This window comes from Bos indicus x Bos taurus, chromosome 28 (assembly GCF_003369695.1).
Source record: "Bos indicus x Bos taurus breed Angus x Brahman F1 hybrid chromosome 28, Bos_hybrid_MaternalHap_v2.0, whole genome shotgun sequence".
NCBI lineage: Eukaryota > Metazoa > Chordata > Mammalia > Artiodactyla > Bovidae > Bos > Bos indicus x Bos taurus.
In genome coordinates this window covers 11,366,746-11,438,834 of record NC_040103.1, presented here as the reverse complement: position 1 = coordinate 11,438,834, position 72,089 = coordinate 11,366,746, and positions in this window count along the sequence as shown.

Here is a 72,089-nt window from a genome sequence, read left to right as displayed (position 1 = left end):
TGGGTCATTTTGTTTTATAATTAGTCAGGACCGGTGCCCTGGGATGACCCTGAAGGATGGGATGGGGAGGGAGGTGGGAGGGGGGTTCAGGATGGGGAACACATGTACACCCATGGCTGATTCATGTCAATGTATGGCAAAAATCACTACAATATTGTAAAGTAATTAGGCTCAAATTAAAATAAATAAATTAATTTAAAAAAAAGATATTTATGTCTTTCTTCCCCTCCCTCAGATTGTAGGACAGTCACATTTTTAGCATTGCTCAAGAATGACACATTAGACATTTCTTTTATAGTCTCAATGGTTCTTGATATTGTCAGGCTTTTAAAATTTTATGTACCTTATTGGTGTGGAATGGGATCTATTTTAATTTGCATTTCCCCTAATATTAGAAAGCTTGAACATCTTCTCACATATTAATCATTCAGTCTCTTCTTCTATGAATTCACCCATTCTCTAGTGATTTATCTTTCTTTTCCTCATTTTCAATAAGAATGCATATATTTATTTCAATTCTTTATATACTCCTTTGATTATTTGTGTTTGAAAAATTATTTCTTTTCCTGTGGCTTGTCCATTAACATTTTATAGTGTCATTCTATGAATGGAAATTTTACATTTTAATGTAGTCAAATTTATTAAACTTTACTTTTTAGCTTGAACATTTTGTTCCTGTATAAATCCTATCCTACCCAAGGCTAATGACATATTCTCTGACATTTTTTCTAAGTGAGGTAAAATACTTTTACTTATATATTTATGCTAAATTGAGTTGATATTGTTTCTGTAGGAGGTATTTTTTTTAAAAGAATAGTTGCTCAAAACCAATTACTGAAGAGTTTATTATATTATTATGCTTGTGTCATATACTATATCTAATTTCCATACATTGGTGGTTCTGAATAGGCCTTCTTGCTCTGTTTCATTGATCATTTTTACCCTGTGTCAGCAACACAGTGTCTTAATTACTGTTTTTGGTGTTAGAACTTCATATTTGATGAGTAAAGTACTTCTGTTCCTTCTTCAAAATATCAATTTCGTTGCTGGCTCAGGGAGTTATTTGGCATATTTCTGAATCCAACAATCTCTTTTATTGATTATCAATTTCAACATCTCATCTATCTTTGTGGCAGGTTGTTGGCATCAAATCCTGAATTTACAGTGCAGTCTTGACCTTGGGAAAAGCTTGAGTGTCTCAGTGTTAGTCTTGTTCCCATGTATGTTCCTATGTGTGGTCATGAGGTAGTTATATAGAACACATATGTTGCTCCCACTACATGCTTGATATGGAAACTTGCAGAAGGTTGGTAACTACCAAAAAGAATGAATCAGTAAAAACTGTATAGACAACCCAAATGTCTTAAGCAAACCTGTATTACTTCTGGTATCATTGTGATTACAGCATCAATAGTTTACTCTTGATAAAGTCAACCATTCTGACATACTTCCCTCTGTATGGCAGTCTCTAGGTTTATCCATGATTGATACTATGTATAAAATAGATAACTGATGAGAACCTACTGTAGAGCTCAGGGAAGTCTACTCAATGCTCTGTGGTGACCTAAATGGAAGGACATCCAAAGAAGAGGGGATGTCTTCATATATATATATACACACACACACATGTATATATATGTAGCTGATATGCTTTGCTTTACAGTAGAAACTAACACAACATTGCAAACCAACTATACTCTAATAGAAAAAAAGATTCAAGGACATTTAGCTAGAACATTATAATAGGTTCAGTGTTGGTATCCCCCTACCCACCAACCCATAACTTGAAATCTAGTTAAATCTAGTTGAAATCTAGTTCCCAGTGTGATGTTATTTGGAGGTGGGGGCTTTGGGAGATGACTAGGTCATAAGAATAGAGCCCTCATATATAGCTTTAGGGCCCTTATAAAAGAGACCACAGCAGCACCTCTGCTGCTACCTGAGGACACAGCAAGAAGACGGACATCTGTGAGCCAGGAAGCAGATTGTCATTGGATGCTGACTTTGCCAGCAACTTGATCTTGACCTTTCTAGCCTCCAAAACTGTAAAAAATCAATTTTAAGCCATTGGTCTGTGGTACTATGACAGACAAGAGTAGCTCCATTGACTCATAAGAATAGAAATTCAAACTTGAAAATGCAAATCTACAGACAATGAGAATATCTCACTGTCTCTATGATTGGCCACTATATGGCTAACATGCTTGAAAGAAATACCAAAGAACATCAGTGACTTTTGTTACATTTATTACAAAGTAGAACATTTGACTGATGTAATAACCAAGTTGAATTTTCCTGTAATATTGTATCAATGTTCTCTTTACGCTCCTTTGTTTACTGACCAATAAATAGTAGACTGTAAGATCAGGGATCAGTTCAGTTCAGTTCAGTCACTCAGTCGTGTCCGACTCTTTGTGACCCCATGAATTGCAGCACGCCAGGCCTCCCTATCCATCACCAACTTCTGGAGTTCGCCCAAAACTCACGTTCATCAAGTTGGTGATGCCATCCAGCCATCTCATCCTCTGTTGTCCCGTTCTCCTCCTACCCTCAATCCCTCCCAGAATCAGGGTCTTTTCCAATGAATCAAATCTTCACATGAGGTGGCCAAAGTATTGGAGTTTCAGCTTAGGCATTAGTCCTTCCAGTGAACATCCAGGACTGATCTCCTTTAGAATGGACTGGTTGGATCTCCTTTCAGTCCAAGGGAGTCTTAAGAGTCTTCTCCAACACCACAGTTCAAAAGCATCAATTCTTCAGTGCTCAGCTTTCTTTATAGTCCAACTCTCACATCCATACATGACCACTGGAAAAACCGTAGCCTTGACAAGACAACCTTTGTGGGCAAAGTAATGTCTCTGCTTTTTAATATTCTGTTTTCAGTTCAGTTCAGTCGTTCAGTTGTGTCCGACTCATTGTGACCCCATGAATCACAGCACGCTAGGCATCCCTGTCCATCACCAACTCCCGGAGTTCACTCAGACTCATGTCCATCAAGTCAGTGATGCCATCCAGCCATCTCATCCTCTGTCGTCCCCTTCTCCTCCTGCCCCCAATCCCTCTAAGCATCAGAGTCTTTTCCAATGAGTCAACTCTTCACATCAGGTGGCCAAAGTACTGGAGTTTCAGCTTTAGCATCATTCCTTCCAAAGAAATCCCAGGGCTGATCTCCTTCAGAATGGGCAGGTTGGATCTCCTTGCAGTCCAAGGGACTCTCAAGAGTCTTCTCCAACACCACAGTTCAAAAGCATCAATTCTTCAGTGCTCAGCCTTCTTTACAGTCCAACTCTCACATCCATACATGACCACAGGAAAAACCAGAGCCTTGACTAGACAGACCTTTGTTGGCAAAGTAATGTCTCTGCTTTTGAATATGCTATCTAGGTTTGTCATAACTTTCCTTCCAAGGAGTAAGCGTCTTTTAATTTCATGGCTGCAGTCACCATCTGCAGTGATTTTGGAGCCCAGAAAAATAAGGTCTGACACTGTTCCCACTGTTTCCCCATCTATTTCCCATGAAGTGATGGGACCGGATGCCATGATCTTCATTTTCTGAATGTTGAGCTTTAAGCCAACATTTTCACTCTACTTTCACTTTCATCAAGAGGCTTTTTAGTTCCTCTTCACTTTCTGCCATAAGGGTGGTGTCATCTGCATATCTGAGGTGATTGGTATTGCTCCCGGCAATCTTGATTCCAGCTTGTGCTTCTTCCAGTCCAGCGTTTCTCATGATGTACTCTGCATAGAAGTTAAATAAGCAGGGTGACAATATACAGCCTTGACGTACTCCTTTTCCTATTTGGAACCAGTCTGTTGTTCCATGTCCAGTTCTAACTGTTGCTACTCGACCTGCATACAGATTTCTCAAGAGGCAGGTCAGGAGGTCTGGTATTCCCATCTCTTTCAGAATTTTCCACAGTTGATTGTGATCCACAGAGTCAAAGGCTTTGGTATAGTCAATAAAGCAGAAATAGATGTTTTTTTCTGGAACTCTCTTGCTTTTTCGATGATCCAGCGGAGGTTGACAATTTGATCTCTAGTTCCTCTGCCTTTTCTAAAATCAGCTTGAATATCAGGAAGTTCACAGTTCACGTATTGCTGAAGCCTGGCTTGGAGAATTTTGAGCATTACTTTACTAGCATGTAAGATGAGTGCAATTGTGCGGTAGTTTGAGCATTCTTTTGGCATTGCCTTTTTTGGGATTGGAATGAAAACTGACATTTTCCAGTCCTGTGGCCACTGCTGAGTTTTCGAAATTTGCTGGCATATTGAGTGCAGCACTTTCACAGCATCATCTTTCAGGATTTGAAATAGCTCACCTGGAATTCCATCACCTCCACTAGCTTTGTTCATAGTGATGCTTTCTAAGGCCTGCTTGACTTCACATCCAGGATGTCTGCTCTAGGTCAGTGATCACACCATCGTGATTATCTGGGTCATGAAGATCTTTTTTGTACAGTTCTTCTGTGTATTCTTGCTATCTCTTCTTAATATCTTCTGCTTCTGTTAGGTCCATACAATTTCTGTCCTTTATTGAGCCCATCTTTGCATGAAATATTCCCTTGGTATCTCTAATTTTCTTGAAGAGATCTCTAGTCTTTCGCATTCTGTTGTTTTCCTCTATTTCTTTGCATTGATCACTGAGGAAGGCTTTTTATCTCTTCTTGCTATTCTTTGGAACTCTGCATTCGGATGCTTATATCTTTCCTTTTCTCCTTTGCTTTTTGCTTCTCTTCTTTTCACAGCTATTTGTAAGGCCTCCCCAGACACCCATTTTGCTTTTTTGCATTTCTTTTCCATGGGGATGGTCTTGATCCCTGTCTCCTGTACAATGTCATGAACCTCATTCCATAGTTCATCAGACACTCTATCTATCAGATCTAGGCCCTTAAATCTATTTCTCACTTCCACTGTATAATCATAACAGATTTGATTTATGTCACACCTGAATGTTCTAGTGGTTTTCCCTACTTTCTTCAATTTAAGTCTGAATTTGGTAATAAGGAGTTCATGATATGAGCCACAGTCAGTTCTGGTCTTGTTTTTGTTGAGTGTATAGAGCTTCTCCATCTTTGGCTGCAGAGAACATAATCAATCTGATTTCAGTGTTGACCATCTGGTGATGTCCATGTGTAGAGTCTTCTCTTGTGTTGTTGGAAGAGGGTGTTTGCTATGACTAGTGCATTTTCTTGGCAAAACTCTATTTGTCTTTGCCCTTCTTCATTCCATATTCCAAGGCCAAATTTGCCTGTAACTCCAGGTGTTTCTTGACTTCCTACTTTTGCATTCCAGTCCCCTATAATGAAAAGGATATCTTTTTTGAGTGTTAGTTCTAAAAGGTCTTGTAGGTCTTCATAGAATCATTCAACTTCAGCTTTTTCAGCATTGCTGTTTGGGGCATAGACTTGGATTACTGTGATATTGAATGGTATATGATATTGAATGATATTGAATGGTATTGAAAATGCTGTCTAGGTTGGCCATAACTTTCCTCCTAAGAAGCAAGCTTCTTTGAATTTCATGGCTGCAATCACCATTGCAGTGAATTTGGAGCCCCAACAAATAAAGTCTGACACTGTTTCCACTGTTTCCCCAACTATTTCCCATGGGATAGGTAAAGTTTATACTAATTATACTGGAAAACATTCACTTCCTTTCCTTCTTTCCACCTGTTTATCAGTCAACTTTGTAGTCATCTTTTTCCCAATTTATATTTTAAATATCAGGGTTCTTCAAAGCTTGGTTAGAGCCCATCCCCTTTTATCAATTTCTTTATGACTTATTCTCTGTCTCTAGCAAACTCTTATTAAATTCTTATTCATTCAGTCTAGTGTCTCTGCTAGCTTCAAAGTTACTATCCATATGGTGATTTGACTAAGAAAAGTCTCCCTTCTCCAGTTTAGCATTTGTTTTGTTTAATTTTTTGTAGTAGTTTGTAATGACAGATTATTAATTATAGTGCCATTGAACTGAGCTACATTTATTTCAAAGACTGTATTTTCAGCTCTGACATAGTCTTATCCCAACAGTGTGAAATACTCACCAAGAAAAAGAGTTTGCTTTTTCTTTTCTTTCTTTCTGTCTTTCTTAGAAATAGAAATAATGGCCAGCTGATGGGAATGTGACATAACAAATATTAATAAAACAAAACAGAGATCCACCAAGGGATGTCCTTGAATACATGAGATGGAATGAAGCAGAGTGGACAATTGTGAAGAGTGGCTTATGGATGTAGATCAAAATATTTAATGTGTGTGTATTTGTGTGTTCTATGAACTCTGTTGAAACTCTATGGATGTCTATGGGCTTCTTATCATAAATAAATCTTAAATGTATAAAATTAATTCTAGGATTTTAAAAAGCCTAGGATTATAATGGCACCCCACTCCAGTACTCTTGCCTGGAAAATCCCATGCACAGAGGAGCCTGGTAGGCTGCAGTCCATGGGGTCGCTAGAGTTGGACACGACTGAGTGACTTCACTTTCACTTTTCACTTTCATGCATTGGAGAAGGAAATGGCAACCCACTCCAGTGTTCTTGCCTGGAGAATCTCAGGGACAGGGAAGCCTGGTGGGCTGCCATCTATGGGGTCGCACAGAGTCGGACAAGACTGAAGCGACTTAGCTGCAGCAGCAGCAGGATTATAAAGCAATTATAATTAAATGTTGTCATCAAAATATTTTGCAATGATAATATATGCTTATTATTTACATATTATATAATACAGATAAAGTAAACTTAAACTTATTATTTTAAAGGAATATAAATATGAAGATTACTTTTCCTTGGTTTAAATGATACCTGAACAACTGCACTGATAGCAATAGGTGTAAAAGACATAATTTTCTTCATCCCTTTGGACAACTATAGCAAAATACCATGGACTAGGTGGTTTATAAACACAAGAAATTTATTCCTTACAGTTCAGGAGACAGGAAAGTTCAGGATACTTGCACCACTTAAAATACAATTTGAAAACATTGGAGATAATGTTGTAGTGTCTTATAGTATAAACCCTGAATGTTGTTGGTTTGGAGGGTTGGCTTTTCTGTTTTGTTTTTGTGTGTGTGTTACAATGCAAGTACATAACATAAGCTTTGATTACAAAGGCATGCACTTCAAGAAGGCTGTCCTGAATAAATAATTTTTGAGCTGCAGAATGAGCAAGCCGCCTCCCACTGAAGCTCTTTTGTTTTAGAGATCTTGGTTGGTTTCAATAACTGACCATTTGGCCCACTTGTTTTTCCCCTTCTCTTGGTTTGAATCCCCCCATGATGCTTTAAATTTACCAATAAACAGTAAGCCCCATAAATCCAAGGTGCCCACCTCCAACCCCCCAAAAAGCCTATATACACTCTCTCCCCTCATTACTTTTCTGTGCAGCCCCAGGTGTGCTATGTAATTTCCAGGTCTTATAAGCAGTAAACTTTTATATTCCAAAGTTTCCTGATGGTTATTGCTAAACGATGTCTTGCAGTCATAATAACCACAGGGCAAGTCCAACCAGAACAGAGGCTGAGAACGTGTGTGCATGATAAATAATTTGCTTCAGTTATGTTAGGCTCTTTGTGAACTTATGGACAGTAGTCCACCAGGTTCCTCTGTCCATGGGATTCTTCAGGCAAGAATACTGGAATGGATAGACATTTCCTTCTCCAGAGAATCTTTCTGACCCAGGGATCCAACCCAGGTATCCTGAATTGTAGGCAGATTCTTTACCATCTGAGCTATCAGGGAAGCCTGAGAACAGCACAAAACAAATCTGCTAATATTGTATAACTATAATATTTTTGCCTATATTCATAATCTAAATTTATAATTTTTGTTAGTGAAAATAAAGACACAGGTTAATTTGCTCCCCCCAGCTTTATAAACTGTAGGAATTCTATCCACCGACATCAGGATCCCAGGCTAAAATTACTTTGGACAGAAGAATGGATTCATAGTTCATTCAGAGCCTAAGAAGGGAATCTGAATAGATTGTATACATATCCATGTTTGTAGATGTACAAATGAAAGTCTTCATTCTATTTTTTAAGTTTTCTCAGTTGAAAAGAAAGCAAAGTCCTCAAGATTGAAGATGTGGAGTAGGTGTTAGAAATAGGAAGATAGAAGAAAAACCTTGGATAGATATTTCAGGTCTTCAAGAGTAAATAAACCAGGGAAACAGGATTAAGTACTCAATTCACATTAATTATCATGAATTCAAAGTGGATCCAGTCAGCATTTTTATATATTTATCCACATCTATGTTTAGGACATTGTGATATATACCAAAGGCAGGTGAGAATTCAGATGCAATCAGTGTTACAATTCTGCTAAGGGAATACAGTGAGTTTACAAATGAGTGATGTCTATCTGGAGTGATTATAATATAAATATAATTATTAGAAGAACATATAATAAATTTCATACTGATACATAATTGTGTGTGTGCTGTGTTCAATTGGTCTGACTCTTCGGGACCCCAAGGACTACAGCTCACCAGGCTCCTCTGTCCATGGGATTATCCAGGCAAGAACACTGGAGTGGGCTGTAATTTCCTACTTTAGGATATAATTATAGGATTATGTAGAACACACAATGTTACACAATATTGCCTTAGTTCATTCTGGTTGCTATAACAAAATATTATAGACAGTGTGGTTTTTAAACAACAGAAATTCATTTCTCATGGATCTAGAGGCTGAAAAGTCCAACATCAAGGCATCGAGGAGCTGGCATATTTGGTGTTTTGTATCTGGAGAATCTGTTTCCTAGCTCACAGAGAGTCTTTTCTCTGTAGTGTTACATAGAGGAGGGGTGAGGAATCTTTGTGGGGTCTATTTTATAAAGGCAATAGTCCCATTCAAGGGAGTTTTGTTCTTATGACCTCATCACTCCCCGAAGGCCCCATCTCCAAAAGTCATTACACTGGGTATTAGATTTGAATTTGGGGACCTAAACATTCAGTCTGTAGCAGATAGATAATAGGTATTATACAATTTAATGGAATATAATGTATTATATGGGCTTCCCAGGTAGCACTAGTAGTAAAGAACCTACCTGCCAATGCAAGAGATGTAAGTGACATGGGTTCAACCCCTGGGTCAGGAAGATCCCTTGCAGAAGGAAATGGCAACCCACTTCAGTATTCTTGCCTGGTGAATCCCACGAAAGGAGGATGCTGGTGGGCAATAGTTCATTGGGTCACAAAGAGGCGAATATGATTGAAGCAACAGCATGCATGCTATACATTATTCAATGCATAAAATGATAATATATAATCATGGTGTAGTGATCATATGGATGCTCTGGACATGATCAGCTAGTGTACTGTTGACCAGATGAATTTTTTCTTTGCTGCCTGCCCCTTTACAGTGATGAAGTAACATGATGGGCTGTGAGATTTTGTTGCTTTCCCACTTGAAAGAAGCAAAGATGCTGATAAACTTCTAAGTAGCATGGCTAAATATGTTACTAGGCTGCTTCTTTGTCATTTTACAGTCATTTTAATGAACTTTACTGATATATGGAACCATCAGTTCAGTTCAGTCGCTCAGTCATGTCCAACTCTTTGCGACCCCCATGGACTGCAGCACTCCAGGCTTCCCAGTCCATCACCAACTCCTGGCAATTGCTCAAACTCATGTCCATCGAGTTGGTGATACCATCCAATCATCTCATCTTCTGTCGTCCCCTTTTCCTCCTGCCTTCGATCTTTCAGGGTCTTTTCCAGTGAGTCAGTTCTTCGCATGAGGTAGCCAAAGTATTGGAGCTTCAGCTTCAGCATCAGTCCTTCCAATGAATATTCAGGACTGATTTCCTTTAGGATGGACTGGTTGGATCTCCTTGCAGTCCAAGGGGCTCTCAAGAGTCTTCTCCAACACACAGTTCAAAAGCATCAATTCTGCGGCACTCAGCTTTCTTTATAGTCCAACTCTCACAACCATACATGACTACTGGAAAACTGTAGCTTTGACTAGATGGACCTTTGTCAGCAAAGTAATGTGTCTGCTTTTCAATATGCTGTCTAGGTTGGCCATAGCTGTTCTTCCAAGGAGCAAGCATCTTTTAATTTAATGGCTGCAGTCACCATCTGCAGTGATTTTGGAGCCCAAGAAAAGAAAGTCTGTCAATGTTTCCATTGTTTCTCCATCTATTTGCCATGAAATGATGGGACTGGTTGCCATGATCTTAGTTTTTTGAATGTTGAGCTTTAAGCCAGCTTTTTCACTCTCCCTTCCCACTTTCATCAAGAAGTTCTTTAGTTCTTCTTTGCTTTCTGCCATATGGAACCATAGACACACTGAATTTTATTTAAGAAATCATAGGGCTTCCCTGGTGGTTCCAATAGTAAAAAATTTTCCTGCAATTCAAAAGCCCTAGATTCAGTCCCTGGATTGGGAAGATACCCAGGGAAGGGAATGGCAACCCACTCCAGTATTCTTGCTTGGCGAATTCCAAGAACAGAGGAGTCTGGCAGACTACAGTCCATGGGGTCCCAAAGAGTTGGGCACAACTGCATGACTAACACTTTCACTTTCATCCCACAATGTAGAAAAAAGTATTTTCTTTATCTCTAGCTTTTCTTTCCCCATTGTATTTTATATTTGTCAAAATACAAAATTTAGAAAAAAATTCCCCCAATTTTTCTATCTCTTTTTTCTCCCCATTTATGCAAATTTATTTAACTTCCAAATTCAAAATAGGAATATGTATCTGAAGATTTTATAATTCCTGATTATCTACATGTATGTTACAGTTATTTTTTATTAAGCAAAATCATCATTTTTTTTCAACTTGCTGTTAGTCAAACTTTTAAAAGAAAATTTGAAGATTTAAAGTCTAATTAAAAATTTATGCTAACTGAATACACATGCAAATAATCAAATGAATCTTAAATTGAACTATACATTTTATAGCATACTGAGACCTCTTAATAATCCTGTGCTTATTTAGTAAATATATGAAAACTGGTAGTTTTAGAAATATTTAAAAACAACTCTTAAAATATGTTACACTAATGTAAAAATGACATTTCTGGCACCATATAGTTACATTATAATTATCTTATATTTTCTCTAATATGAAGAGGCTTACGCTATCAAGCTAAATGTTATGAGTTGAAACAAAAGAAAAAGAACATGTACAGTTTTTGAAGAAGATCATAGTGGTTGAAACTACTATCTTCCAATTTTTTTTTTTTTTTTAGTTTTTATTTTCACAGTGACAGTTTAAAAAGTGAGTATGTATGTGGGATAAATTTCAGAGTAACTAATTTAAATCCCACATGGATGAATTAATGGTATGCTTCTATTTATACAATTAGATTAAATATTGAATTTGTACACAGAGGCCATCAGCCATCATTTTAAGTCAGAGAAATTGCACTTCACTAAACAGAACAGGCCACTTTTATAGCAAAATCTATTATATTTAATTCTATTGGCTTTAGCATACTTTAAGGAAATTCACCAAATATAATAATATTTTAAACTAGAAAATCATATGTAAAATAACTTTATAAGTCTTAAATTATTCAGTATTGCACACATGTTCTAGGTAATTCCATTACCCTCCTAATTAACATCTAGTCTTAATTTAATTGGTGTGTTTGCTTCTTGTTAAAGTTCATTTGTTATTTTTAAAAAAATATATTTACTGGGAACACATAATATATCAGACTGTATTAAGCACTCATGGAAATTATAATTCAGTAAGGGAGTAAAAAATAATAAGGTAAGCAAAAAAGGAATACAGTATTGCCTATTGTGAACAGTTCTAAAAGACAGAAGCAGTAACTGGGTCTGAAAACACTGGAGAGCTTATCCTGATTACAAAACTTAGAGAATACAGGTTAAAGGTTGAAGAAGGTGGAAGACAGAGAGTTCTGGATCCCTTAGACCAAGTAGGTTTTTAAATTTTATTCTGAATAGTTTGAACTTATTAATATCTGAGAGTTGCAGCAGTAATACACTGGTGAAATTTAAAGCCACTGAATATGATAAAAGCAACAACCGGACCCAAATCCAGCTCAACTACTTAGAAGGTGGATTGAATCCACAGTAATATTGCACTGAAACAGGAAAGAAATGTGTTCATTTCAGGACAAGAAAATTATCTTGGTCTCTGATGTACAAAAATCATGAAAAAAAAAAGTGAGGTATATAAAGAAGCAATAAAACCAATTGATTGATAAAATAGACACTTAAGGAAAGCCCAGATATGGAATTGTGTAATAACTGAGAAATGCATTCAAATTTCTGGAGGAAAAGGTAGACAATTTGCAAAAATAAAATAAAGAAATTTAACTCAGAAGAAAGTAGTGGAGACAATCTGAAATTAAAGATATAGTCTAAATAGTTGGAAGGAAGAGAAATAAAGAAGAAAAATCAGAGTACACACTTGAAAAATAGAAAATAACAAGATGTTTATATACAACTGTATTCATCGTTACACTAACCCATTTTCATCCATGAACTAAAGTATTTAGTGGTCCAAATGCTGCAGTTAAAAAGTAGAAGTTGTTGAATTAAATTGTAATAAAACTTAATTGGATGCTATCTATAAGAAACTCACATTAAATGTGAAAGCACAGGGAAGTTAATGTGAAGAGACAAACACTTAAAAAAACTGGAGTGGATAAATTAATTTCAGAAAAAAGAGGCTTCAGAGGTAGGAGACAAATTCTGCAGAAAGACAATTCTAAATGAGTATATATCTAAAAACAGAGTTTCAAGGCTTCTGAAGTAAAACCTGATTGAAATGAAATAAAAAATAAAACAAAAAATCTAAAACTATAGTTGGAACCTATATAACATTCTCTCAGTAACTGATGAACCAAGTGAAGAAAAAGTTAGCACAATTATAGAAGATTGAAATAACACTAGATGTTGTTTGAAAATCAATCAATGCAGTTTATTATATCTAAACACAAGCTTATTTTAAAATGTATATGCTAAAAAGACCCAGAATGGCCAAATAATTCTGAAAAAGAACTAATTATACAAATAAAGTATACTTAATGTACTTAATTACATGCTTACTGTGAGTCTGTAATAATCAAAATAATGTGGTTTGAGGGAGAGGGTATCCACACAGGTAAATGAAACAGAATAAATAGTTCATATGTGGACCCCATCATTGTTACAAAGAGAAAGAGGAATCAATTGAATAAGTCTTTTCAGCAAATGGTGCTATACTAAATGGTGGTCCATAAGCCAATAAAAAGAAGAATAAAAATTAGTACTATTTTGACTATTAACACATACCAAGTAAATATTAACTTAAAATGAATAATAAACATAAATGTAGGAGTTAAAACTGTAATTCTTGTGGAAGAAAACATAGAAGAATATTTCTGTGATCATGCAATAAGCAAATATACTTATTTGCTTATAAATAAGACACACACAAAAATCAAAAAAAATGATAAATTTAGCTTCATCAAAATTAAAATCTCTGGTTTTGAAAGATGCTGTTAGGCAAATGAATAGCAAAATGCTTACTGAGGGAATATATTTGCAAAATGTGTATTTTATAACATACTTGTATTGGAAATATTTAAAAACCCTTACTAATCAATATGAGATAAAGAACTCACTTTAAAAAATGAAGGAAAGATTTGATCAAACATGTCATTAAAGCAGAAGTATAAATAGCCAATAAGCATAGGAAAAGATTCTAAGCATATTAGTCAACAGAAAAATGCAAATTAGAACAATATTATGACAATAATCATCAGAATAACAAAAATTAAGACTAACAAGACCATGTCCTGGCAAAAATGTGGAGCAATGTGGTACATTATACATGGTTAGTGGGAGTGCAAAATTGTACAAACACTTTGTAAAATCTTCAGCAATTTCTTAGAAAGCAAGATATGCACTTACCACTCTGACAATCACATTCCTAGGTATAAAATGTGATACTACTTCAAATAAAAAATTAACTACTGATAAATGCAAAACCATGAATGATTCTCTAATGACTAATGCTAAATGAAAGAAGCCAGAAGCAAAACGATACATTATGTATGAGTCCATTTATATGACTTCCTGGAACAGGCAAAATCAAAGCTACAGAAAACAAACTAGTTGTTTTTGGAAGAGACGATTAATTGCCAAATGCCATGAGAGAATTTAAGGAGCTTAAGAAACAGTCTGTAGCTTATTTTGGCAGTAACATGGCTCTATCTATTTACCCAAATTCATAGAACTGTGTGCTTTAAAATAGGGAATTTCACTGTATTTAAATTGAACCTAAGTATAACTCAGTTTAAAAAAATCTACCCTTTTGGGCTTCCCTGGTGGTCCATTGGTTAAGAATCTGCTTGCCAATCCAGGGGATATGGGTTCAATCACTAGTTCGGGAAGATTTCAAATGCTGCAGAGCAACTAAGTCTACAAGCCACAACTACTGAGCCCATGTGCTGCAACTACTGAAGCCCATGTGCCTAGACCCCATGCTCTGCAACAAGAGAAGCCACCACAATCAGAAGCCCGTGCACTGCAACAAAGATTAGCCCGACTTGTAGCAACTAGAGAAAACCTGTGTGCAGCAATGAAGACCCACTGCAGCCAAAAATAAATAAATAAATCTAAAAAAAAAAAAAAAAAAGCCCCCCTTTTATTCTACTGGTCTGTCTACTTGCAACCAATAGTAGCCAAAACCTGGAAGCCACTGTCATTACTGCTACCTTGAATTTATCTGGTGATGGCTTTGGGATACGAGGGTAGGGGATGAGGTCAGTAGTGCAACTCAAAACAGTGTGATCTATGTTGAATAACTGTTGCTTTGAGAGCTTTAAAATTAAAGGCTTTGAGGGCTTTTAATTAAAATTACAGTCCAAGAATCTCTGTACTTAGATTGTAACTCTCTTTAAGAGAAGAACTCATTTTTGTTTGCCTGTTTTATCCTTTTTTTTTTTTTTTTTGGTCTTTCTAAAAATATTCCTATGGATTCATAGAGTAGCATGTGCTTAACAAATGTTTAATTAAATGAATGGAGGAGCATTGTGAATGAATGCATTTAAGAATAATAATCAAGACTGTTAGAAATGAATGTTTCAACAGACGGGTATGGTCTACAAGAGAAAGTTGATTTGAATACTTTAGTGACTGCGTTTCAGTAGTTTTGCTGGGATAGAGAGAGATGCAATTCCACACTCTACTGCAGATTATTTGCAAATGTCTGAGGATGTTTTAGGTTGTAATAATGATTAAGGAGTACCACTGACATTCAATGACTATGGGCCAGATATCATGTTTTCCTGCAGTGTTTGTGACAGTTCTGTGTAATTAAATATCACGCTGTGTCTTACTTGACTTTAGAATGTCATGTAGGTGAAGCACCTCTTTATAATTATTTTAGCTTAGAGATGATTTCATTTTATACACAAACAGAAAAGCTTTCTGCATAGTTTTAGCCACCATAAGCTTTCCAAGAATGCAAACACCATGTAAGTAGAGAGAAAGTGTAATTTGTTGCATTGGAATTTTACTGAAAAGTATTCACTACTTCAAAAAATATTTTAATGCCATGAATGTTGAGATGCAGTTAAAGTGTCTATGTAAGAATGCATTCGTGTTTATTGCATTTACAGTGATACGTTCTGTAAGTGTGAGCATCTGTGATCTTCATCATAATTTCTTGTGGAGTCTTGTCCAACATGTACGTATCAAAATACAATCCTTTTATAAATTATTTTTTCTATTTTCCTTTATACTGTAATTTGGGCTTAAGATAACATATGTAGACAAGCTTAACTTTATACATTTTCTCTTGGCCTAAATCTGATGTTGTAGTTGTTGTCGAAGTTGTGTCCAGCTCTTTGAGAACCCATGGACAATAGTTCATTAGGTTCCTCTGTCCATGGGATTTCCCAGGCAAGAATACTGGAGTGGGTTGCCAGTTCCTTCTCCAAAGGATCTTCCCGAACCATGGATCAAACCTGTGTCGGCTGCCGTAGCAGGTAAATCTGATGTAACTGAGAGCAAGCTGTGGGTAATCATTGAGTTATTTAATATTTCTCTTTCCTGTATACGTATAGCACAAGTCCAGTCATCCCACATTTACTATTTTAGTTTTAATATGCTTTAACATATTTTCCCACTTTTATGGTGATATAATTGACAAATACAACTGTGAGGTATGTAAACTATATACATGATGATTTGATATATGTATACATTGTGAAAAGGACCCCTTCCCATCAAGTTAATTAACAAATCCATGACCTTACATATTTCCTTTTTCTGTGTGAGAATATTTAAGTTCTATTCTCTTAACAAATTTCACTTATACAATAAAATATTAGCAGCTATAGTCTCCAATTATACACTAGATTTCTGACCTTATCCATATTGTAACTGAAAGTTTGTGCTTTTATCTCTTATTTTAATTTTTAATTTGAAATAGTCTCCATCCACATCAAGCATGTTATTTGTGGTATTTAACTGTAAAAATGGTAAATAGCTTTTATTTCCAATATTCTGGGAGGTGGGTCATAGAGGATCCTGCTGTGAGGTATGTCAGAGAGTGTTTTGCCTATGTTCCCCTTTAGGAGTTTTATAGTTTCTGGTTTTACGTTGAGATCTTTAATCCATTTTGAGTTTATTTTTGTGTATGGTGTTAGAAAGTGTTCTAGTTTCATTCTTTTACAAGTGGTTGACCAGATTTCCCAGCACCACTTGTTAAAGAGATTGTCTTTAATCCATTGTATATTCTTGCCTCCTTTGTCAAAGATAAGGTGTCCATATGTGCGTGGATTTATCTCTGGGCTTTCTATTTTGTTCCATTGATCTATATTTCTGTCTTTGTGCCAGTACCATACTGTCTTCATAACTGTGGCTTTGTAGTAGGGCCTGAAGTCAGGTAGGGTGATTCCTCCAATTCCATTCTTCTTTCTCAAGATCACTTTGGCTATTCGAGGTTTTTTGTATTTCCATACAAATTGTGAAATTATTTGTTCTAGCTCTGTGAAGAATACTGTTGGTAGCTTGATAGGGATTGCATGAATCTATAAAAGCAAAAATAAACAAATGGGACCTAATTAACCTTAAAAGCTTCTGCACATCAAAGGAAACTATTAGCAAGGTGAAAAGACAGCCTTCAGAATGGGAGAAAATAATAGCAAATGAAGCAACTGACAAACAACTAATCTCAAAAATATACAAGCAAATCCTACAGCTCAACTCCAGAAAAATAAATGACCCAATCAAAAAATGGGCCAAAGAACTAAATAGACATTTCTCCAAAGAAGACATACAGATGGCTAACAAACACATGAAAAGATGCTCAACATCACTCATTATCAGAGAAATGCAAATCAAAACCACTATGAGGTACCATTTCACACCAGTCAGATGGCTGCGATCCAAAAGTCTACAAATAATAAGTGCTGGAGAGGGTGTGGAGAAAAGGGAACCCTCTTACACTGTTGGTGGGAATGCAAACTAGTACAGCCACTATGGAGAACAGTGTGGAGATTCCTTAAAAAACTGGAACTAGAACTGCCTTATGATCCAGCAATCCCACTGCTGGGCATACACACTGAGGAAATCAGAATTGAAAGAGACACGTGTTCCCCAATGTTCATCGCAGCACTGTTTATAATAGCCAGGACATGGAAGCAACCTAGATGTCCATCAGCAGATGAATGGATAAGAAAGCAGTGGTACATATACACAATGGAGTATTACTCAGCCATCAAAAAGAATACATTTGAATCAGTTCTAATGAGATGGATGAAACTGGAGCCTATTATACAGAGTGAAGTAAGCCAGAAAGAAAAACACCAATATAGTATACTAACGCATATATATGGAATTTAGAAAGATGGTAACAATAACCCTGTGTACAAGACAGCAAAAGACACTGATGTATAAAATAGTCTTATGGACTCTGTGGGAGAGGGAGAGGGTGGGAAGATTTGGGAGAATGGCATTGAAACATGTAAAATATCATGTATGAAACGAGATGCCAGTCCAGGTTTGATGCACGATACTGGATGCTTGGGGCTAGAGCACTGGGACGACCCAGAGGGATGGTATGGGGAGGGAGGAGGGAGGAGGGTTCAGGATGGGGAACACATGTATACCTGTGGTGGATTCATTTTGATATTTGGCAAAACTAATACAATTATGTAAAGTTTAAAAATAAAATAAAATTAAAAAAAATGGTAAATAGCAAGAAGAGCACTTTTCTAAAGTAATTAAGCCACACTTTTCAAGTAATTATGATTTATAATTCAGATGACATTAAATATATTATAATATTTAATGTCTATAATTCAACAGTAGGAAAGTCTTCTGAGTCAGGTAATATAAGAAAGAAAAATGATGATAAAGGAAAAGTATGAAAAAAAGATTTAGCGTAGAAGAAATCAAGCAGATTAGCTATTGATCTAGTATAGTGTTAATAGAACATAATGAATAATAGAGGAATAAAGCAATATGTGAGTGCAAAGTTGCTTCAGTCATGTCTGACTCTTTGTGACCCTGTTTGTATAGCCTGCTAAGGGTCCTCAGTCCGTGGGATTCCCGAGGCAAGGGCACTGGAGTGGGTTGCCATGTACTCCTCCAGAGGATCTTCCTCATCCTGGGATTAAACCTGCATCTCGGGAGGCGGTCCTAAGATGGCAGAGGAATAAGACAGGGAGACCACTTTCTCCCCCACAAATTCATCAAAAGAACATTTTAACGCTGAGTAAATTCCCCCAAAACAACTTCTGAATGCTGGCAGAAGACATCAGGCACCCAGAAAAGCAGCTCATTGTCTTTGAAAGGAGGTAGGAAAAAATATAAAAGACAAAAAAGAAAGACAAAAGAAGTAGGGATGGAGCTCTGTCCTGGGAAGGGAGTCTTAAAAAGAGAGAAGTTTACAAACACCAGGAAACACTCTCACTGCTGAGTCTGTGGCGAGCCTTGGAAGCACAGAGGGCAACATAACAGGGAGGAAAAATAAATAAATAATTAAAACCCACATATTACAAGCCCAACAGTAACTCCCCCAGTGGAGAAGCAGCACAGACGCCTGCAACCGCCATTAGCAAGCGGGGGCTGGGCAGGGAGGCGCGGGCTTGACTGCTTAGAGTAAGGATCTGGCCTGAATGCCCCAATTGCAATCTGAGAGAACTAACTTGGGCTAGCAAACCAGACTGTGGGATAACTACCACGCGAAAAGCCAGCCCTAACCTAAGACAGAGGAGATGATGGCACCCCACTCCAGTACTCTTGCCTGGAAAATCCCATGGACCGAGGAGCCTGGTGGGCTGCAGTCCATGGGGTCGCTAAGAGTCGGAGACGACTGAGCGACTTCACTTTCACTTTTCATTTCCACGCATTGGAGAAGGAAATGGCAACCCACTCCAGTGTTCTTGCCTGGAGAATCCCAGGGACAGAGGAGCCTGGTGGGCTGCCGTCTACGGGGTTGCACAGAGTCAGACACGACTGAAGCGACTTAGTAGCAGCAACCTAAGACACCACTAGGCCCGCACACAGAACAAAGGACTGAACAGAGATAGCCGGCTGCAGACCATCCCCCTCCAGTGACAGGCAGCCAGAGCCAGAAGGGGGCAATCGCAGCCCCAGAGAGGCATTGTCTACCAAACTGCAAGCAGGCTTCAGGCTTCTTTGCTAACTAAGACTTCTTGGAGTTCTGGATGGTCAACATCCACCTGAGAAGGTGTGCTGGCTTTACACCCAGAAAACTGAGCAGCAGGGACGGGGAAGGCAATAAGTTGCAGCAACCGCACTCGCCAAACACCCCATCACCTGAGCTGCTCGGACCTGGGAAGGGCACCAAATGCAGGCCCAACCGAGTCTGTGCCTCTGAGGACTATCCGAGTGCCTGAACCTGAGCATCTTAGACCTGGGAGGTGCATGCAGCCCAGGGCCAGCCTTGGATGGTTCCTGGTGGAGCAACCTAGAGCCTGAGCAGTGTGGGCAGGGAGAGTACATGCGCCGTGAGCACGGGCAGGCCCAGTGTGGCTGAAGAACTGCGAGCACACGCCAGTGTTATTTGTTTGCAGTGCCCCTCCCTCCCTACAGCATGACTGAACAAGTGAGCCTTAAAAAAGTGTCCACTCCCCCCCCCCCCCCCTTTGTGTCAGGGCGGAAATTAGACACTGAAGAGACCAGCAAACAAAAGAAGCTAAAACAGAGGGAACCGCCTTGGAAGTGACAGGTACAACAGATTAAAACTCTGTCGTTAGTACCAACTGCATAGGAAGGGGCCTATAGATCTTGAGAATATAAGCCGGACCAAGGAACTATCCAAAAATGAACTGACCCCACACTGCCTACAACACCACCAAAGAAAGTCCTAGATATATTTACTATTTTTACGATCATTCTTTTTTTTTTTTTTAATTTTAAGTCCTCTATTACTCCTTTAATTTTCACTTTTATAACCTACTATTACTTTGCAAAAAAAAAAAGACCCTATTTTTTAAAAGCAAACTTCATATATATATTTTTTTAATAAATTTTGTGACTTTGTGTTTTTTTTTTTTTTCCTCTTTTTTTCTTCTTTTCTTTAACAGTGTATTTTTGAAATTCCAAACTCTACTCTAGATTTTTAATCTTTGCTTTTTGGTATTTGTTATCAATTTTGTGTACATTTAAGAACCCAATCTTCAGTACCGATTTTTACTTGGGAGCGAGATTACTGGCTTGACTGCTCTCTCCCACTTTGGACTCTCCTTTTTCTCCACTAGGTCGCTTGTGTCTCCTCCCTACCCCCTCTCTTCTCTACCCAAATCTGTGAATTTCTGTGTGTTCCAGATGGTGGAGAACACTTAGGGAACTGATTACTGGCTGGATCTGTCTCCCTCCTTTTGATTCCCCCCTTTTATCCTCCTGGCCATCTCTGTCTACTTCCTCCCTCTTCTCTTCTCTGTATAACTCCATAAACATCTCTGAGTAGTCCAGTTGTGGAGTGCACATAAGGAAGTGATTACTGGCTAGCTTGCTCCCTACTCTTTTGATTCCACCTGATCTCATTCGGGTCACCTCTAACTCCCTCCTCCCTCTTCTCTTCTCCATGTAACTCTGTGAACCTCTCTGGGTGTCCCTTACTGTGGAGAAGCTTTTCATCTTTAACCTAGATATTTTACCAACAGTGCTGTATAGAAGGAGAAGTCTTGAGACTACTGTAAAAATAAGACTGAAAACCAGAAGCAGGAGGCTTAAGTCCAAACCCTGAGAACACCAGAGAACTCCTGACTCCAGGGGAAGGAGCTCATCAAACGCCTCCATACCTACACTGAAACCAAACACCACCCAAGAGCCAACAAGTTCCAGAGCAAGACATACCATGCAAATTCTCTAGCAACACAGGAACACAGCCCTGAGCTCCAATATATAGGCTGCCCAAAGTTACTCCAAACCCATTGACATCTCATAACTCATTACTGGACACTTCATTGCACTCCAGAGAGAAGAAATCCAGCTCCACCCACCAGAACACCAACACAAGCTTCCCTAACCAAGAAACCTTGACAAGCCCACCCACAGTGAGGAAACTCCACAATAAAGAGAACTCCACAAACTGCCAGAATACAGAAAGGTCACTCCAAACTCAGCAATATAAACAAGATGAAGAGACAGAGGAATACCCAGCAGGTAAAGTAACAGGATAAATGCCCACCAAACCAAACAAAAGAGGAAGAGATAGGGATTCTACCTGATAAAGATTTCCTAATAATGATAGTGAAAATGATCCAAAATCTTGAAATCAAAATGGAATCACAGATAAATAGCCTGGACACAAAGATTGAGAAGATGCAGGAAAGGTTAACAAGTAACTAGAAAATTAAAAAAAGAGTCAATATATAATGAATAATGCAATAAATGAGATCAAAAACACTCTGGAGGCAACAAATAGTAGATTAACAGAGGCAGAAGATAGGATTAGTGAATTAGAAGATCAGATCAGATCAGATCAGATGTCTGACTCTTTGCGACCCCATGAATCTCAGCACGCCAGGCCTCCCTGTTCATCACCAACTCCCGGAGTTCACTCAGACTCACGTCCATCGAGTCAGTGATGCCATCCAGCCATCTCATCCTCTGTCGTCCCCTTCCCCTCCTGCCCCCAATCACTCCCAGCATCAGAGTCTTTTCCAATGAGTCAACTCTTCACATGAGGTGGCCAAAGTACTGGAGTTTCAGCTTTAGCATCATTCCTTCCAAAGAAATCCCAGGGCTGATCTCCTTCAGAATGGACTGGTTGGATCTCCTTGCAGTCCAAGGGACTCTCAAGAGTCTTCTCCAACACCACAGTTCAAAAGCATCAATTCTTCGGCGCTCAGCCTTCTTCACAGTCCAACTCTCACATCCATACATGACCACAGGAAAAACCATAGCCTTGACTAGACTAACTTTTGTTGGCAAAGTAATGTCTCTGCTTTTGAATATGCTATCTAGGTTGGTCATAACTTTCCTTCCAAGGAGTAAGTGTCTTTTAATTTCATGGCTGCAGTCACCATCTGTAGTGATTTTGGAGCCCCCCAAAATAAAGCCTGACACTGTATCCACTGTTTCCCCATCTATTTCCCATGAAGTGATGGGAATGGATGCCATGATCTTCATTTTCTGAATGTTGAGCTTTAAGCCAACTTTTTCACTCTCCACTTTCACTTTCATCAAGAGGTTTTTTAGTTCCTCTTCACTTTCTGCCATAAGGGTGGTGTCATCTGCATATCTGAGGTTATTGATATTTCTCCCGGCAATCTTGATTCCAGCTTGTGTTTCTTCCAGTCCAGCGTTTCTCATGACGTACTCTGCATAGAAGTTAAATAAACAGGGTGACAATATACAGCCTTGACAAACACCTTTTCCTATTTGGAACCAGTCTGTTGTTCCATGTCCAGTTCTAACTGTTGCTTCCTGACCTGCATACAAATTTCTCAAGAGGCAGGTCAGGAGGTCTGGTATGCCCTTCTCTTTCAGAATTTTCCACAGTTTATTTTGATACACACAGTCAAAGGCTTTGGCATAGTCAATAAAGCAGAAATAGATGTTTTTCTGGAACTCTCTTGCTTTTTCGATGATCCAGCAGATGTTGGCAATTTGATCTCTGGTTCCTCTGCCTTTTCTAAAACGAGCTTGAACATCACGAAGTACACGGTTCACGTATTGCTGAAGCCTGGCTTGGAGAATTTTGAGTATTACTTTACTAGCGTATGATATGAGTGCAATTGTGCGGTAGTTTGAGCATTCTTTGGCATTGCCTTTTTTGGGATTGGAATGAAAACTGACCTTTTCCAGTCCTGTGGCCACTGCTGAGTTTTCCAAATTTGCTGGCATATTGAGTGCAGCACTTTCATAGTATCATCTTTCAGGATTTGAAATAGCTCAACTGGAATTCCTTCACTTCCACTAGCTTTGTTTGTAGTGATGCTTTCTAAGGCCCACTTGACTTCACATTCCAGGATGTCTGGCTCTAGGTCAGTGATCACACCATCGTGATTTTCTGGGTCATGAAGATCTTTTTTGTACAGTTCTTCTGTGTATTCTAGCCACCTCTTCTTAATAGCTTCTGCTTCTGTTAGGTCCATACCATTTCTGTCCTTTATTGAGCCCATCTTTGCATGAAATGTTCCTTTGGTATCTCTGATTTTCTTGAAGAGATCCCTAGTCTTTCCCATTCTGTTGTTTTCCTCTATTTCTTTGCATTGATCACTGAAGAAGGCTTTCTTATCTCTTCTTGCTATTCTTTGGAACTCTGCATTCAGATGCTTATATCTTTCCTTTTCTCCTTTGCTTTTCACTTCTCTTCCTTTCACCGCTATTTGTAAGGCCTCCCCAGACAGCCATTTTTCTTTTTTGCATTTCTTTTCCATGGGGATCCTCTTGATCCCTGTCTCCTGTACAATGTCACGAACCTCATTCCATAGTTCATCAGGCACTCTATCTGTCAGATCTAGGCCCTTAAATCTATTTCTCACTCCCACTGTATAATCATAAGGGCTTTGATTAGGTCATACCTGAATTGTCTAGTGGTTTTCCCTACTTTCTTCAATTTAAGTCTGAATTTGGCAATAAGGAGTTCATGGTCTGAGCCACAGTCAGCTCCTGGTCTTGTTTTTGCTGACTGTATAGAGCTTGTCCATCTTTGGTTGCAAAGAATATAATCAATCTGATTTCGGTGTTGACCATCTGATGATGTCCATGTATAGAGTCTTCTCTTGTGTTGTTGGAAGAGGGTGTTTGCTATGACCAGTCCATTTTCTTGGAAAAACTCTATTAGTCTTTGCCCTGCTTCATTCCGTATTCCATGGCCAAATTTGCCTGTAACTCCAGGTGTTTCTTGACTTCCTACTTTTGCATTCCAGTCCCCTATAATGAAAAGGACATTTTTTGGGTGTTAGTCCTAAAAGGTCTTGTAGATCTTCATAGAACTGTTCAACTTCAGTTCTTCAGTGTTACTGGTATGGCATAGACTTGGATTACTGTGATGTTGAATGGTTTGCCTTGGAAATGAACAGAGATCATTCTGTCGTTTTTGAGATTGCATCTAAGTACTGCCTTTCGGACTCTTTTGTTGACCTTGATGGCCACTCCATTTCTTCTGAGGGATTCCTGCCTGCAGTAGTAGATATAATGGTCATCTGAGTTAAATTCACCAATTCCAGTCCATTTTAGTTCACTGATTCCTAGAATGTCAACATTCATTCTTGCCATCTCTTGTTTGACCACTTCCAATTTGCCTTGAATCATGGACCTGACATTCCAGGTTCCTATGCAATATTGCTCTTTACAGCGTTGGACCTTGCTTCTATCACCAGTCACATCCACAGCTGGATTCTTTTTGCTTTGGCTGCATCCCTTCATTCTTTCTGAAATTATTTCTCCACTGATCTCCAGTAGCATATTGGGCACCTACTGACCTGGGGAGTTCCTCTTTCAGTATCCTATCATTTTGCCTTTTCATACTGTTCATGGGGTTCTCAAGGCAAGAATACTGACGTGGTTTGCCATTCCCTTCTCCAGTGAACCACATTCTGTCAGGTCTCTCCACCATGACCCGCCTGTCTTGGGTTGCCCCACGGGCATGGCTTAGTTTCATTGTCGCTGCTGCCTGCGCTTTGGCGCTCCCGTCACAGCCGCCTGAGTTCAGGGGCAGTGATGAGAGGAGTTACCTCGGTCCGAGGTCAGGAGCGGTGGCCGGGAGGAGATACCCCATGCCCCAAGCCCGAGGCCAGGATGGCAGTCTGGAGGACCAACCCCAGGTCCAAGGAGCTGTGGCTGCGTGGGCGCAGGAGGGCCTAGAGGAGCTATCCCCTGTTGAAGGTCAAGAAGGGCGGCGTTGAGAGATACCCCTCGTCCAAGGTAAGGAGCAATGGCTGCGCTTTGCTGGAGCAGCCGTGAAGAGATACCCCAATCCCAAGGTAAGAGAAACCAAAGTAAGACAGTAGGTGTTGCAAGTGGGCATCAGAGGGCAAACACACTGCAACCATACTCACAGAAAACTAGTCAATCTAATCACACTAGGACCACAGCCTTGTCTAACTCAATGAATTAGAAGATAGAATGGTAAAAATAATAAATGAATCAGAGAGGAAAAAAGAAAAATGAATTAAAAGAAATGAGGATAATCAGAGACCTCCAGGACAATATTGAACACTACAACATTCAAATCATAGGAGTCCCAGAAGAAGAAGACAAAAAGAAAGACCATGAGAAAATACTTGAGGAGATAATAGTTGAAAACTTCCCCAAAAAATGGGGAAGGAAATAATCACCCAAGGCCAAGAAACCCAGAGAGTCCCAAACAGGATAAACCCAAGGCAAAACACCCCAAGACACATATTAATCAAATTAACAAAGATCAAACACAAAGAACAAATATTAAAAGCAGCAAGGGAAAAATGACAAATATCACACAAGGGAATTCCCATAAGGGTAACAGCTGATCTTTCAATAGAAACTCTTCAAGCCAGGAGGGAATGGCAAAACATACTTAAAGGGATGAAAGAAAATAACCTACAGCCCAGATTATTGTAGCCAGCAAGGATCTCATTCAAATATGAAGGAGAAATCAAAAGCTTTACAGACAAGGAAAAGCTGAAAGAATTCAGCACCACCAAACCAGCTCTCCAACAAATGCTAAAGGATATTCTCTAGACAGGAAACACAAAAAGAGTGTATAAACTCAAACCCAAAACAATAAAGCAAATGGCAATGGGATCATACTTATCAATAATTACCTTAAACGTAAATGGTTTGAATGCTCCAACCAAAAGACAAAGACAGGCTGAATGGATACAAAAGGAGACCCCTATATATGTTGTCTACAAGAGACCCACCTCAAAACAGGGGACACATACAGACTGAAAGTGAAGGGCTGGAAAAAGATTTTCCATGCAAATAGAGACCAAAAGAAAGCAGGAGTAGCAATACTCATATCAGATAAAATAGACTTTAAATCAAAGACTGTGAAAAGAGACCGAGAAGGACACTACATAATGATCAAAGGATCAATCCAAGAAGAAGATATAACAATTATAAATATATATGCACCCAACATAGGAGCACCGCAATATGTAAGACAAATGCTAACAAGTATGAAAGGGGAAATTAACAACACAATAATTGTGGGAGACTTTAATACCCACTCACACCTATGGATAGATCAACTAAACAGAAAATTAACAAGGAAACACAAACTTTAAACGATACAACAGACCAGTTAGACCTGATTGATATCTATAGGACATTTCACCCCAAAACAATGAATTTCACCTTTTTCTCAAGTGCACACGGAACCTTCTCCAGGATAGATCACATCCTGGGCCATAAATCTAGTCTTGGTAAATTCAAAAAAACTGAAAGCATTCCAAGCATCTTTTCTGACCACAATGCAGTAAGATTAGATCCCAATGACAGGAGAAAAACTATTAAAACTTCCAACATATGGAGGCTGAACAACACGCTGCTGAATAACCAACAAATCACAGAAGAAATAAAAAAAAGAAATCAAAATATGCATAGAAACGAATGAAAATGAAAACACAACAACCCAAAACCTGTGGGACACTGTAAAAGCAGTGCTGAGGGGAAAGTTCATAGCAATACAGGCATACCTCAAGAAACAAGAAAAAAGTCAAATAAATAACCTAACTCTACACCTAAAGCAACTAGAACAGGAAGAAATGAAGAACCCCAGGGTTAGTAGAAGGAAAGAAATCTTAAAAATCAGGGCAGAAATAAATGCAAAAGAAACAAAAGAGACCATAGCAAAAATCAACAAAGCCAAAAGCTGGTTCTTTGAAAGGATAAATAAAATTGACAAACCATTAGCCAGACTCATCAAGAAACAAAGGGGGAAAAATCAAATCAATAAAATTAGAAATGAAAATGGAGAGATCACAACAGACAACACAGAAATACAAAGGATCATAAGAGACTACTATCAGGAATTACATGCCAATAAAATGGACAATGTGGAAGAAATGGACAAATACTTAGAAAAGTACAACTTTCCAAAACTGGGCCAGGAAGAAATAGAAAATCTTAACAGACCCATCACAAGCACAGAAATTGAAACTGTAATCAGAAATCTTCCAGCAAACAAAAGCCCAGGTCCAGACGGCTTTACAGCTGAATTCTACCAAAAATTTAAAGAAGAGCTAACACCTATCCTACTCAAACTCTTCCAGAAAATTGCAGAGGAAGGTAAACTTCCAAACTCATTCTATGAGGCCACCATCACCCTTATAACAAAACCTGACAAAGATGCCACAAAAAAAGAAAACTACAGGCCAATATCACTGATGAACATAGATGCAAAAATCCTTAACAAAATTCTAGCAATCAGAATCCAACAACACATTAAAAAGATCATACACCATGACCAAGTGGGCTTTATCCCAGGGATGCAAAGATTCTTCACTATCTGTGAATCAATCAATGTAATACACCACATTAACAAATTGAAAAATAAAAGCCATATGATTATCTCAATAGATGCAGAGAAAGCCTTTGACAAAATTATCATCCATCTATGATAAAAACTCTCCAGAAAGCAGAAATAGAAGGAACATACCTCGACATAATAAAAGCTATATATGACAAACCCACAGCAAACATTATCCTCAATGGTGAAAAATTGAAAGCATTTCCCCTAAAGTCAGGAACAAGACAAGGGTGCCCACTCTCACCATTAATATTCAATATAGTTTTGGAAGTTTTGGCCACAGCAATAAGAGCAGAAAAAGAAATAAAAGGAATCCAAATTGGAAAAGAAGAAGTAAAACTCTCACTGTTTGTAGATGACATGATCCTCTACATAGAAAACCCTAAAGACTCAACCAGAAAATTACTAGAGCTAATCAATGAATATAGTAAAGTTGCAGGATATAAAATCAAAACACAGAAATCCCTTGCATTCCTATACACTAATAATGAGAAAATAGAAAGAGAAATTAAGGAAACAATTCCATTCACCATTGCAATGAAAAGAATAAAATACTTAGGAATATATCTACCTAAAGAAACTAAAGACCTATATATAGAAAACTATAAAACACTGGTGAAAGAAATCAAAGAGGACACTAATAGATGGAGAAATATACCATGTTCATGGATAAGAAGAATCAATATAGTGAAAATGAGTATACTACCCAAAGCAATTTATAGATTCAATGCAATCCCTATTAAGCTACCAACAGTATTCTTCACAGAGCTAGAACAAATAATTTCACAATTTGTATGGAAATACAAAAAACCTCGAAGCCAAAGCTATCTTGAGAAAGAAGAATGGAACTGGAGGAATCAATCTACCTGACTTCAGGCTCTACTACAAAGCCATAGTCATCAGGACAGTATGGTACTGGCACAAAGACAGAAATATAGATCAATGGAACAAAATAGAAAGCCCAGATATAAATCCACACACCTATGGACATCTTATCTTTGACAAGGGAGGCAAGAATATACAATGGATTAAAGACAATCTCTTTAACAAGTGGTGCTGGGAAATCTGGTCAACCACTTGTAAAAGAATGAAACTAGAACACTTTCTAACACCATACACAAAAATAAACTCAAAATGGATTAAAGATCTCAACATAAGACCAGAAACTATAAAACTCCTAGAGGAGAACATAAGCAAAACACTCTCTGACATACATCACAGCAGGATCCTCTATGACCCACCTCCCAGAATATTGGAAATAAAAGCAAAAATATACAAATGGGACCTAATTAACCTTAAAAGCTTTACACCATAAAGGGAACTATCAGCAAGGTGAAAAGACAGCGTTCAGAATGGGAGAAAATAATAGCAAATGAAGCAACTGACAAACAACTCATCTCAAAAATATACAAGCAACTCCTACAGCTCAACTCCAGAAAAAATAAATGACCCAATCAAAAAATGGGCCAAAGAACCAGATAGACATTTCTCCAAAGAAGACATACAGATGGCTAACAAACACATGAAAAGATGCTCAACATCACTCATTATCAGAGAAATGCACATCAAAACCACAATGAGGTATCATTTCACGCCAGTCAGAATGGCTGCGATCCAAAAGTCTACAAATAATAAGTGCTGGAGAGGGTGTGGAGAAAAGGGAACCCTCTTACACTGTTGGTGGGAATGCAAACTAGTACAGCCACTATGGAGAACAGTGTAGAGATTCCTTAAAAAACTGGAAATAAAACTGCCTTATGACCCAGCAATCCCATTGCTGGGCATACACACCGAGGAAACCAGAATTGAAAGAGACACATGTACACCAATGTTCATCGCAGCACTGTTTATAATAGCCAGGACATGGAAGCATCCTAGATGTCCATCAGCAGATGAATGGATAAGAAAGCTGTGGTATTTCTACACAATGGAGTATTACGCAGCCATTAAAAAGAATACATTTGAATCAGTTCTAATGAGGTGGATGAAACTGGAGCCTATTGTACAGAGTGAAGTAAGCCAGAAAGAAAAACACCAATACAGTATGCTGCTGCTGCTGCTAAATCGCTTCAGTCGTGTCTGACTCTGTGCAACCCCATAGACGGCAGCCTACCAGGCTCCTCCGTCCATGGGATTTTCTAGGCAAGAGTACTGGAGTGGGGTGCCATCGCCTTCTAATGCATATATATGGAATTTAGATAGATGGTAATGATAACCCTGTATGTGAGACAGCAAAAGAGACACAGATGTATAGAACAGTCTTTTGGACTCTGTGGGAGAGGGAAAAAGTGGGATGATTTGGGAGAATGGCATTGAAACTTGTATAATATCATATATGAAACAAATCGCCAGTCCAGGTTCAATACATGATAGTGGATGCTTGGGGCTCGTCCACTGAGACGACCCAGAGGGACGGTACGGGGAAGGAGGAGGGAGGGGGGTTCAGGATGGGGAACATGTGTATGCCTGTGGTGGATTCATGTTGATGTATGGCAAAACCAATATAATATTGTAAAGTAGTTAACCTCCAATTAAAATAAATAAATGTATATTAAAAAAAAAAAAAAAACCCCTGCATCTCTTATGTCTCCTATATTGGCAGGTGGGTTCCTTACCACTAGCACCACTTGGGAAGCCCTAGTAGAGAACCACCTAAGATAAATTTCAAACTTTCAACTAAATAAAAGTCCTTCTTTATATAATTTTTCCTTTGTTTTTTAAAATCATTTTGCTATCTGTTGTGGACTAAACTGTTTGTCTTCAGAATTATTTTTTGAAATCCTAACCTCAAATGTGATTGTATTTGAGGATAGGGCTTTTAGGAGATAATTAAGTTTAAATGAGCTTATAAGAATGATGTCCTTATCCCATTGGGCTGGTGTCCTTTTAAGAAGACTCAGAGATTCCAAGTCTCTCCCTGTCTGCCCACACAGAGAAAATGCCATGTGAGATAACAGCAGGAAGGCAACTGTCAGTAAGCGATAAAGAGTGTCCTCATTAGGAAACAAACTCTTTAGCATCTTGATCTTGGACTTCAAAAGTGCAGAAGTCTGAGAAAATAAATTTCTGTTGCTTACACCACCCTGTCAATGGTATTTTGCTAAGGCATCCCTAGCAGACCAATATACTACCTATTGTTCCCACTAACCATTTTTAACTTACAGGACAGAGCTTACTGTCCCTTTTACTTAGTCATATATTCCCAGACATATTCTCTATATTAGATATTATTTAAGTTACTAGGGGTATAGCAGTGTACTATACCTATAAAAATTTCAACCTCATAGAACTTACACTCTAGTAGGAACGAGAAAAGAAAATAGATCAATAATTTCACAATTACAGGATCAATTAATTGCTAAGACAATCATGACAAACAGCAAGATGGAAGTAATTGTAGGGATTGGTACTCTGAAGAGTCAGAGAGTCCTTTCTGAGAAGACAACTGGATAGAAACATGAATGAAGGGAGCAAGATGACCATGTGACTGTGGAGTGGAAGAGGATACATAGCAAGTGCAAAAGCCTCAAGGCAGTAATAGGCTTGGCATAGCAGAAGAATCATCCAAAGGCTGGAGTCTTGACCTCTATGAGCAAGTGAGAGAGTAAGAAGGGAGAGTTTCAGGCTTTGGTAAGAACTTCGAGGAGAGTGTTGGAAGATGCATGAGTATGGTCTGTTAGAATTTTAAAGGGATATTTGGACAACGATTTGAATAATTGAATTTAAGGAGAATGAAGGAAAAAACAGGCTATTATTAATAAGAAACACTCACCTTTAAGTTTTCATTCTTAATTTTTCAACAGTACCCTGTGACAGCTAGCTTGTCAAAGGTTGCAGTTGAAGAATAAGAAGAAATAAGAAGAAAAACAGACAGCATGGATTAATTCTCAAGTTAATATAAACTCTTTTCCAGGAGTTGGATGAAATGAATTGTCCCATAGACAATTTTACTTCAATCCCTCGAAGATTTAGGGAGGCCAGCCTCAAAAGAATGATGAAATTATATCTGTATTCTGCTAAGGTACTGTGATTATAAAATCAGTAGTTGTATGTATCCATTTAAAAAATACAGCTGCATATTTCAATAGACTTTGGTTATTCGTGGGGAAAAGTTATATAAGTTTATTAGCAATTTTTACAGTCATATGAAATGCAATCAACTGACTTAGGCTAATATCAAATAAATTTAATCTTGGAAAACAAATGAAATAGCATCCTGTTTTACAAACAACTAGGAAGAAATAGTATCTTTCATATGCCATATAGTAAACATTAAATTTTTATGTGCATGTGTTGTATGTGTGTATATGTGTGTGATTTTAAAGGAATTTCTTTCATATACTGAAAAGAAATATTTGCATTCGTGTGATCTGGAATATTGGAGAAGGAAATAGCAAACTACTCCAGTATTCTTGCGAGGAAAATCAGATGAACAGAGGAACCTGGCAGGCTATAGTCCATAGGGTTATACATGACTGAAAGACTAAACAAAAACAACAACCTAGAATATATACTACTGAAGTAACTGTTAGTCGATTAAATGTCATGAATCATAGTCATTTCTATGGCTGTATTGTATTCAACTGCTAGAAAATTGTGTCTAAATGACACAATAATGTCAATATTTCCAAAATCAAGTCCATTGCTATTCCTTAAAAATCTGCTCATTAATTGTCTTGATAGCTCATATTTTGACAGGCCAAAAATTATGAGAAATATAGTATTTTATTAATAATAATAGTCAATATTCTTTCTGGCTTGGCCTGAATCTACCAAATTTTCCTGAATTATATTCAACCTCTAAGCATTGTTCACATGTACTACAATATGTAAGTATGTTTCTTTCCTCTTTTCCTACCATCATTACTCACATGCACCACTCTTGTTTCTGATGTAAAACTCTTCATTATCCAATAGGTTTCAACAGTGTTTGCGTTAGAAACTTCTATCCATCAAAACCTTATGAGACTTTAACTCATGGTCTCTCCATGTTGTCCCAGTTCCCAGTTGGAAACTTAAAAACACTGATGTTTGGACCCTTTTCTTCCAGAGCCTTTCTCTGTTTTGAGAAAACTGGGCTACTGGAGTCTCTAAATATTTAATATCCACTATGTTGTGTGTGGGTATGGGTGTGTGCTCAATAGTGTCCCACTCTTTGAGACCACAAGGACTAGCCTACCAGGCTCCTCTGTCTATGGAATTTTCCAGGCAAGAATACTATAGAAGGTTGCCATTTCCTACTCCAAGAGATTCCTGACCCAAAAGCTGCATCTCTGGTGTCTCCTGCATTGGCAGGTGGATTCCTTACCACTAGCGCTATCTTGGAAGCCCTCTGTTGTATCCAAATGTAAACTATTCCCTCTTTATGTTTAAACATGATGGGCCGAGCTTCTGCACATCAATTCTGCTAGAATGAATTTCTTACTGGGAAAATATTCAGTCTTCATATCTCTGAACGAGTCAAAATGATTCAAATATAACTCAGAATCAGTCAAAATGGTTGAACCTCAAACATGCGTATCATCCCAAATTATAAATCGAAGAATCAAGGGTACCTAGACTCTTTGTGATCCTATGAACTACAGCATTCCAGGCTTCCCTGTCCTTCACCAACTCCTGGAATTTGTTCAAACTCATGTCCATGGAGTTGATGATACCATCCAACCATCTCATCCTCTGTCTTCCCCTTCTCCTCCCACCTTCAATCCTTCCCAGTATCAGGATCTTTTCCAGTGAGTCAGTTCTTTGCATCAGGTGGCCAAATTATTGGAGCTTCAGCTTCAGCATCAGTCTACCAGTGAATATTCAGGACTGATTTCCTTTAAGACGGACTGGTTTGATCTCCTTGAAGTCCAAGGGACTCTCAAGAGTCTTCTCCAACACCACAGTTCAAAAGCATCAGTTCTTCAGCATTAGCCTTCCTTATAGTCAACTGTCATATCTATACATGACTCCTGGAAAAACCATAGCTTTGACTAGAAAGACCTTTGTCAGCAATGTCTCTGTTTTTTAATATGCTGTCTAGATTGGTCCAGGCTTTTCTTCCAAGAAACAAGTGTCTTTTAATTTCATGGCTGCAGTCACCATCTGCAGTGATTTTGGAGCCCCCCAAAATAAAGTCTGACACTGTTTCCATTGTTTTCCCATCTATTTGCCATGAAGTGATGGGACCGGATCCATGATCTTCATTTTCTAAATGTTGAGCTTTAAGCCAGCTTTTTTCCACTCTCCTCTTAAACTTTCATCAAAAGATTCTTTAGCTCTTCTTTGCTTTCTGCCATAAGGGTGCAAGGTGCCAGTATACTGCCTTGATGTACTCCTTTCCTGATTTGGAACCAGTCTGTTGTTCCATGTCCAGTTCTAACTGTTGTTTCTTGACCTGCATACAGATTTATCATGAGGCTGGTAAGATGGTCTGGTATTCCCATCTCTTTAAGAATTTTCCACAGTTTTTTGTGATCCACACAGTCAAAGGCTTTGGCATAGTCAATAAAGCAGAAGTAGATGTTTTTCTGGAACTCCCTTGCTTTTTCAATGATCCAACGGATGTTGACAATTTGATCTCTGGTTCCTTTGTCTTTTCTAAATCCAACTTGAATATCTGGAATTTCACAGTTCATGTACTGTTGAAGCCTGGCTTGGAGAATTTTGAGCATTACTTTGCTAGTGTGTGAGATAAGTGCAACTGTGCAGTAGTCTGAACATTCTTTGGCATTGCCTTTCTTTGGGATTGGAATGAAAATTGACCTTTTCCAGTCCTGTGGCCACTGCTGAGTTTTCCAAATTTTCTGGCATACTGAGTGCAGCACTCTCACAGGATCATCTTTTAGGATTTGAAATAACTCAACTGGAATTCCATGACCTCCACTAGCTTTGCTTCTAGTGATGCTTCCTAAGGCCCACGTGCCTTTACAAGGTAAAATGGTTTACCTAGGTAAACCCCATAAATGAGAGGATTATGGAGGCTGCTATGACAAAGTCCTGACAAATAAGACATGAAAGTCAGCCTAAGGAGGAGATTCTGGAAACATGTACTTTTTCTAAAGTGAAACAATATAACAATAGCTAACATTCTCTGGGTTTATCACATATGAGTATAATTTGTGGAACTGTTACAGCCATCTATTACCACAAGGGCACCCTCCCTCTCTTCCCCGAAAATGGCAGTGAAGAGAAATGGAAAGTACCTGTGACAGTAATGAGCAAGCTGGGTATTGAAGCTCAGAGCTATTATTGCTTTTAGTTCTCCCAATGCTACCATGAAATGGGAATATATATTATTAATAAGAGAAGCAGGTAACATACTAAAAAAGCTATTTTTATTCATTAATATTTGTTTAAAAAGTCATTAATTGAGCATAAGCTCTATGGTACGACAGCTAGTCTCAAAGAGCTTTGGGTATGGTGAAAGCAAAAAAGTGAAAATTAGTCACACAGTTGTGTCTGACTCTGCGATTCCATGGACTTCAGCCTGTCCCACTCCTCTGTCTATGGAATTCTTCAGGTGAGAGTACTGGAATAGGTTGCCATTTCCTTCTCCAGGGGATATTCCCAACCCGGGGATTGAATCCAGATCTCTGGCATTGCAGGCAGATTCTTTACCAACTGAGCCACCAGGAAAGCCTAAGTGAAAGACATTCAGTAGTATCCCACTCTTAACCCCAAGGACTATACAGTTCATGGAATTCTCCAAGCCAGAATACTGGAGTGGGTAGCCTTTCCCTTCTCCAGGAGATCTTCCCAACCCAGGGATCAAACCCAGGTCTCTGGCTTGCAGGCAGATTCTTTACCAGCTGATCCACAAGGGAAGCCCAAGAATACTGGAGTGAGTAGCCTGTCCCTTCTCCAGTGGATCTTTCTAACCCAGGAATCAAACTGGATTCTCCTGCATTGTAGGTGGATTCTTTACCAACAGAGCTATCAGGGAAGCCTTGGGTATGGTAGAATGTGTTAATATGTATCTTAAAGAAACTGAGTGGCTAAGAAATCAAGGATTTAAACAATTATAGTTGCAATTGCCTGCTTACAGACAAATCTAATCAGAATTGAAGAAAATTTTAATATAAATATATTTTCTATCCCAGATGGAAAGAATCTAATATTTGCATGTAATTTATTTAGCTCTCTGTCTTCCATATTGGTTTCTACAAATTCCAATTTTTCGAATCTATTTTGTTATTTTTTACATTTCCAGTAGTTCCCCAATGAACTTATCAACAGTAGACATTAATAAACATTTGATGAATGAGGAGTGTATAAAATTCTGGAATGTGAATTAGTAAAAAGAAAATAAAACATAACTACTAAAACTTAATTCAATACTTGAATTGGAGAAAAATAGATTATTTCTATTTACTTATTAACAAGGAGTTTATGTGATCAGGATGAAATATACATTACACTCTTTTGAGCTTCTTTTTTAAAGCCATATTTTAATTTCATTACCAAAACTTTTTAAAGATAATTTATCTATAAACGAAGTAGGAGCTTTCCTATTTGCAACAAAACCAATATTTCATATCTATTCTTACATTGTCCTAATGATATGCTTTTTAAAACCCACATTTGACTGGTAAAATTTGTCATCCTATGATTTTATTTCATAAAATGAGCTTACTAAAAATTTAATGGTACATAATTTATATCAAAATTCTTTTGCAAATATATATATAGTTGAAATATTTTTTAATTTTGCAGATGATGGTGATTTGCAAATTTCAATTAGTAAGCTCAGAGTAAGATATCCCTTGATAGTTAAGTCAAATTTCAGTGGTAATATTCTACCTGGCATCTATGCAGAGATTCTTGGCATTGATGTAAAATCTGCCATTGCAATCTAGACATTCTTCCTTTGTTTTCTCTGAGAATTGGCTCTGTTCTTATATTCTGCCATCATTCCAATGAGACATTTGGAGAAATTGCCAGATGGCTCATCCTGTAAAGAACTCTATGTAATCAGGAAGAATTTTGAAATAAAGCAAGCCTTGGCAGAAACCAGTTAGCAGAACTTATTATTATTGCTGTTGTTTGACGATCTGTTGTCCTTTTCTGAAGGCGAAAATGCAATAGCTGAAAATCCAGAGTTCCACAGAATTAGATGCCGTAACTTTTATTTTATTTTATGGGAAACTTTACTAATTAACTTATATAAACAAGTTAGCACATAGATAACAGAAATAGCATAGATAGCAAAGAAGAAGGCTTTCAAATTATCTCTAAGTTCAGTACTTTATTTATGAAGGAAATAGATCATCAGAAAATCTGATAATTGAATAGTCACCACAATTTTTGTGTCATTTTATATCATTGCATCATTTTGTATGTAAGGACCTAATTTCACCTAATTATTTACCATATCAAATACAAACTCTGAAACTTGAGCTGTTTCTTTTTTATATTCATTCTGTTTCAACTCATAACACACCCTTATCTCTTCTCTCAATTCAATATATCTTCTTTTCCCCCATTACCATGCTATTTTGCTTACCTGAAACATATTTTCTACTTAATGCCTGAATCCTATGTATATTTCATAATTAACTTTTCCATTAAGTCTTTAAAACACACAGCCACCAAAAATGACTATGTTTTACCTCAGAATTCCTTACATAGTTGTGTATATACTGTACAACATTTGCTAGTATTCTAACTTAAAACCACCCTCAACAATTTTTACAATCTAAATTGGAAAAGAATTTCATAAACAACAGATACATGTATATGTATAACTAATTACTTTGCTGTACACCTGAAACTAACACAATATTGTTAATCAACTATACTCCAATGTAAAATAAAAGTTAAAATTAAACAACTTTTAAGTGGAGAAGAGTTTTCATACCTGCCTCCACAAAGGGAAGGGAGATTGGATATTTATGGAATAAGCAAGATATTCTTAAGTGGAAAAGATGATTGGGGGGGGGGATTAGTCTTCTACACAGATGTATCTCAGTTCCATGCCTCTGCATTTTCAGAATGAATTCTCTTAGCATTATCTGAGGGTGGAGTTTGCAAGCTCTTGAAGTCAAAAGGCTATTAGATCAGTTGGTAAAGAATCTTCCTGCAATGCAGGAGACCTGGGTTTGATTCCTGGGTCGGGAAGATCCCCTGGAGAAGGAAATGGCAATCCACTCCAGTATTCTTGCCTAGAGAATCCCATGGACAGAGGAGCCTGCTGGGCTAAAGTCCATGGGGTCACAAGAGTTGGACACAACTTAGCAACTAAACCACCACCACCACCATACAAGTCCCCACATCCAAAGGCAAAGGAGAATCCCAAAAGACAGTAGGAGGGGCAAAATCACATTTAGAATCAAGCCCCTTACCCACCAGAGACGCTCAGAGTGCTCCAACAAACCTTGTGTGCACCAGGACCCAGAGACCGCACAGAGACTGAGCCAGAACTGTGTTTGAGTGTCTCCCGTGAAGGTACGGGTCAGCAGTGGCCTGCCGCAGGGGAACAGACACTGAGTGCATCAGACCTGTGTATGCCATAATTCCTCTTGGAAGATGTCGCCATTAACTCCACCAGCCAGCTGCCAGAACTGACACAGGACTGGGGAAACAGACTCTTGGAGGGCACAATCAGAACCTTGTGTACTCCAGGACCCAGGAGAAAGGAGCAGTGACCACAAAAGTGACTGACCCAGACTTGCCCATGAGTGTCCAGGAGTCTCTGGAAGAGGAGTGGGTTGATGGTGGCCTGCTGCAGGGCTGGGGGCACTGAGTGCAGAAGTGCACGCATGGAACCTTTTGAAGGAGGTCACAATTATCTTCATTACCTTCACCATAGTTAGGCCTTGGGTCAACCAACAGAGAGGGACAAAGCCCCACCCATCAACAGAAAATTGGATTAAAGATTTACTGAGCATGGCCACGCCCATCAGAATAAGACCCAGTTTCTCCTATCAGGAAGATTCCATAAGCCTCTTATCCTTCTCCATCAGAGGACAGGCAGAATGAAAGCCACAATCACAGAAAACTAACCAAACTGATCACATGGAACACAGCCTTGTCTAACTCAATGAAACTGTGAGCCATGCTGTGTAGGGACACCCAAAACAGATGGGTCATGGTGAAGCGTTCTAACAAAACATGATCCACTGGAGAAGGGAATGGCATACCACTTCAGAATTCTTGCCTTGAGAACCCCATGAACAGCATGGAAAGGCAAAACGTTAGAACACTGAAAGATGAACTCCCCTGGTCAGTAGGTGCCCAATATGCCACTGGAGATAAGTGGAGAGAAAACTCCAGAAAGAATGAAGAGACGGAGCTAAAGCAAAAACAACACCCAGTTGTGGATGTGACTGGTGATGGAAGTAAAGTCCAATGCTGTTAAGAGCAATACACCATAGGAACCTGGAATGTTAGGTCCATGAATCAAGGTAAATTAGAAGTGGTCAAACAGGAGATGGCAAGAGTGAATGTGACATTTTAGGATCAGTGAAATAAAGGGACTGGAATGGGTGAATTTAACTCAGATGACCATTATATCAACACTGTGGGAAAGAATCCCTTAGAAGAAATGGAGTAGCATTCACAGTAAACAAAATAGTCTGACATGCAGTACTTGGATGCAATCTGAAAAACAACAGAATGATTGATCTCTGTTCATTTCCAAGGCAAACCATACAAAATCACAGTAATCCAAGTCTATGCCCCAACCAGTAATCCTGAAGAAGTTGAAGTTGAACGACTCTGTGAAGACCTACAAGATCTTCCAGAACTAACACTCAAGAAAGATGTCCTTTTCATTATAGGGGACTGGAATGCAAAAGTAGGAAGTGAAGAGATACGTGTTGCTGCTGCTGCTGCTGCTAAGCCACTTCAGTTGTGTCTGACTCTGTGTGACCCCATAGACAGCAGCCCACCAGGCTCCCCCATCCCTGGGATTCTCCAGGCAAGAACACTGGAGTGGGTTGCCATTTCCTTCTTCAATGCATGAAAGTGAAAAGTGAAAGTGAAGTCGCTCAGTCGTGTCTGACTCTTCGAGACCCCATAGACTGCAGCCTACCAGGCTCCTCCATCCATGGGATTTTCCAGGCAAGAGTACTGGAGTGAGTTGCCATTGCCTTCTCCAAGAGATACCTGTAGTCACAGGCAAATTTGCCCTTATATTACAAAATGAAGCAGGGAAAAGGCTGATAAGAGTATTGCCAAGAGAATGCACTAGTCATAGCAAGTACCCTCTTCCAACAACACAAGAGAAGACACTGCACATGGATGTCACCATATGGTCAATACCAAAATGAGATTGATTATGTTCTTTGCAGCCAAAGATGGAGAAGCACTATAAAGACAGCAAAAACAAGACTAGGAGCTGACTGTGGTTTAGATCATGAACTCCTTATTGCCAAATTCAGACTTAAGTTGAAGCAAGTATGGAAAGCTACTAGGTCACTCAGATAAGACCTAAATCAAATCCCTTATGATTATACAGCAGAATTGACAAATAGATTCAAGGGATTAGATCTGATAGACAGAGTGCCTGAGGAACTATGGACAGAGGTTTGTGACATTGTACAGGAGGAAGTGATCAAAACCATCCCCAAGAAAAAGTAATACAAAAAAGCAAAATGGTTGTCTGAGGAGGCCTTACAAATAGCCATGAAAAGAAAAGAAGCTAAAGGCAAAGGAGAAAAGGAAAGATAAACCCATTTGAATGCAGAGTTCCAAAGAACAGTAAGGAGAGATAAGAAAGCCTTCCTCAGTGATCAATGCAAAGAAATAGAGGAAAACAATAAAATGGGAAGGACTAGAGATCTCTTCAAGAAAATCAGAGATACCAAGGGAACATTTCATGCAAAGATGGGCATAATAAAGGACAGAAATGGTATGGACCTTACAGAAGCAGAAGATATTAAGAAGAGGTGGCAAGAGTACACAGAAGAACTGTACAAAAAAGATCTTAATGACCCAGATAACCATGATGGTGTGGTCACTCACCTAGAGCCAGACATCCTGGTATGTGAAGTCAAGGGGGCCTTAAGAAGGATCACTGTGAGCAAGGCTAGTGGAGGAGATGGAATTCCAGTTGAGCTATTTCAAATCCTAAAATATGTTACTGTGAAAGTACTGCACTCAATATCCCAGCAAATTTGGAAGACTCAGAAGGAGCCACAGGACTGGAAAAGTCAGTTTTCAGTCCAATCCCAAAGAAAGGCAATGCCAATTAATGTCCAAACTACCACACAATTGCACTCATTCTCACCTTAGCAAAGTAACGCTCAAAATTCTTCAAGCCAGGCTTCAACAGTATGTGAACCATGAACTTCCAGATGTTTAAGCTAGATTTAGAAAAGGCAGAGGAACCAGAGATCACACTGCCAGCATATGTTGGATCATAAAAAAAGCAAGAAAGTTCCAGAAAAACATCTACTTCTGCTTTATTGACTATGCCAAAGCCTTTCACTGTGTGGATCACAAGAAAACCATGGAAAAATATTCAAGAGATGGAAATATCTGACCAACTGACCCGCCTCCTAAGAAATCTGTATGCAGGTCAAGAAACAACAGTTAGAACTGGACATGAAACTACAGACTGGTTCCAAATTGGGAACGGAGCATGTCAAGGCTGTATATTGTTGCCCTGCTTATTTAACTTATATGAGGAGTATATCAAGAGAAATGCCAGACTGAATGAAGCACAAGCTGAAATCAAGATTGCCCGGAGAAATAGCAATAACCTCAGATGTGCAGATTTCACCCTTATGGTAGTAACCAAAGAACTAAAGAGTATCTTGGTGAAAGTGAAAGAGGAAAGTGAAAAAATTGGCTTAAAACTCAACATTCAGAAAATGAAGATCATGGCATCCAGTCTCATCACTTCATGGCAAATAGATGGGGAAACAGTGACAGACTTTTTCTTTTTGTTCTCCAAAATCACTGCAGATGGTAACTACAGCCATGAAATTAAAAGACTCTTGCTCCTTGGAAGAAAAGCTGTGACCAACCAGTCAGCATATTAAAAAGTGGAGACATTACTTTGCCAACAATGTACTTCTAGTCAAAGCTATGGTTTTTTCAATAGTCATGTATGGATGTGAGAGTTGGACTTTAAAGAAATCTGAGTGCCAAAAAATTGATGCTCTTGAACTGTGGTATTGGAAAAGACTCTTGAGAATCCCTTGGGCTGCAAGGAGATCCAACTAATCAACTCTAAAGGAAATCAGTCCTGAATTTTCATTGGAAGGACTGATCCTGAAGCTGAAGCTCCAATACTTTGGCCACCTGATGCGAAGAACTGACTCATTGGAGAAGACCCTGACAATGGTGAAGATTGAAGGCGGGAGGGGAAGGGGACAACAGAGGATATGATGGTTGGATGGCATCTCTGGCTGGATGGTCATGAGTTTGAGTAAGGTCTGGGAGTTGATGATGGACAGGGAAAATCAGCATGCTGCAGTCCATGGGGTCCCAAAGAGTCAGATAAGCCTGAGAAAATGAAGTGAACTGAACTGACACAGATCCAGTTTTAGCACTGGAGGTCCAGACCAGACCATGGGCAGTTTTCAGTGAGTAAGAGCTGACTCCAAGTTTCTGGCAGTGTGAAACTAAGTTATACAATTAAAGAGGGGGATAAAAAGAAAGGGAAAATATACTAATGTGAAATTAATCAATGAAGGCTACTAAGAAGCAAATGGATTTTAACAAGCTGATCCCTTGTCTCTTTTTCTATAAGACAAGTTCAAGAATTTCTATTAGTTGTCACCTTATGCTAACTCCATGGGTCAAAGTTTAGCTGGAAGAGGAGAGGAAAATTACTTCCTTCCTTATGATACCTACTAAAAAGATGTCTTTGAAGAAAATAAAACATTTTGCTTTTTGTTACTTTGTTTTCATTTTTTGTTCTTGAAAAACCTTTAAATCCTTGAACTGATTAATTTTAATATTAGAGATTAGACCATTACAAGAAAAAAAAATTTTTTAATGTCATAAAATTATATGAAAAAATAATTAAAAATATAAAGATTTCTTTGGTATATCATTTCTTTAGAAATTATACCAGTTTTTTGTCTCTTTGTCTTTTTTTTTTTACCAAAAATGCATACAGTTTTGGCAAGTATGGAGTATATATTTATACTTTGGCAAGTATAAAGTACATATTATACAAATATAAAGTATATATTAGCGATGTTCACTATGTCTTGATTTTCAACTATGTGAACCACTTATTTAATGCATTAAATTGCTGTCATTCTTTTGAAATACACTCCTTGCCAGATCAGAGATCTTGAGTAAGCTCATCTACAAAACCACTATTAACAGAAATAACTGCATGCTTAATCTTTGAAGTGAAATTCAGAAAGTATATATTAGCGATGTTCACTATGTCTTGATTTTCAACTATGTGAACCACTTATTTAATGCATTAAATTGCTGTCATTCTTTTGAAATACACTCCTTGCCAGATCAGAGATCTTGAGTAAGCTCATCTACAAAACCACTATTAACAGAAATAACTGCATGCCTAATCTTTGAAGTGAAATTCAGAAAAATGTACTGAGCATTATAAGCTGTAGTTTTATTTTTAATATTTTATTTGATTCATCTAGACTTCTTAAATTCAGTTTTTTCCTGTGATAATTTATTTTTATCAAAGATTTAGCAAATATTTTGTTTATATGAAGGTAAGTATTTTGTATGTTTTTATCTATTTTGCATAAAACAGGATACAGTAAATATAATCTATCAAAATGATATTTGTACTTTCTTTCCTATAAATATGCATTTCTTTGAATGATGCATTCTGATTAAAAAACAAATCAGGCATATTTTTATTTCTAATTGTTGAGTTTTACTTTATCATATAGCAGAAAGAAAAGAGAATTCTTTATAGCACAAATCACATAAATGTATAAGCATCATGTTAAAATAGAATTCAACATATTTTTACATATTCAATACAATACATATCTGTATTGTATTGAATCATTTGAAAATATCTACAGTTGGCAAATCTAGAATTTGCATCATATCTGAGTTTTGAACAAAATTAATACCAACTTGTTTAATTTATTATCTTTAGATGAAATGTCCCTTATAGTTATTTTGAGAAAAATTATTTTCCAAAATGGGTACACATTTGCTGAGTTGCCTTAATTTGCTAGGTACAAGTTGCATTTTGCTGGACTATATTATAGCAGATTATTAGGTATTATTATCATTGCATTAGAGGTCTAAAATATAGAGTATGTCTTCAAATTATTATCTGCCATTTATACATTTATTTCTTGCTTACTTTTTCACTCAGTCATGTCCGACTGTTTGCAACTCTTTGGACTGTAGCTCCACCAGGCTCTGATACATTTATTAACTAAGTGAATATGTGTTAACAACTTTATATGGACATAAGATTCCTCATACTATGCCTTCAAGAAATTTGCACCATATTGAAGTCAGTAAAACTTGTGTCAATAACATGATGCTATCTAATTTTGAAAATTCTTATTTGATATATATAAACCCAAATGAAACTGTGACCAAATCCAAGCCATGGTTGCTAAGTATCAGCAATATACTGAGGATTATAAATGTTCTAAGAATCCAAATAATAGATTTTCCAATGAAACCTGTAGTTAGTGAATCCATTTTAATGCAAGTAAGAATGAGCTGAACTTTAAAAATCTTTCTGGAAAACATATTCTCCTTTCTTTCTTCAGTGATCCCTGCGTGTCATTTCCCTTCCTTTTCTTAATCTCCCTTACCCAATAAATTCAACTTATCCATATTCATCTGAAAACAGTCCTTCAGCTCAATTAGAAACTTTAGTAGTATTTTATTCATTGTATTCTATCATCAGTAATCATGAATATTTAATTGTATAAGTTGTCATTCAGTCTTTAATAGTTTCCACCCATAATTAATTCTAGCTGAAGACATTGCCCATCTTAAGTCTCATTCTTTGTTGGGCTCATCCACAAATCCATCCATTGTTGTTGTTATTATAGGATTAGTAGTGAAGTTGTGTCTAATTCTGCCAACCCATAGACTGTATCCTGCCAGGCTCCTCTGTCCATGGGATTTCCCAGGCAAGAATACTGGAGTGAGTTGCCATTTCCTTCTCCATGGGATCTTCCTGACCCAGGGATCAAACCTGCTTCTCCTGCATTGGCAGGTGGATTCTTTACCACTGAGCCACCAGGGAAGCCTGGCAAAGTGTTACTGAATGCAAGTTCATGTGCCTCATCCACAATGAGGCCAAAGAAGCTGAAATGCTGGCGTTTGGAGGAGGGAAAGGTTTATTGCTGGGCCATGCAAGGAGAATGGGTGACTCCTGATCAAAAAAAACACACAAAAAACCCCAAAACCAGAACTCTCCAAAGGGTTTTAAAAAATCATTCTTAAAGGCCAGATGAGGGAGGTACATCCCAGGGTAAGTGATAGCTCAGGCATAATTCTGTGATTGGTTGATGTTGAGGTAACAGGGCAGGATCAGGAATATAGCTTTATCAACACTTAGGCACCAGAAAGTCTGGAGATTAGGTGCTTGTGATCATCAAGTAGTTAATTTCTTCCATTCGTTAGTGGATTTTAGCATCTGAAAAACTCAGGAAATATGCATGAGAATTTGTGATCTGAGTACTTCAGAGAGGAGTTACAGGGTAGGATATGGGAGAGACATCTGTCACTAGAAGGGCCCTATACTTCTCAGTTACACAACCAAAAAGTCCTCTTTTATATTTTGGCAAATATTGGTAGTTTTTCATCAAAACTAATTTCCATGTCTTTCTGCACACATATCTAAACCACATTTCCCAATCTCCCTATAGTTAGGTATGGCCGTATCAGTAATTTCTAAACAATACACTTTGAGTGAACTGAATTCTGCTACTCCCAAGTTTGTTCCATAACCTTTACAACACACAATTCTTCATGGTTTTCTCTTCTCAATCACATTGAAGTGTAATCAACACATGAGTGACCACACCACACACATGTGGAAAATAGAGTTCCTGTCAATCTGAAACTATACTGATCTGTTATATAATAAAGAAAAGAATCTGATATTATATGGAGCTGTTGTTTGTAGACTACCATGGTTAGATTATAGAGGATCAGAATTTGCCACCCAAAAATATGTCTCTTTGGGGTATAATTCTTTTAAGCTGATTATTTTCTAAGAAACAGCAGACAGGCAAAAAACTCTGAAAACCAAGTCAGAGTTGCTCTTTCATAGTAAACATTTACATCTGTAAGGGAACCATCCATTAGGGTGTCTTCCTTATGTACCAAGAAGAGGAAGACCCATTATCAGTGAAGAAATCCATGACTGAAATCTATGTGAAACATTACTGTTGTTTATTGTGTTTTCTTGGTAATTTTCTATAACTGACTCTCCCCACCTCTAACACTCTTCTGTCTTTTGCTGAGGATGATATTTAAGGTGAAAATTCTACCATTTTAGTGAGTTACTCAGTTTTCCTTGATTTTTCCTATGTATTTGTCATTGTTGTTTAGTCACTAAGTTGTGTTCAACTTTTGGGGACTGTAGCCCTCAAGGCTCCTCTGTCTATGAGATTTTCCCAGGCAAGAATAATAGAGTGGGTTGCCATTTCTTCCTCCAAATGATCTTCCTGGCCCAGAACCTGTGTCCCTTGCATTGACAGGTGGATTATTTATTGCTGAGCCATCAGGGAAGCCCCTCTCCTATGTATACATGTTATTCAAATTTTGTTTAGTTTTCTCCTGTTAACTTGCTTCATATCAGTTTTATTCTTTGTCCAGCCAGAAGACCCCAGAAGGGCAGAGGAAAGTGTCTTCCAAAATAAAAAGATTTATACCATAACTTTCCATTCTATTACATAATCTAAACTCCCATTGTTTGCTTCTACTACATATCATAGTTTATGTGTTAATGCAGTCTGACCTAACCTAGCAAATATACAAATGGCCCCTAAAATTGGTGTAATCTTAACTATTATTGTTGATATCTTTGGTGATACCCTTAGGATCTTTGAATTACTTCTCTAGGCATTGAGTTAAAGCATTTTCTAGGTTTTCTTATTGAATTCCAAATTCTAAAAGCTGAAGGCTACAGTTAGGATTTCAGATGATGCTCTTGTGACCAGGGTCCCTGATTTTTTGGGGATGCATAAAGCCCAGTCTGTCATTTGAAACTGAACTACATAAAGGAGGACACAGCATGGAGCCTCCATTTTCTTTTGTCATGAATCATGGCCAGGGCAGAATTGTTTTAGTTTTGGCAGGTGGTTTCCTAAGTCAGTGTTTTCCTGATCATAGCAGGGTCACTGCAAATGTGCAGATACAGCTTTTCATCTACAGCCTCTTCAGTTAGGTAGGAAAATCAGCTTCTTTGAAATCCCTGCTGTATGGTATATTTTAACAATGAGATTTAGCTTAGAATCTGTTTTCAGTCCTCTCTATCCCTTCATGTTCTAATTGATCTCTTTCTGCCCAGTACAGCAGATTCCCTATCTACAAATAAGAGCTCTCACCAATTAAGTGACTGCTATTCAACTCTGTCTCTTCCATAATCTCCAACACCATCTATATCTTCTCTGCTGACTCTATTCCCAAGGTACTGTCATTAAAAATCACAATAGACAGTGTTGGAAATGAATCAGAATTGGCTGAGAGGGGAATTACCAGTGCAGATTTTGATAATGAAGCCAATCTTTATTGAATCCATGTTTTGCTCTATTTTGTCCAAAATGTAATTTTACTTCAACACTTCATATCTATTTCCTATTCACTAGTTTATCTTTATGAAGGTCATAGCCTTTTAGAACCAGTTAATTATGCTCTGACTCTTAATTTATTTTAATCCAACAGAGCCATTTGTTTTCATAAGACAGATGTAGTTCAAAGAGCAATTATTACAAAAAAAAAAAAGGAAAATAAAATAATTTAACCTGGATATTTTAATTTATGATTTTATTTTAAAAATTAACAAATGTTACTGAGATAATTGACAATTAAAAATCAACCAGTTAAATGTCTATTTTGATGAGTATTTGTAATGAATTTTCCCACATAACTACCATCACAATCAAGATTTAGAACATTTTCATCACCTAAGAGTGAATTCTACTCACCCACTGGCCAAGACAAAAATAGATCAGCTTTCTGCCACCAGTTAGTTAAGTCCATTGTAAAGTTTCATACAAATTTAATCATTCATTTTACTTATTATTTTTCTATTTTTTGAGTTCTTCTCTGGTCTCTATTTTTTCTCTCCTTTGCCTATTTTCATTTAATTTCTCTCCTATTTCTAATTTCCTACAGTGAAAACTTAGATTATTGAGACCTTTATTCTTTGAAACCTTTAATCTTTTCCAGCATAAGAATATGATGCCACAAATTTCCATTTAAGCACTTATTTGGTTGCATCCCACAAATTTTAATGTGCTTTGTTTTCATTATCTTTCCATTCTTATATTTTCCAATATCTTGTGATTTATTCTTTGACACATAGGCTATTTAATAGAAATGAGTTTTTTGCTCCCCTGGTGGCTCAGTGGTAAACAGTCCACTTGCCAATGCATGAAATATGAGTTTGATCCCTGATCCAGGAGGATCCCACATGCCATGGAGCAACTCAGCCTGTGCATCACAGCGATTGAGTCTGTGCTCCAGAGCTCAGGAACCACGACTACTAAGCCCATGTGCTGCAGCTACTGAAGTCCCTGCACCCTAGAGCCAGTGCTCTGCCACAAAAAAAGCCACTGCAAAGAGATGCCCGCGCACTACAACTAGAGAGTAGCCCCTTCTTGCTGCAGCTTAGAAGAAAGCCTGTGCAGCAACAAAGACCCAGCACAGCGAAAAATAATAAATAAATAAAGTTATAAAAATAGATAAAATGTGAGCAAGATGAGACTTAAGAAGAAATGAGTTTTTAAATTCCTGATTATCTGTGGAATTTTTCTAGAAACCTTTCTGCTATGGTTTACAACTTAATTCTCTTGGGATGAGAGAGCTACTCCAAATGATTTTCATATTTTTAAGTTTACGGAGTGTATTTCATGGCATAGTATATAAACTTCCCATATAAATATGAAAAGAACAGGATACATTCTGTACATTTTGTGGTTATTGGGTCAAGTGCTCTAATAGGTGGGTTAGAAAAGTTGGTTTATAGTATTTTTTGAGTTTTCTATATACTTTATTGATTTTTCAATCTAATTGTTCAACCAATTACTGCAAAATAAGTGGTGGTATATCCAAACATATTTATCAGTTGACCTATTTCCCCTAGTAGGTTGGTCAGGTTTTCCTCTATATTTTTTGAAGTCCAATTGATAGGGGTGTTCATATTTAGAATTTTTGTCTCTGATGAATTTATCCTATATTATTAGGAAATATCCTTCTTTATTCTGGTAATATTGCTTCCTTTGACATTTACATTAACTGATATGTGTATAGCCATTCCAACTTTCTTTTGATCATCATTTACTTATTATGTCTTCTTTCATCTTATGTATTTTAATTTATACATAAAATGGGAAAGTAAATTGGTTGTAAATAGTATAGAGTTGGATCTTTCTTGCTCATCCAGTCTCACTATATCTTCCTTTTACTTCACTTATTAGATAATTTTCACTAATGTAATTATTAATTTTATTTAAATCTACTATCTTGCTAATTTCTTTCTTTTTTCCTGTATTTGTTCTTTGCTATTTGTTTCCTTTTGTTTTGCATTTATTTGAATTAAATAACATTTTTATGATTTGCTTTTTCTTTTCTATTGTCTTATATGCCATAATTTTTGCTTTATTATTCTTAGCACTTTCTTTAGGGTTTAGAATACACTTTTAGTGTATTATACTAAACTTTTAGTTTATCACACTGTCTCTTTAGATTGCACTATACCAGTTCACACCATATATGAAAATCCTAAACTCTATGTTTTATTTTCTTCTTCCTGCCCCTTTTTCTATTATCATTAAATATTATGGTCCAATATGTGGTTCAGATGGTAAAGAATCTCTCTGCGATGCAATAGACCTGGGTTCGATCACTGGGTTGAGAAGATCCTTGGAGGAGGGCATGGCAACCCACTCCAGTATTCTTGCCTGGAGAATCCCCATGGCAGAGGAGCCTGGCAGGCTACAGTCCATGGGTGCAAAGAATCAGACATGACTGAGCAACTAAGTACAGCACAGCCCTCATGTTATAAAACCCACTGCAGTATTATTTTTCAGTTTGTCAATTCTCTTTTAAATAAATGTTTGAAATGCAGAAATTACGTTTGCCCACATATTTATGTAGATCTACATGAAGAACTACTTTTAACATTTCTTACAGTGCAAGTTTACTGGTAACAGATATCTTACTTTGCTTGCCTGAAAAAAATTATTATTTTTATTTCATTTTTGAATGGCTTTTTTTATCGGATATAGAATTCAGAGGATTTTTTCCAGGAAATTTGTTGTAATGTATTTTGGTCTTGTCAACTGAAACCAAATACACAATATGAGAGTTGTGAGTTAATTTTTACTGGGGACGAAGTGAAGACTGTACCCCAGGAGAAGCATTTTACATAGTCTGAGAAGCTTCTCCAGAGAGGTAGTGGGGAAAGGTCCGTACATATGTGGTTTGGTGAAGGTGGAGTTCACACAGTTAAGCAAACATTTTCGCAGAAGGTTGTTGCTAGTCTTGTGACGGTTACTGCTAGTCACAAGGAGCAGATGCCACCTTGAAGGATTTTAGTGCTTTTCTAGATAACAGAAGATGCAAAATTGAGCTCATAAGATCTCCTGAAAATATTGAACTGTCTGAACACCTATTCTGCCAGTTTTTCCCACAGCACAGTGCCTCATTCCTCATCTCCAGCCTGAACTCCTTCAGGCAGAGTTGAAGGACAACAGGTGCAGCAGCTCATGATTTAATCCTTGCAGAGGTATACGGGCAAGTGCCCTTGCAAGTGCCAGTTTTTAGTTGGGCAGTCTTATTTATTTTTGTTGCTGTTTTTATCTTGTTTTGAGTTTGTTGAGCTTCTTAAATATGTTTGTTAATAGTTTACATAAAATTTTGGAAAATTACTAGCCATTATTTCTTTAAGTATATTACACCACACTTTTTTTCTCCTAATATTAGAATTACTTGCATATTTTGCCACTGAATATTGTCTCAAATGTTGGTGAAGTGCTGTGTCTCTTTGCAGATTTTTTTCTCTATTTTAGTTCAGAAAAGTATTATTTCTATGACTTCAAGTCATTTTTTCCTGCATTGTCTAATATGTTATTAATTTAATTAATTTTTAAAATGTATATTGTGTTAATCTACTATAGTTATTTAATTTACAATATTTTTAATTTCTCTTCTCCTCCATTATCTTTGGTATTCCTAAATCTATTTCTATTGGCTCAGTTTTCTTTTGATTTACATCACATTTTAATGTTTCTATTTCTCCTACATGTTTAATAATGTCTCCTTTCTGGCTGATACAAACTTAAATATGCTCCAATACTATTTTATAGAAACTTGATATTTAATTTTTCCCTCCTGGTCTTGTGGCAGTTTATTCTATGCTTGTGGGTACAGTATGCAGGGAAACATAAAATGGGATTCCTGCGAAGATTCCAATATACCTTTCTGTCAATGGATTTTTTTTTTCCTGTACTTTATCCTGCCTTGTATAGCTACCTTAAACTTCCTGAAAGGTAACTCTGCCTCTTCAAAACATTATCATCAGGATTTGTTGTGCCTATGCACATCCTCACCCTAACCTCCCAAACTCCATTACATTCAAGGATTTGCTTCTATATAGAAAAACATACATTATCTTGTTGTATATATATAAACAACAAGGTTATCATTGTTGTTTAGTCCCTAAGTCATATTCGACTCTTTTTGTGACTCTATGGCCTGCAGCCCAATAGACTCCTCTGTCCATGGGATTTTCCCAGGAAAGAATACTGGAGTGGGTTGCCATTTCCTTCTCCAGGGGATCTTCCTGACCCAGGTATTGAAGCCACCTCTCCCGCATTGGCAGGTGGATTCTTTACCACTGAGCAACTAGGTAAGCCCACAGTGATAATAGGCTCATGTGATTTACTTACCTTCTCTCTGGGGTACAGTAGTCTACTTGCTGTTGTGCAATACATATTCTATGTATTTATTAGTTTTCTAGTTGTTTATCATGGAAAGGAAATTCTGAAATCTGAAACTTCTTCATAGTTGACAATTTTGTCAAATTTTAGCTTACCTTAGTAAACTAAAGACATTTAATTTACCTTGATTTTTCCATTAGAAAAATTATGAGGAGAAAAATAATAATTTATGAAAAATATGGGATTACATAAAAGCCATTTTATATTAGTAATATAGAGTTTAGTAGGATCAAAAAATAACTAGAAATATTCTGTGTTGTATCTTAGCTTTTTTTGCTGTTCAGTCACTAAGTCATGGTAGACTCATTTTGTGACCCATGGACTACAATATGCCAGGCTCCTCCATCCTCCACTGTCTCCTGGAATTTGCTCAAATTCATGTCCATTGAGTCAGTGATGCTATCTAACCATCTGATCCTCTGCTGCTTATTTATTTACTGTCAGTCTTTCTCAGGATCAGAGTCTTTTACAATGAGTCAGCTATTCACACCAGGTGGCCAAGGTATTGGAGCTTCAACTGCAACATCAGTCCTTTCAACGGATATTCAGGGTTGATTTCCTTTAAGATTGACTGTATTGATCTCCCTGCAGTTCAAGACACACTCTAGAGTCTTCTCCAGCATCACAATTCAAAAGCATCAATTCTTCAGTGCTCAGCCTTCTTTATGGTCTGTCTCACATCTGTACATGACTACTGGAAAAACCATAGCTTTAACTATGTGAACCTTTGTCCACAAAGTGATGTCTCTGTTTTTTAATATACTCTCTAGGTTTCTAGGTTTCTTTTATTTTCATGGCTGTAATCACTGTCCTCAGTGATTTTGTAGACCAAGAAAAGAAAATATGTCACTGATTCCACTTTTGTCCCTTCTATTTGCCAGGAAATGATGGGAGCAGATGTCATGATCTTAGACATTTTATGCAGAGATTCCAGCCAGCTTTTCCACTCTTTCTTTCACCCTCATCAGGGTTTTAATTTCTCTTCACTTTCTGCCTTTACAGTGGTATCATCTGCATATCTGAGGTTGTTGATATTTCTCCTGACAACCTTGATTGCAACTTGGAATTCCTCCAGCCTTGCATTTTGCATAATGTTAACTGCATAGAAGTTAAATAAGCAGGGTAACATCATACAGCCTTGTCATTCTCTTTTCCCAATTTTGAACCAATCCATTGTTCCCTGTCCAGTTCTAACTGTTCCTTACTGACTTGCACACAGGTTTTTCAGGAGACAGGTATGGTGGTCTATTACTCCCATCTCTTTAAGAATTTTCTACAGTTTGTTATGGTTCACACAGTCAAAGGTTTTCACATTGTCAATTAAGTAGAAGTTGATGCTTTTCTGGAATTCCCTTGCTTTCTCCATGATCCAGCAAATGTTGGCAATTCAATTTCCGGTCCCTCTGCCTTTTCTAAACCCAGCTTGTACATCTAAAAGTTCTCAGTTCACATACTGCTGAAGCCTAGCTTGAAGGATTTTTAGCATTACCTTACTGGCATGTGAAATGAGTGCATTTGCACAGTAGTTTGAACATGGTTAGCATTGTCCTTCTTTGGAACTGGAATGAAAACTGACCTTTTCCAGTCCTGTGACCACTGCTGAGTTTTCCAAATTTGCTGACATATTGAGTGCAGCACTTTTATGGCATCATCTTTTAGGATTTGAAATGGCTCAGCTGGAATTCCATCACCTCCACTAGCTCTATTTATAGTAATGTTTCCTAAGGCCCACTTGAGTTCACATTCCAATATGTCTGCTCTAGGTGAGTTATCACACCGTCATGCTTATCCAGGTCATTAAGATCTTTTTTTGGTATAGTTCTGTGTATTTGTGTCACCTGTTCTTAATCTCTTCTGCTTCTGTTAAGTCCTTACTATTTCTGTCCTTTATCATGCCCATCCTTACATGAAATTTTCCATTGATACCTCCAATTTTTGTGAAGAGATCTCTAGTCTTTCCCATTCTATTGTTGTCCTCTATTTTTTCACATTATTCATTTTAAAAGGGCTTCTACTCTCTCCTTGCTATTATCTGGAACTCTGCATTTAGTTGGATATATCTGTCCTTTCTCCTTTGCTTTTACTTCTCTTCTTTCCTCAGCTCTCTGTAAAGTCTCCTCAGACAACCACTTTGACTTCTTGTATTTCTTTTTCTTTGGGATGGTTTTGGTCCCTGCCACCTGCACAATATTATGAACCTCCATCCATAGTTCTTTGGGCACTCTGTCTACCATATCTAATCCCTTGAATCTATTTGTTACCTCCACTGTATAATCGTAAGGGTTTTGATTTAGGTCATACCTAAATGGCCTAGTAGTTTTCCCTGCTTTCTTCAATTTAAGCCTGATTTTGCTGTAGGTCACTGATGATCTGAATCTCAGTCAGCTCCTGGTCTTGTTTTTGCTGACTGTATAAAGCTTCTGTCTCTTTAGCTGCAAATAATATAAGCAATCTGATTTTGGTATTAACGATCTGGTGATGTTCATGTGTGTAGTATTTCCCTGGGTTTTGGAAACAGGTTTACTGTGATCAACATGTTCTCTTGACAAACTCTGTTAGCCTTTGCCTTGCTTCATTTTGTACTCCAAGGCCAAACTTGCCTGTTATTAATGTTATCCCTTGACTTCCTAGTTTTGCATTCCTATGATGAAAAGGATTTTCTTTTCTTTTTTTTTTCTTTTCTTTTTTTAGTGTTAGTTCTAGAAGATCTTGTAGATCTTCATAGAACCATTCATCTTCTTCAGATGAGTGATTGGGGCATAGACTTGGATTACTATGATGTGAATGGTTTGCCTTGGAAACAAACTGAGATCATTCTGTCATTCTTGAAGTTGCACCCAAGTATTGCATTTCAAACTCTTTTGTTGACTACAAGGGCTACTCCATTTCTTCTTAAGTATTCTTGCTCACAGTGGTAGATATAATGATCATCTGAACTAAATTCACCCATTCCCATTCATTTTAGTTCACTAATCCCCAAGATGTTGATATTTAATCTTGCCATCTCCTGCTTGACCATGTCTAATTTACCTTGATTCATGGGCCTAACATCCCAGGTTCCTATGCAATATTGTTCTTTATAGCATCGAACTTTACCACCAGACACATCTGTACCTGAGTGTTGATTCCTCTTTGGCCCAACTACTTCAATCTTTCTGGAGCTATTAGTAATTATGCTCTGTTCTTCCCCAGTAGCATATTGGACACCTTCTTCCCTGGGGGGATCATCTTCCAGTGTCATATCTTTTTGCCTTTTCATACAGTTAATTGGGTTCTTGCAGCAAGAATAAAAACAGAATGGGTTGCCATTTCCTCTTCCAGTGGACCATGTTGTGTCATAACTCCTCACTATAACTCATACATTTTGGGTGGCTCTGCATGGCATGGCCCATAGCTTCACAGAGTTATGCAGGCTCCTTTACTCCAACAACACTGTGATTCATGAAGGGGTGTTACATCTTCTGTGCATCTAATTAGGCTCCTTGAGCTAGTCAACTTTTGTGGCAGAATACCATGACTGTCGTTATTTACTAATTTTAAAAAGCCTCTGGGGACTTCCTTGGAAGTCCATTGGTTAAAACTTTGCCTTCCAGTGCAAGGGATATGGATTCAATTCCTGGTTGGGAAGCAAAAATCCATCAGGCCTTGTGGCAAAAAAAGCAAAACATAAAACAGAAATAATATATTACCAAATTCAATAGATTCTTAAAACAATAGTCCACATCAAAAAGTCTTTTAAAAAATAAATAAAAATTTAAAATAAACTAACTTTAAAATAAATACAAGATGGATGATACATGAAGTTATTAATTTTATGTAAATGAATTTTTATATAATATGCTTATTGATGTTATTCTGCATGTAATTTATACTTACAAGTTATCCTTCTAAGACTTCATTGAGTACTTGTATAATCCTTATACAGTAAAACAGCAAAGTTATATTACCACCTAAACTTTCCTCAAATATTTGTTATTAGATTTGGAAAATATCAATTTGAGACTTCTTTATTCTTATGACATTAATGCCTACTTCTCAAGAATTTTAGAGGATGCCTAGAATTAAAAGACTAGAATAAGTTTTGGTATCATCTACTCAGAACTTCCCAAATGCACAGTAAAGAACCCGCCTGCCAATGTAGGAGACATAAGAGATGCAGATTCAATCCCTAAGTTGGAACATCCCATGGAGGAGGGCATGGAAATTGATTCCAATATACTTGCCTGAAGAATCTCAAGGACAGAGTATCCTGGTGGGCTATAGTCCATAGGTTCACAGATAGTCGGACATGACTATAGTGACTCAACACACAGGCATGCCCACATCATCGACCCAAAGTCTCTCCTATTACAGAATACACACACAGACATATATACATACACTGATATTAAAGTAGCTGCTCGTTATGACTTAAACACCAGTACTCAGCTACAAAACTTAAGGCACATTAAATTGCCTTTAAGTGAATAAGTGAGTAGTTATCAGAGAATTTAAGGGAGAATTAATTTTGATGATTTCCTTATTAGAGAATTGGTCCTGAAAAATCAGTTTGCCACTGAGCAGTCTGATTATGTAGATAGGCCTTGTGGAGTACCTCATGTGATTTTAAGTGAAGTGTGGCTCAACTGTGTTAAACAGCCAGTGAACATTTAAAAATAATTTTGGGAGTAATTTTTCAGAAATTTAAAATGTACTTTTCAGATACACTATTTAATACAATAACTGTGTCATCTCAGTTCACTAGGGATATGAATCACTCCTATTGCCCATATGTTCATTTGCTGTGTACTAAATTATCCCAAACTTTATGGCTTAAAGTAAATAAATCTACAGTTTGGTTAATTTCATCAAGGAATACATAGGTAAAGATGTTTTATTTACCTATGGACAAACTGTAGGTTAGAACAACATGACAGCTGAGGGCAGGAATCAGTTGAAAAATTCTCGCATCGTATATCTGGTGGCAATGTCTGGCTATCAGAGGGGATCTCTCTGGAGCTGTCTGAGAAAACACCTTTAAAATGTCTTTCTATCTGGCTATTTGGCTTTCTTACATGTTGGCTGAGTTATAAGAATGAAGTTTCCAAGAAAAGTACAGTGTGTGTCATTTTTTTTTAATTTTATTTTATTTTTAAACTTTACAATATTGTATTAGTTTTGCCAAATATCGAAATGAATCCGCCACAGGTATACCCGCGTTCCCCATCCTAAACCCTCCTCCCTCCTCCCTCCCCTACCCTCCCTCTGGGTCGTCCCAGTGCACCAGCCCCAAGCATCCAGTACCGTGCATCGAACCTGGACTGGCGACTCATTTCATACATGATATTATACATGTTTCAATGCTATTCTCCCAAATCTCCCCACCCTCTCCCTCTCCCACAGAGTCCATAAGACTGATCTATACATCGGTGTCTCTTTTGCAGTCTCGTACACAGGGTTATTGTTACCATCTTTCTAAATTCCATATATATGCGTTAGTATACTGTATTGGTGTTTTTCCTTCTGGCTTACTTCACTCTGTATAATAGGTTCCAGTTTCTTCCATCTCATTAGAACTGATTCAAATGTATTCTTTTTAATGGCTGAGTAATACTCCATTGTGTATATGTACCACAGCTTGCTTATCCATTCATCTGCTGATGGGCATCTAGGTTGCTTCCATGTCCTGGCTATTATAAACAGTGCTGTGATGAACATTGGAGTACACGTGTCTCTTTCCCTTCTGGTTTCCTCAGTGTGTATGCCCAGCAGTGGGATTGCTGGATCATAAGGCAGTTCTAGTTCCAGTTTTTTAAGGAATCTCCACACTGTTCTCCATAGTGGCTGTACTAGTTTGCATTCCCACCAACAGTGTAAGAGGGTTCCCTTTTCTCCAAACCCTCTCCAGCATTTATTGCTTGTAGACTTTTGGATTGCAGCCATTCTGACTGGCGTGAAATGGTACCTCATAGTGGTTTTGATTTACATTTCTCTGATAATGAGTGATGTTGAGCATCTTTTCATGTGTTTGTTAGCCATCTGTATGTCTTCTTTGGAGAAATGTCTGTTTAGTTCTTTGGCCCATTTTTTGATTGGGTCATTTATTTTTCTGGAGTTGAGCTGTAGTTTTATGACCAATTTAAATGTTTACACTCATATAACATCACATCTACTGTACTCTACTGATCAAATAGTCATGAAAGTGAACTCTGTTTCAAGATGAAGTAACTTACATATTCTTACTTAAAGAGTAATATCAATTTCACATTTCAAGAAGTATGTGTGTGTATGTATAATATAATGAACGTTTTTTGAAAATAATTTGCTCTCTAGACACATGCAAAACAAACAAACAAAACAAAACAAAACAAAAGCAATCAAAATAAGTGAAAAGTATTCAAATTCCTTAGTTTCTTCGTATCATTTATGGCATTATGTAAAAGTTCAGGTTCTTGTCATCTACATCAAATTCATGTGCAAATGAGGTTCATTGGGCATGGTTGATTAGACAGACTTTTGAAGACAAATTCTCTTTATTTAATAATTGTGAATTAAATGTAGATGTTATCCAACATGAAATAGTGGAATAGGCATAGAGAAACTACTAGAGACACTTATCTTTAATAATACTGTAGGAAACTGAGTGGAGAACAAACAGCAATTATTGGTCCCTAGCAATTCTGAAATCCAGCCAAGCACTCATTGCCCTTTTCTTGATTAGGGTTCATGCCTAGAAGTGGCTCTTCATGACCTTCAACTTACATCTGGGTTCTTGGTCTAACCTTCCGAGTCATTCTTTCTTTCCCATACCACATATTTGCAGGGGAGTACTTTGAGGTTCCAAAGTCATTTTTTCATTCTGCACTGACACTCTTTCTTTCAGCCCAAGCTGGCATAATTAATTTAAAAAAATAAGAGCATTATGGAAATCAATGGACATTTGCTTCAGTTAAAAAAAAAAACATGTAGGATTATATATATATATATATATATATATAATTTTTAAATTATATAAAGCCCCATTACTTAGCAAAGAAGATCTAGAGAGCTCACCTTTCAGGTTTTTAGAAGGCCTTTGTCTATCTCAAAATGCATAGTCCTTGTAAATATTTTATTAAATTTGTCAGTTTTTTTTTAATGTAATTATGTGTTCTTATTTTATTAATGTAATCTTTCAGTTCATTTCTAGCAGAGAGAAATATAACTGATTCTTGTCTAATCATCTTATACTTGCAATCCTGCTCAGTTCACTTACAGGAGCTGTTTTTAGACTTTAGGACATAATCGTGTCTTCTGCAACTAGAAGCTGTATGTATAGTTATACATGTTTTGTAAGTATTCTTAGAGGTAGTTTCAATATCTCATCATAAAATATGGTTTTAGTTGTAGTGTTTTATAAGGCTAAATAAATTTTCTCCTAGTCCTAATTTTCTCATAGTTTTCATCTGAAATGGACTTTGAATTTGCTAAAGCTTTTTCCTCCACATATTTGTTGATTTTTATTTTAACCCTTATTCTTTCAGTACGATGAATGCCAATGATTCTGAATGTCCAATGTTAAACTTTCATTTATGGGAATAAGCAAACTTGATCTTAACATAATATCATCACTGTGGGTATGTGCACACTCAGTTGCTCATTTGTGACTGACTCTTTGCAACCCCATGGACTGTAGCCAGCCAGGCTCCTTTGTTCATGGGATTTCCCAGGCAAGAATACTGAAATGGGTTGTCATTTCCTTCTCCGTGGGATCTTCCCAAACCAGGGATTGAACCCGTGTCTCTTGCAAACCATTTCCTCTTCCTCTATTTTCTAAAATAATTTGTTTATATTTGGTATTATGTCTTATATAAATAGTTGAGTGAATTCATCATTGAAGCCATCTGGTCCTCTTGTTTACTTTTGGGAAGGATTTAATTATTAATTAAGTGTTTCTAATTTATATAAATCTATTTATATTCTTCATTTCTATTTCACCTTAAATCAGCTTTTGTAGTTTCTGTCTTCCAATAAATTAGTTCATTCTACTTAACTTGTCAAAATTAATTTCATTAAGATTTTTATAATATTTCTTATTTTACATTTAATATCTATATTATCTACAGACATATCCCTTCTTTCATTCCTAATATTGGGAGGTATGTAACTTCCTACTTTGTTCAGGATCTGGAGTTTATTAATTTTACTAATCTTTAGGAAATATAAAGCTTTTGGCTTCATTGATATTCTCTATGTCAATTTCTGTTTCATTAATTCACTCATTTCTATCATTTTCTTTCTTCTATTATTTTTCATTTGATATACACTATTTTTTTCACTTTCTCATGGTGGAAACACAAATTATTGATTTGTAGACTTTTTTACTCTAGTCAAATATAAATATTTAAAGTTGCAAAATTTCTTCTAAGCTCTGATTTAACTGTATCTCATGTCTTTGATATGTTGTGTTATTGTTTCCAAATTTAGTTCAAATTATTTTCTAAGTATGCTTGTGTTTTGTTCTCTGACAATAAACTATTTAGATTGCATTCTTTTTTCTTCCAGTTTTACTGAATTATGATTGACATGGAGCACTGTACAAGTTTAAGGTGTTCAGCATAATGATTTCACTTACCTACATCATAAAATGATTACCATAATGAATTTAGTTAATATGGATCATTTCATATAGATAAAAAGGAAAATAAAATGAAATATTTGTTCTTGTGATGAGAACTCAGGATTTATTGTTTTTACAGTTTTATATATAACATACTTTTACTGCAGAGTCATGTCTGACTGCAACCCCATGAACTATACAGTCCATGGAATTCTCCAGGCCAGAATACTGGAGTGGGTAGCCATTCCCTTCTCCAGGGGATCTTCCCAACCCAGAGATCAAACCCAGGTCTCCCGCATTGCAGGCAGATTCTTCACCTTTACCAGCTGAGCTACCACGAAGTCCAAGAATACAGTAGTGAGTAGCCTATCCCTTCTGCAGCAGATCTTCCCAACCCAGGAATTGAACCAGGGTCTCCTGCATTGCAGGCAGATTCTTTACCAGCTGACCCTACCAGGGAAGCCCATAGATAACACAAAGCAGTGTTAATTATATTAATCATGATGTGCATTTATCTTTATTATTTATCTTACAATTGGAAGATTTTGCATTCTTGAATCTCCACGTATGTCAGGAATTTTTAGATTCTTTTATCTTACTGATTTTTTTAAAACTATGACTTGGAAAACATACTATTTGCATTTTAAATCTTGTATTTATTTATTTATTCATGTGTTATTGCCCAGAGTGTGGTCTTTTTTGTGTGTGAATGTTTTACACGCATCTGAAAAGAATGTGTATTCTGATGTCATTGGGCAGAGTGTCCTATTAATATCAATTTTTAGTAGTATTGTTAAAATTTTCTATTAGCTTTAAATTTCACTTTAGTTATACCATCAAATACTAATAGAAGAGTATTAGAATATTCACATGTAATTTTGGGCTTGTACATTTTTTTTTTCTTCAGTTCTTGTTGTAATAAGTGTTTTACATTTTAATTATTATGTTCATGCATACATATTTAAAATAAATTTGTGTTCAGGATGAATCAAGCTTTTATTATTAGGAAACATCCATTTATATATCTGGCAATACTACTTGATTAAAGACCATTTTGTCTGAAGTTAATATTGTCCTAGGATTTTTTTTAATGTTATTGCTTATTCCCTCATTTTAGTTTTAACCTCTCTTTATATTAAAGTAAGTAACTTGGAGACAACATATGACTGTTTCTTGGATTGTATCTTGTGTCTTTATCCAGTCTAATTTCTCAACATTTTTTTTGGTGTTAAGACATTTACATATAATAAAATTATCAATGTTATAGGCTTTAATTTTGCATTTGTTTTTCCTAAAAATTAAACAAAAGTCTTTCAGTTCAGTTCAGTCACTCAGTCATGTCCGACATTTTGCAACCCCATGGACTGCAGCATTCTAGACTTCCCTGTCCATCATTAACACCCAGAGCTTACTGAAACTCATGTCCATAGAGTGGGTGCACCCATCCAACCATGTCATCCTCTGTTGTCCCTGTCTTCTCCTGCTTCAATCTTCCCAGGCCTCAGGGTCTTATCAAATGAGTCAGTTCTTTGCATCACATGGTCAAAGTTTTGGAGTTTCAGCTTCAGCATCAGTCCTTTCAATGAATATTCAGGACTGATTTCCTTTAGGATTGACTGATTGGATCTCTTTGCAGTCCAAGAGATTCTCAAGAGTCTTCTCCAACACCACAGTTCAAAAGCATCAATTCTTAGGCACTCAGCTTTCTTTATAGTCCAAATCTCACATCCATACATGACTACTGGAAAAACCATAGCTTTGACTAGATGGACATTTGCTGGCAAACTAATGTCTCTGCTTTTAACATGCTGTCTAGGTTGGGCATATCTTTTCTTCCAAGGAGCAAGTGTCTTTTAATTTCATTGCTGCGGTCACAGTCTGTAGTGACTTTGGAGACCAAAAAAAAAATAATCTCTCATTGTTTCCCCATCTGTTTGCCATGAAACAATAGGACCAGATGCCATGTTCCTAGTTTTCTGAATGTTGAGTTTTATGCCAACTTTTTCACTCTCCTCTTTCACTTTCATCAAGAGGCTCTTTAGTTCTTCTTCACGTGCTGCCATAAAGGTGGTGTCATCTGCATATCTGAGGTTATTGATATTTCTCCCAGCAATCTTGATTCCAGCTTGTGCTTCATCCAGCCTAGCGTTTTTCATGATGTACTTTGCATAGAAGTTAAATAAGCAGGGTGACAATATACAGCCTTGATGTACTCCTTTTCCTATATGGAACCAGTCTGTTGTTCCATGTCCGGTTCTAACTATTGCTTCCTGACCTGCATATAGGTTTCTCAAGAGGTAAGTCAGGTGGTCTGCTATTCCCATCTCTTTCAGAATCTTCTACAGTTTATTGTGATGCACAAAGTCAAAGGCTTTGGTGTAGTCAATAAAACAGAAATAGATATTTTTATGGAACTCTCTTCCTGTTTTGTGGAGAAGGCAATGGCACCCCACTCCAGTACTCTTGCCTGGAAAATCCCATGGGCGGAGGAGCCTGGTAGGCTGCAGTCCATGGGGTCGCGAAGAGTTGGACACGACTGAGCGACTTCACTTTCACTTTTCACTTTCACGCATTGGAGAAGGAAATGGCAACCCACTCCAGTGTTCTTGCCTGGAGAATCCCAGGGATGGGGGAGCCAGGTGAGCTGCCGTCTCTGGGGTCGCACAGAGTCGGACACGACTGAAGTGACTTAGCAGTCTTGCTATTTTGATGATCCTTTGGACGTTGGCACTTTATCTCTGGTTCCTCTGTCTTTTCTAAATCCAGCTTGAACATCTGGGAGTTCACAGTTCAAGCCTGTTGAAGCCTGGCTTGAAAAATTTTGAGCATTACTTTGCTAGCATGTGAGATGATTGCAATTGTGCGGTAGTTTGAGCATTCTTTTGCATTGCCTTTCTTTGGGATTGGAATGAAAACTGACTTTTCCAGTCCTGTGACCACTGCTGAGTTATCCAAACTTGCTAGCATATTAAGTGCAGCATTCTCACAGCAGCATCTTTTAGGATTTGAAATAGCTCAGCTGGAATTCCATCACCTCCACTAGCTTTTTCTTAGTGATGCTTCCTAAGGCCCACTTGACATTGCATTCCAGAATGTCTGGCCCTAGGTGTGTGATCACACCACCATGGTTATCTAGGTCATGAAGATCTTTTTTGTATAGTTCTTCTGCATATTCTTGCCACCTCTTCTTAATATCTCTGCTTCTGTTAGGTCCATACCATTTCTGTCCTTTATTGTGCCCATCTTTGCATGAAATAATCCCTTGGTATCTCACATTTTCTTGAAGAGATTTCTAGTCTTTCTCATTCTACTATTTTTCTCTGTTGCTTTGCATTGTTCACTGGGAAGGCTTTCTTATCTCTCCTTGCTATTATTTGGAAATCTGCATTCAATTGGGTATATTATTCCTTTTCTCCTTTGCCTTTAGCTTCTCTTCTTTTCTCAGCTATTGTAATGTCTCCTCAGACAACCATTTGCATATTTGCATTTCTTTTTCTTGTGGAAGGTATTGATCACTGTCTCTTGTACGATGTCAGGAACCTCTGTCCATAGTTATTCAGGCACTGTGTCTATCAGATCTAATTCTTTGAATATATTTGTAACTTCCACTGTATAATCCTAAGGTATTTGTTTTAGGTCATACCTGAATCATCTACTTTGTTCAATTTAATTCTGAATTCTGTATTAAGGAGTTCATGATAAGCCACAATCAGATCCCTGTCTTGTTGTTGATGATGGTACAGAGCTTCTCTATATTTGGCTGCAAATAATATAATCAATCTGATTTCAGTATTGACCATCCTGTTATGTTCATGTGTAGAGTCTTCTCTTGTGTTGTTGGAAGAGTGTGGTTGCTATGACTAGTGCATTCTCTTAGCAATACTCTGTTAGCCTTTGACCTGCTTTATTTTGTACTCAAAGGCCAAATTTGTCTGTTACTCCAGAAATGTCTTCACTTCCTACTTTTGCATTCCAGTCTCCTATATTGAAGATGACATCTTTTTTGAGTGTTAGTTTTAAAAGGTCTTGTAGGTCTTCATAAACTGTTCATCTTCAGCTTCTGCTACATGACTTGTTGGGCATAGACTTGGAATACTGATAGAATGTGGTTCACTGGAGAAGAGAGTGGCAAAGCACTTCAGTATTCTTGCCTTGAGAACCCCATGAACAGTATGAACAGGCAAAATGATAGGATACTGAAAGAGGAACTCCCCGGTTTGGTAGGTGCCCAATATGCTACTGGAGATCAGTGGAGAAATAATTTCAGAAAGAATGAAGGGATGAAGCCAAAGAGAAAACAATACCCAGCTGTGGATGTGACTGGTAATAGAAGCAACGTCCAATGCAGTAAAAGAAATATTGCCTGGAACCTGGAATGTCAGGTCCATGAATCAAGGCAAATTGGAAGTGGTCAAACAGGAGATGGCAAGAGTGAAAGTCGACATTCTAGGAATCAGTGAACTAAAATGGACTGGAATGGGTGAATTTAACTCAGATGACCATTATATTTACTACTGTGGGCAAGAATCTCTTAGAAGAAATGGAGTAGCCATCATGGTCAACAAAAAGAGTCCGAAATGCAGTACTTGGATGCAATCTCAAAAACAAAAGAATGAACCCTGTTCGTTGTCAAGGCAAACCATTCAACATCACAGTAATCCAAGCCTATGCCCCAACCAGTAACACTGAAGAAGCTGAAGTTGAATGGTTCTATGAAGACCTACAAGACCTTTTAGAACTAACACCCCAAAAAGATGTCCTTTTCATTATAGGGGACTGGAAAGCAAAAGTAGGAAGTCAAAAAAAACCTGGAGTAACAGGAAAATTTGGCCTTGGAGTACAGAATGAAGGAAGGCAAAGGCTAATAGAGTTTTGCCAAGAGAATGCACTGGTCATAGCAAACACCCTCTTCCAACAACACAAAAGAAGACTATACACATGGACATCACCAGATGGTCAACACCGAAATCAGATTGATTATATTCTTAGCAGCCAAAGATGGAGAAGCTCTATGCAGTCAGGAAAAAACAAGACTGGTAGCTGACTGTGGCTCAGATCATGAACTCCTTATTGCCAAATTCAGACTTAAACCACTAGACCATTCAGGTATGACCTAATTCAAATCTCTTATGATTACACAGTGGAAGTGAGAAATAGATTTAAGGGACTAGATCCAATACACAGGGTGCCTGATGAACTATGGACGGAGGTTTGTGACATTGTATAATAGACAGTGTGGAAAAGACTCTTGAGAGTCCCTTGGACTGCAAGGAGATCCAACCAGTCCATTCTGAAGGAGATCAGCCCTGGGATTTCTTTGGAGGGAATGATGCTAAAGCTGAAACTCCAGTACTTTGGCCACCTGATGTGAAGACTTGACTCATTGGAAAAGACTCTGATGCTGGGAGGGGCAGGAGGAAAAGGGGACGACAGAGGATGAGATGGCTGGATGGCATCACTGACTCAATGGACGAGAGTCTTGGTGAACTCCGGGAGTTGGTGATGGATAGGGAGGCCTGGTATGCTGCGATTCATGGGGTCTGAAAGAGTTGGACACGACTGAGTGATTGAACTGAACTGAATTGAACTGATCAAAACATTACCAACGGAAAAGAAATGCAGGGTGCCTGAAGAACTATGGATGGAGGTTTGTGACATTGTACAGGAGACAGGGATCAAGACCACCCTCATGGAAAAGAAATGAAAATGGTAAATGGCTATCTGAGGAGGTCTTACAAATAGCTGTGAAAAGAAGAGAATTGAAAAGCAAAGGAGAAAAGGAAAGATAAGCATCTGAATGCAGAGTTCCAAAGAACAGCAAGGAGAGAAAAGAAAGCCTTCCTCAGTGATCAATGCAAAGAAATAGAGGAAACCAACAGAATGGGAAAGACTAGGGATCTCTTCAAGAAAATCAGAGATACTGAGGGAACATTTTATGCAAGGATGGGCTCAATAAAGGACAGAAATGGTATGGACCTAACAGAAGCAGAAGATATTAATAAGAGATGGCAAGAATACATAGGAGAACTGTGCAAAAAAGAGCTTCACAACCCAGATAATCATGATGGTGTGATCACTCACCTAGAGCCAGACATCCTGGAATGTGAAGTCAAGTGGGCCTTAGAAAGCATCACTATGAACAAAGCTAGTGGAGGTGATGGAATTCCAGTTGAGCTATTTCAAATGCTGAAAGATGATGCTGTGAAAGTGCTGCACTCAATATGCCAGCAAATTTGGAAAACTCAGCAGTGGCCACAGGACTGGAAAAGGTCAGTTTTCATTCCAACCCCAAAGAAAGGCAATGCTAAAGAATGCTCAAACTACCACACAATTGCACTCATCTCACAGACTAGTAAAGTAATGCTCAAAGTTCTCCAAGCCAGGCTTCAACAATACTTGAACAGTGAACTTCCAGATTTCAAGCTGGTTTTATAAAAAGCAAAGCAACCAGAGATCAAATTGCCAACATCTGCTGGATCATTGAAAAACCAAGAGAGTTCCAGAAAAACATCTATTTCTGCTTTATTGACTTTGCCAAATCCTTTGACTGTGTGGATCACAATAAGCTGTGGAAGATTCTGAAAGAGATGGGAATACCAGACCACCTGACCTGCCTCTTGAGAAATCTCTATGCAGGTCAGGAAGCAACAGTTAGAACTGGACACGGAACAACAGACTGTTTCCATATAGGAAAAGGAGTACGTCTAGGCTGTATATTGTCACCCTGCTTATTTGCAGAGTACATTATGAGAAACGCTGGGCTGGAAGAAGCACAAGCTGGAATCAAGATTGTCGGGAGAAATATCAATAACCTCAGAAATGCATTATGGCAGAAAGTGAAGAGGAACTAAAAAGCCTCTTGATGAAAGTGAAACAGGAGAGTGAAAAAGTTGGCTTAAAGCTCAACATTCAGAAAACGAAGATCATGGCATCTGGTCCCATCACTTCCTGGGAAATAGATGGGGAAACAGTGGAAACAGTGTCAGACTTTATTTTTTGGGGCTCCAAAGTCACTGCAAATGGTAACTGCAGCCATGAAATTAAAAGACGCTTACTCCTTGGAAAGACAGTTATGACCAACCTAGATAGCATATTCAAAAGCAGAGACAATACTTTGCCAGCAAAGGTCCGTATAGTCAAGGCTACGGTTTCCAGTGGTCATGTATGGATGTGAGAGTTGGACTGTGAAGAAAGCTGAGTGCCAAGGAATTGATGCTTTTGAACTGTGGTGTTGGAGAAGACTCTTGAGAGTCCTTTGGACTGCAAGGAGGTCCAACCAGTCCATCCTAAAGGAGATCAGTGCTGGGTATTCATTGGAATAACTGATGCTAAAGCTGAAACTCCAATACTTCGGCCACCTGATGCGAAGAGTTGACTCGTTGGAAAAAGACTCTGATGCTGGGGGGTGGGGGGGAGGGTGGTGGATTGGGAGCAGGAGAAGAAGGGACAGCAGACGATGAGATGTCTGGATGGCATCACCGACTCAATGGACATGAGTCTGAGTGAACTCTCAGAGTTAGTAATGGACAGGGAGGCCTGGCGTGCTGTGATTCATGGGATTGCAAAGAGTTGGACACGACTGAGCGAGTGAACTGAAGCGAACTGTGATATTGAATGGTTTGCCTTGGAAACAAACATAGATTGTTCTGTCATTTTTGAAATTGCATCCAAGTACTGCTTTTGGACTGTTTTGTTGACTATGATGGCTACTCCATTTCTTCTAAGGAATTCCTGCCCACAGTAGTAGATATAATGGTCATCTGTGTTGAATTCACCCATTCCAGTCCATTTATTTCACTGATTCCTAAAATGTCAATGTTCGCTCTTGCCATCTCCTGTTTGACCACTTCTAATTTGCCCTGATTCATGGTCCTAACATTCCAGGTTCCTATGCAATATTGCTTTTTACAGCATTGGACTTTACATCCATCAACAGTCACATTCACAACTTGTAACTGCTTTTCCTCTGCTTCATCTCTTCATTCTTTCTGGAGTTATTTCTCTACTGATCTCCAGTAGCATATTGGACACCTACAGACCTGGGGAGTTCATCTTTCAGTGTTCTATTGTTTTGTCTTTTCATGCTGTTCATGGGGTTCTCAAGGCAAGAATACTGAAGTGGTTTTCCATTCCCTTCTCCAGTGGATCACGTTTCGTCAGAACTCTTCACCCTAAACAGTGACCCATCTGTTTAAGGTGGCCCTACAGGGCATGGCTCATAGTTTCATTGAGTTAGACAAGGCTTTGTTCCATGTGATCAGAGTACTTAGTTTTCTGTGATTGTGATTTTAATTCTGTCTGCCTTCTGATGGAGAAGGATAAGAGGCTTTTGGAAGCTTCCTGATGGGAGAGACTAACTGAGGGGGAAACTGGGTCTTGTTCTGATGGATGGGCCAATGATCAGTGAATGTTTAATCCAATTTTCTGTTGATGGACAGGGCTGTGTTCCTTCCCTGTTGTTTGACCTGAGGCCAATCTATGGTGGAGGTAATGAAGATAATTGTGACCTCCTTCAAAAGGTCCCATGCAGGCACTCCTGCACTCAGTGCCCCTGACCCTGCAGCACGCCACCGTTGACCCACGCTTCTGCCAGAGATTCCTGGGCCCTCATGGTCAAGTTTGGTCAGTCTCTGGTGGGGTCACTGCTCCTTTCTCCTGGGTCCTGGAGCAGACAAGGTTCTGTTTGTGCCCTCCAAGAGTCTATTTCCCCAGTCCTGTGTCAGTTCTGGCGGCTCTCTGGTGGGGTTATTGGTGACCTCCTACAAGAGGGCATGTGCCATACCCAGGTCTGCTGCACCCAGAGCCCGTGCCCCTGTGGCAGGCCACTGCTGATCCATACCTTCACGAGAGACACTCAAACACAGTTTTTGCTCAGTCTCTGTGAAGTCTCTGGGTCCTGGTGCACACAAGTTTTGTTGGAGCACTCTGAGTGTCTCTGATGGATAAGAGGTTTGAATTTAAATGTGATTTTGCCCCTCCTACTGTCTTGCTGGGGCCTTTCCTTGGCCCGTGGTCCTGGGGTATCTTTTTTTGGTGGGATCCAGCATTCTCCAGTCGATGGTTGTTCAACAGTGAGTTGTAGACCTTTAGTGAAGTGAAAAAAAACCTTTAAAATGTTCTAATTGTGTAGTTTTTCATTCTCCTCTAATATCTTTTTATATTTTGTTGACGTTTTAGTTTAATTGAATTTATAATCAATTATTATTTATCTCTCCTACTGGCTTATTGTTTATGACATTTGTTTGAAAATTTCAGTCATTACTCTACAGCAGTGGTTGGCAACTCTGGCCTTGAAAAGGCAGTGTTATTTGTAGATTAAGTTTAAATGGAACAGAGCCAAATATATAAATTTACATACTGTCTCTGTAGTTGCCTAAGGATGCTTTTGTATTACTCTGCCAGATTTGAGTAGATAAGACAGAAAATGATTGGCCTGCAAGCCTGAAATATTTAATATTTAACTTCTAAGGTAAACTTTGCAGACTTCTTCATAAAGAAGTCTACTTCCCTGTAACATCATGGCAATTCAAATATAACATAACAAGGTTTCACCTGTACACACTCCACCTCATCCTTTGTGCTGTTTTGTCAAATATCTTCTTTCCACATGTGTTAAAATTTTAGAGTGTATTTTCATTGAAATTATTTTTCTTGAAACAGTAAATGCTTCATTAAGGAATTTTAGAAAATGAGAAAAAAGTCATTTTCATTTATCCAAACGTTTTTATTTCCAGCATTTTTTTATTTCTTTATGTAGATCCAAATTTCTGCTTGTCATTAGTTTCTATTTCCCTAAAGAAATTCCTGTTTACTTTCCTGTTGTTCAGATATACTACAGACTCTTTCTCTAAACGTTTGCTGATTACAAATGCTTTATTTGCCTTTATTTTTGAAGCATATGTCAATATACAGTATTCAGATAACAAGGCTTTTTCTTCCAGCACTTTAAAAATATTGCCCTATAATATTCTAACTTGCATTGCTTTTTGTAAGAAGATTGTGATATTCTTATACTTTATTCTCTATGTATTGTTTCTTTATTCTCTGACTATTTTTCAGTTGTTTTTACACAATTTGATTATGATATACCTTGGTCTGTTTTTATTTATTTTAATCTGTTTTGTGGTCAATGAATTGTGGTTTTCTGGTTTTCATCAAATTTGGTAAAAATTGTTAATATTTCTTTGAATATATTTTTGTTTTACTTCACTCTGATTCAAATTGCACAAACATTTAAATGCCTGATATGGGATTTTTGATAACAATTAATTTTTTCATTTGTTTTACTCTTCATAATTCAATATGGATATTTTCCACTCAAATATTGTCAAGAACAGTTATTTTCTTTTCTTATGCAATTGTCTAATTTGCCATTAACTTCATTAAGAACAGTTTTCATTTGAGAGATTGTATTTGTAATTAGTCATAGGATTTTAAAAAATGTTCTATTTGCCTTTTCAGTACAGTTGACCCTTGAACAACACAGTTTTGAACTGCACAAGTCCACTTATACTCAGAGTTTTTTAAGTTATCAATATTACACAATCGGTGGTTGGTTGAATGTACAGATGTAGAGACATAAATACAGAGGAACTGCATATACTGATGGCTGAGTATAAGTTATACGTGCCTTTTCAAATGCTCTGTAGGTTGGTGCTCCTAATCCCTAAATTGTTCAAAGATCAACTGTATATTAATTTTTTCTCTAAGTCCCAGTGCATCGTTATACTAGTTCTTTTAGAGTTGTTGTTTGCCAATCCATCAACTCTATCCTCTCTGCATCTGTTTCTATTTGCTGATTTGTCTTGGTCCAGCTTACATGTTCCTGCTTCCTTTCATGCCTAGTAATTTTGATTAAATACTGAACAATGTGATTGTAACTTTGAGTGCTTGAATCTTGCTGTGTTCTTTTAAGGAATATTGGATATGTTTTTTCAGGAAGCTAATAAACTTATGAATCAACTCAGTAACTTTAATGAGTTTTTTTTAAGCTTTGTTAAAGTAGGTTTAAAGTAACCTTTTCTACTCTATGACTAGTCTAGCCCTCTTGCTTAGGAATGAGCTATCTAGATCCCCTGTTGTAAAGCCTGGACATTTCATGATGTTTCTCCTGTCTAGTTTATTGAAACTCTATAAACCAATCTCTCTGGCCTGGAAAGCTCTTGGAATTTTTCATTTTACAGGTCCTCAGAAATATTTTTCTTGGTGTTGCATTTCACCCAACATATGTGCAGATAGTTCTTTAGTAACAGATTCAAAGGGACAATTATGCAGATATATGGAGATATTTCTCGGAGTAACTCCCTCCTCATCCATATTCTTACTGATAAATTCCAACTGACTCATCCTCTGTAAACTCGAATCTGTTTTATTCACTCATGCAATACCAAATGGTCTCTTCTCCCCATTCTACTGTCTAGAATGTACTTCCAGTAAAGAAAAGCCAAGTGTATCATAAGTATCACCTCATTTGATTCCATTTTATCCTGGAATCATAGCCCTATGCTGCATGAAGTCTAATACCTGA